Source organism: Diabrotica undecimpunctata, chromosome 2 (assembly GCF_040954645.1).
Source record: "Diabrotica undecimpunctata isolate CICGRU chromosome 2, icDiaUnde3, whole genome shotgun sequence".
NCBI lineage: Eukaryota > Metazoa > Arthropoda > Insecta > Coleoptera > Chrysomelidae > Diabrotica > Diabrotica undecimpunctata.
Window position 1 is genome coordinate 82,987,919 of NC_092804.1, and position 72,089 is coordinate 83,060,007.

Sequence of the window (72,089 nt, forward strand, 5' to 3'; positions counted from 1 at the left end):
CTGTTACGCGCATGATCCGTAACCATGACAACGACAATGGGTGTATGCGCGTTGCAGACATTGTTTTTGTCGCCTTCGTATAGCCTTAATATCAAATAATCCTTTTCTTCTAAAATCCGTTGCAATATCCCTTGAAAACTATCAGTATCGAAAGAATCGAGTATCTATTTTAAAGTTATCACATAGGTGCGCGTATGCGTCCGCCATCAGTTACGCTATCCTCGAACTCAAATTATCAAAGTACGATATATATCAATATTTTGTATAGATCGATTCATTAATTAAACGAAGAGATCCGCATTTACTATTGTGCATCATAGTAGATGTGGATTTTGAGATATCGTCAGAGGTTGATTTGTGAAAGTTAAATTGTGCTTGCCTACTAAAATTTCAGTAAGTACCTATAAGTCAAGATCAAGAATGTAAGTTTAAGGTTAGCTAATGAAATATATTAGCTCCTATATTTTGAATTAATCATAGTTATTCAAAAGCTAATATTAATATTGTATTTGATTGATTTTCAAAAGAGTGTAGGTACATTTGTAATTATTCTATAATCTCATCCGGGTCATGAATTTCAACCTGTAATGTAAAATCCTTTTTTTGGTCTCTTGATGTTAGAATAATAATTACAGGTAAATATGTTTTATTATTAATTATTTTTCATTCAATTAGCAGTATTTGAATGACCTTTACAGTAAGAGGCTTCCTGTCATAGATAATTAAATGACTTTTAAATTAAAATAGTAATTTTAACTTTTTTGCTAAAATTGATTAACAGCGTAAGATCTCTTGGACAATATTGAAAGTTTTAAGTGTTAGTGCTTTGAGTTTTATCTTTCTATATTAGTATTTCTTAGTTTAATATATTTCACAATATAACATTATCAAACACTTTTGTCTCCAGTGAACCATTTTGCTGAAGCGAAATCTGAGAATTTTCATGCATTTTGATAAAAAATTATTTTTTAAAAGGGTAAAGAGACTTTGCAACGTTACAAGAACTAAAGGAGCTTATAGGCAGTAATAAAAGGTACCTCCATGTAAATACAATATTGGTTGAAATTCATGACCCAGATGAGATTATAAAATGATTGTCCAACATTGTGAAGTTAATGAGTATATATTTAAATAAAACTATAACACTATTCCTTTTTAATAAAAAGAATAATAACCTACATCTTTGCTGCCGAAGTGTAAAAATTTTAATTTTCTTTTATATTATATATCTTGTACAAACTTACTCAACAGAAACAGTGCCTTCAGTTCTTAATTCTTGATGCTAAAAACATATATTGCAACAGTTGAGGAAGAGATTTGTGACATGGATAAAAAAAGATCTGAAGTCACGGTCTTATTGTTTATAAGTTTATCCAAGTTATATAAAATCTAACAAAATTGATCATTTGATTTTTTTTCAACATTGCTTTAATAAAAAAAGTAGTAAATGATTATTTGGTTAGTTTTCTAAAAATGATTAAACTATTAATTGAATTCTTTTGAAAATATTAAATCAATCATTAAATTCTTTTTTAATTTGCTATATATATCAAAATAGATTTTATTCATCGTTTAATTCTCTTAAAAATATTAAATCAATAATCTTAATGTTTTAAAAAGATTTAATCAACTATTTAATTCTTTTTAAAAAATGTTATCAACTGTTTAATTACTTTTTATTGACCAAAAAAGAATTAAATGACAATCTAAATTATTGTAAAAGAATTAAATGATCACATAAATCTTTTTTGCGCAAGAAATAGCTATTATTCGTTGACTGTGTTGATCAAGTTTTTAGAATTTTAATTATTATGTTTTTATAGCTTTTTTAATTCCTACTTATATTTCTGATGCCCTAATATATTGTAATTTTTCTTCAGTACTCTGTTAATAATGGATGACGAAACTGATCAATGTAGCGTTTGCATGAGACTTTCTTTAAGTAGAAAACCAGATCAGATTTAAGTCATCAATTCTAATAGTGAAGCTGAAGCTGTTCTTGAGCAGTTGAATGTACAAGATGTTCATATTGGGTCTAAATTGTGTGGTCAATGTAGACGACTCGTTTTTTTTGGCACAAAAAAAACTGTAGCAGAAGTAGAATCTACGCGTAGTAGTCAAAGTCGACCAATGAGTGCTCACTCAAGCACGGAAATGCCCAGCTCTCAGAGTTCAGGTGAAATTTTTGAACCAGTGTTAAATTCCCAGCAGTAGTAAAACCCAGCGAGCTGCCTCTACAAAGAACTTTCAGTTCCCATAGAACGTGCTGCGTTTGCAGATATTCAAATAACTTGATAGTTGTACCATTAAAAAATGTGTTTCAAAAGCGTGAGAATTTTCATTCCAAGTGGCAATCGGATTTGTAATGAGCATTTATTTAAAAAACGATTTTTTGATGATGACTTGAAAAGGATTGAGGTATACAGTAATACTAGTTTTTTGAATGCAAATGAAATATGTTTATTTTTAAAATAAAATATCAGACGCAGCTTCAGAAACTTTTTTAGATAAAATAAAATATTTTGAATTTAGCGAAAAACAGTTATTTACTTTCACTAGTCTTTCGGCTGATCAATTGCAGCAGTTGAAGGAATTGTTAGTGTCCATGAGAACATCACATTGTAGAGACGTGACACAAGCTCTGGTTATATTCTTATTCAAATTACGCACTGGTTCATCGAATAATTTTATTTCATCAGTATTTGAAATAGAAAATGAAGTAAAAATTTCAGATTTTTGTGAATCAGTGATCCATTCCTTTGAAAAAGATGTTTTACCGAAATATTTTGGTGCTAAAAGTATCAAAAGAGAAGAACTAATACGTGAACATACTTCTATATAATTATGCAAAAATACTTTTCAACTTGTCGGACGAACTTGCTTTGGTTTTTTATGGAACATACTTACATCACCAAAAGATTCAAAATAACGATTATCAGCGAAAGTCGTATTCAGCTCAGAAAAAAAAACCCTTGCTCAAACCTTTTACTATTTGTACTATAGATGGATACGTTGTAGATCCCCCTGGTCCATTTTATGCCACTGAAAATGATGCAACTATCATGAAAAAAGTAATGGATGCTCCAAATGGTATAAAATCTATCATGAGGAAAGGAGATGTGTGTATCATGGATAGAGGTTTTAGGGATGTTGTACCTTACTTAGAAAGCCTTGGCTTTAAGATTCTTATGCCTTTCTTAAAAGGAAAAAGATCCAATTTGACCACGGCTGAATCAAATGAATTACGCTATATAACTAAATTGAGGTGGGTTGTAGAAGCCGTTCATGGAATTCTTGGCAAAAAATATACTATAAAAAAATAAACTTATACCAAAAGCTGATGCATATTGTAAAATAGCATGTTATATTAATAATTTATTTGGTAAGCGATTGAATAGTGATCAAAATGATGATGGGTTACAGGATATAATAATCGAAAGACTGTTAAAATCTAATCAAGGTGAGAATACTTTAGCATTAGAAGCTGAGACAGCCAGGTGGTCAAGACGCCCTACTACAACGACCAAGCTGACATCGCAAGAAATAATTAACTTGGAACCGGACTAAAATGAAATTTTAGTCTTTGGAACAGGACTAAAATGAAATTGAATGTTTAAACTGTACATAACCTGTAGCGACAAGCTAATCCCACCGTTCTGGGCCAGCTATCCCGAAATATGGTTTTTGAAAGTAAAAAACCAATTTGCACTAGCAAACATTACAAGTGAAGCAACAAAATTCAATTGTATAGTTGCTAATCGAGAAACCGCATACGTACTCGAAGTGAGAGACAGCAGTGTATCACCACCAGCTACAGACAGGTATGTAAAGTTAAAATCAGAATTAATTAAGAGACTCAGTGCATCGCAAAAACAAAAAATTAAAAGACTACTTGAGTATGAACAATTAGGCGATCGAAGACCTCAATTCTTACGACATTTACAGTCATTGGCAGGCACAACTGTACCAGATAATATTATAAGATCTCTGTGGTTAGGTAGACTGCCATCCTCTACACAGGCTATTTTAGCTACCCAGTCAAACGCTAATTTAGACACAGTTGCCGAGCTAGCAGATACAGTTTTCGAATCCGTAACTCCTAGAACACAAATTTCGGAAACGGCCACTGCTCTTAAAAGCACCATCGAAAAATTAACAGCCGAATTAGCTGAAATGAAAATTCAGCTAGCTAACATCGCGACTGCTCAACCATAAACTAATACATACCGTCGTAACCGCAGCACTTCAAGAATAACACCATACCATAGAAACAAGCCACAGTAGGGAACATAATAGTGACATAATATGTTGGTATCACTACCTTTTTGGTGATAGGGCTCAAAAGTGCACACCTCCGTCTAAGCACTAGGAAAACTACACGGGCAATCGGTAAGTGCGGCATCCCATCCAAGCCCAAAGTCTCGCCGCCTTTTCGTAACAGACTTTGAAACTAAAAAACAATCTTTAATCGACACCGGGGCAGATTTTTACGTGTTTCCCAGAAAATATGTACGGGGCGCGCGCGAAAAGACTACATGAACTATACGCCGCCAATGACACTGTGATCGCAACATACGGTTATGTTTAATTGACATTAAATATTGCACTAAGGCGTGTTTTTACGTGGCGTTTCGTAGTGGCGGACTATTCCAAATCGATATCCAATTCCACACACCGAAGACTTTGGTCAGTCGCTAGCTGGTAAGATCATTTTCTCTACAGTAGAGTTAGTTAGGTTTTGATAGCAGAAAACAGAGAGACCTACAGAACAACCTTGAAATCCTAGAAGAACTGTCAAACATAAATATAAAAATAACTACAGAGAAAACAAAAACAATGACAATTTCAAATAAGAGAAAGACACACGCAATACAATTAAACGGAAAACAACTAGAACAACAACTGGAACATTTTAAATACCTAGGAGTAATAATTGAATCAAACGGTAAACAAGACATGGAAATAAATGAGAGAATGGGACGAACAGGAAGCTTATTTAAAACTATGAAAACAACATTTTTGGGGAAAAAAGAAATACCGGAGAACGTAAAAACGGCAGTCATTAAATCAGTAGTTAGACCTACAATCATGTATAATAGCGAGTCATGGACATTGACTGGGAGACAAAAATCTCGAGTCAATGCTATGGAAATGAGGTTCCTGAGGAAAATAGCAAACAGAAAGAGGACAGACAAAATACGAAACGAAACAATCGAACAAAACCTAAAACTAGAACCAATAAACGAAAAAATAGTAGAGGGGCAACTAAGATGGTTCGGGCACGTGTGTAGAATGTCGAATGAAAGATTAACAAAACGAGTGTTTGAAACGAGAGTGCAAGGGAAAAACAAACGAGAAAGACCACGAGTTAGGTGGGTAGACGAAATCAGAAAAGAAGTTGAGAAGAAAGGATTGACATGGGAAAATGCACGAAATCTAACACAATACCGGATAGCATGGAGACAACAGTGCAAAACTTAACCACCCTTATTTATATATGCCTTTTGGTTTAAGACGCAGGACAGACCTTCCAGTGTTTCGTAGATGAAATTTTACGTGGTTTTGATTTCGCCTACGCCTACATCGATGACATTCTCATTGCATCAGAACCTGAACAGCAGCATATATCGCATTTAGAAGAAATTGTCAAAAGGCTTAAGCAATTTGGCGTTGTGATTAATCCAGCAAAGTGTCAGTTCGGCAAAAGCGAGACTACATTTTTGGGATATACAGTATCAACAGCAGCAGCCAAATCTTCCCAAGAAAAAGTAGCAGCTGCAAGGTTCATACACAATGCAGCTGAGCTTCAAGCACTAAATGATAAAGGATGCCCTCAAAGGAAATGTAAATGGAAAAACACCAATTGAATGGTTCACAGCCACAGCGGATCCAAACCTTTGAGGACTGCAAAAGTAGTTTAGCTAACGCTACTTTACTGGGCCACCCTGTAAACGATGTTGATACCTCCATCACTTGTGATGCTTACGATTTTTGTGCTGGAGCTGTATTACAACAAAAAATGGATACAGGTATGAAACCTTTAGCTTTCCTTTCCAAAAAATTCTCACCTAGTGAAAAGAAATATAGGGCGTACGACAGAGAATTATTGGCTATATATTTACCTATAAAACATTTTAGACATATGATCGAAGGCAAAGGCATAGCCATATACACTGATCACAAACCAATCACCTTCGCCTTTACACAGAAGCTAGCCAAATGCAGTCCTAGACAATTTCGATATTTAGATTTTATAGGACAGTTTTGCACCAAAATTCAGCACATCTCTGTATTAACAAATATTGTAGCAAACTCACTATCTCGAGTCGATAGCATTAAGAAAGATATCGACATCATGGACTTAGCTCTCGCACAAGAAACAGATCCAGAACTAAAAACGTACTTAAGAGAGAAAACATCGTTGCAATTAAAGAAAATACGGTTTTCAGAACGAAACGTTAGTTTGTACTGTGACGTAGCAACATCTACAGCCAGACCATTTGTACCGAAACCACTCCTAATTGCAATTTTTAGCACCATGCATAATCTAGCATATTGTTACGATAAATATCATGGCCTAAAAATATCCGTAAATATATTATGACTAATTCTGTTATGTTGTAGATTTTACGAGATAATTCTAGCGGCTGGCAGAAAATTTACCTGAAAGAAAAGGTCGAAACGATGACCCAGATTGACCTTCTAGGGATTCTCCTGAATTCTAGGCCAGTTGTGTTTTCATATAATAATGGATTTTTTCATTGAAGGAGTCAGTTAAATCTGAAGACTCGCGCCCGCGATTTAATTGTTACGTTCGCCTTTAAATAAATTATGTATTTTTAGTGATTAATAAACTTATATAAATTATTGCGCTTTTTAATAAATTAAAATAAGAACCTTTTAATAAAGACATTATAAATTAAATAAAGACAGCAGTTAAATAAATATCATTTCAATGGTGTCGGAAGTGAAATAAAAGTAAATTAGACTTATAGTAATCATAACAAGTATTATTCCGAAGTGAATATAAAATAAATTGTGAAAATGGCTACGATTTATGAGCTGACAGTGACTAATTTAAGAAGACATCTTGAAGTCAGAGAATTAGCTTCTACCGGAAAAAAGGCTGAGTTAGTCCAACGACTAAAGAACGCTTTGCTAGAAGAAGGACTAGATCCAGAGACTTATATATTTGAAGATGCGGTCCTCTCGTCGATTTCGAAAGTTTCTGGTGACATCGCATCATTAGAGAACAAAGTTTCTGGCGATATTTCGAAAGTTTCCGGCGACCTCGCATCATTGGAGAACAAAGTATCTGGCGATATTTCGAAAGTTTCCGGCGACATCGCCTCATTAGAAAACAAAGTTTCTAACGAGATTTCTTCTCTGGAAAATAAAGTTTCTGCTAACATCTCTAAGGTAACTTCTGAGATGTCTGCCCTCGACGATAGAATATCTTCGTTAAAAAACCAAGTTGCTGCCTATAAGTTGGCCTTCGAAGAAAAGATGAAAGAGATGGAAAGGAAGATGGAAGAAACAGGGACAGCAGAAAGAGGAAACAATCCGATTACAGTGGAGACAAAAGAAGACGAGACGAAATGTAAGTTGGAGGCACGGCCAAAATTTGAAGGAAGTGGAGGTTCTATTCATGTTAAAGTCCCAACTTTCGACGGAAAATCATCATGGAACAACTACATGAAACAGTTCGAATCAGCCGCAAGAGCGAATGGATGGTCTGAAAAAGAAAAGGCTGTAAACCTGACTATCGCTCTTCGAGGAGATGCCTTAGATGTGCTTCAGACCATAGCCGTAGAAGAGACGGATGATTTTGAACAACTTAAGAAGAGGTTAAATATACGATATGGCCACGAACATTTGGAGCATGTATATCAGTCGCAGCTTAAAAATCGTAGACAGAAGAAAGATGAGGCTCTTCAAGAATATGAGGTAGATATTGCCAGATTAGTACGATATGCTTATCCAACAGCTCCCGAAGACATGATGGAAAAGTTGGCCGTTCAAACGTTTATTGATGGTCTTCGTGATCATGAAATGCAGAGAACACTGCGATTAGCTCGTCACAGGACGCTGGTTGATGTCTTATCCGCCGCCCTCGAATACGAGTCAGCTACACAGGCCTCTGGTGGATACAGTAAAGTTAGGACTGTAAAAGAGGAAGGAGATGAAGATAAATATGATTTCATCATATTAACAGCTCGTTAATATGATGAAAATTATTACATGCAAGAAAACGAAGACCATAAAATCAAGAAACTCACCATCAGGAAAACCAGAACGAGTCGGCTTTAGGGGAGCAGCTTCGACCCGGAACTTTTCCAAAGACCCTCTTATACTAATAGCCTCTTCGAAATGTCGTGAAGATAGTGTATATGTAGATGGAGAAATAAATGGTAAAAAGCATACGTTGTTGGTGGATACCGGAGCGACCAGAACCATTATACGCCCAACAGTTATAAACAGCCGTAAGAAACTGTTACCAACGAGGTTGCGACTTCGGACCGCTACAGGTGAAAACGCCAACATTCATGGAGAAATCCTGGTACAATTGGGAATTGGAGCAGAAAAGTTTGTCCATACTGTTATAGTTGCTGACATCGAAGAGGATGTTATATTAGGAATGGGCGTAATGAATATGCATGGATTCCAATTGGATTTTAAGAATAAGGTAATCAAAGTTGGCAACGAGGAGGTATTTCTTCATCCACATAATGACAACACTGTGCAAGCAGCCATTACAGAAGATACAGTCGTGCCTGCGAGAAGCGAAACGATCATAGTAGCGCGACTACAGGGAATTGTAGACGAAGGGACACCTGTTATGATGGAGCCTTGGAACCACGACGATGAGGCTGGCCGTGGAATCATAATTGGAAAGGAATTGGTGACTTCGGCTAAAGAAATTCCTGTGAGACTTATCAATGTCAACGACTACCCAGTGACCATCAAGAAAGAGACAAAAGTAGGAACTTGTGTACCTGTGACATCCATAATCCGTCAGGCGACAACATCTGATAATTCCAACGTCAAATTCGACCAAATGGTTGCAGTTGCAGGACAGTCTCTAAATCAGATGGAGAAAAGGAAATTAAGGGAATTTCTTCGGCAGTATCGTGATATTTTCGTACCGAAATTAGGAAAGACGGGAAGAACTACCGTTGTTAAGCATAAAATTGATACTGGTAATGCTAAGCCAATTCGTCAAACAGCTCGACGATTACCACAGGCGAAAAGAGAGGAAGCTGAAACGATTGTTCAGGAAATGAAGAAAGACGGGGTGATAGAACCTTCTACGAGCCCATGGGTATCTCCGGTGGTCCTGGTTAAGAAGAAAGACGGAACGACGAGGTTCTGTGTGGATTACCGTTTGCTGAACAACGTTACCAAGAAAGATAGTTATCCTCTGCCTCGGATCGATGACACATTGGACACATTGGCTGGAAGTAAATTGTTTTCTACTTTAGATTTGAAGTCTGGATACTGGCAGGTAGAAATGGACCCAGTCGATAAAGAAAAGACAGCCTTCACCACAGGATCTGGATTGTGGCAATTCAACGTTATGCCATTTGGACTCTGTAATGCTCCTGCGACATTTGAGAGGCTTATGGAAAATGTGTTGAGAGGGTTATCTTGGAAAACATGCCTGGTTTATTTAGATGACATAATCTCCTTGGGGGAGACATTCGAAGATCATTTGAGGAATTTAGAAAACGTTTTTAATCGACTTTAAGCTGCCCAATTGATGCTAAACCCCAAGAAGTGCCAGCTATTTCAAGGTAAAGTCAATTACCTGGGTCATATAGTCAGTAAAGAAGGAGTGGCCGTGGATAAGGGAAAAATCGATTCCATTAAGGAATGGCCAAAACCAACTGACAAACACCAAGTGAGAAGTTTTCTTGGACTATGTACTTACTGCCGAAGGTTTATTAAGAAGTTTGCAGATATCGCTAAGCCATTAACGCGACTTACGGAGGAAGCAAGAGATTACCGCTGGGATACAGACTGCCAAAATGCCTTTGAGACCTTGAAAAAGCATTTAATAACAGCACCAATTTTAGGGTATCCACTGCCAGAAGGAGAGTTCATCTTAGATACAGATGCAAGTAATGTGGGAATTGGAGGAGTGCTGTCTCAGATTCAAGGAGGACAGGAACGAGTCCTCGGATATTTTAGTAAAGTTCTTTCGAAACCTGAGCGGAATTATTGTGTCACGAGAAGAGAACTTCTAGCAGTAGTAAAATCAGTAGAGCACTTCTATCAATACCTTTATGGTAGGAAGTTTCTAATCCGAACCGACCATGCCGCCCTTAAATGGTTGATGCAGTTTAAGAATCCAGAGGGTCAGATAGCCAGATGGATCGAACGACTCCAAGAATACGATTTTAATATTGAGCACCGGGCCGGAGTTAGCCACAGAAACGCTGATTCTCTTCCAGAAGGCCATGCCCAGCGGAGTGTTCCCACTACAACAAAACGGAATCCAAGGAAGCAGCAGTGCTAAGAACAACGATGGTCAACGACGACTGGACGCCTACTAAGATCAGAGAAGAACAAGAAAGAGATCCAGTTATACAGAAAATTCGAAAATGGAAAGAGGAAAACCGTCGACCACCTTGGCAAGAAATATCAAACCTATGCTCAGTAGTTAAGACGTATTGGGCCCAGTTGGACTCATTTATCATGGAAGATGGCTTGCTCAAACGAGTCCTGGAAAATGATGACGGTTCAGAGAAGAGAAGACAGTTGGTGATCCCAAAAAGCAGAATAGCCGAAGTACTTCGTCAGTTACACGACAGTCCATCAGGAGGGCATTTTGGTGTAAAGAAAACCCTTCAGCGAATTCGGGAACGGTTTTATTGGATGAACAGTTCCGACGACGTAAAAGACTGGTGTAAGAAATGTACTATTTGTGCTACTAGTAACGGGCCTCACCGAAAAAGGAGAGCTCCTATGAGACAATATAATGTTGGAAGCCCGTTTGAAAGAATAGCTTTGGACATTGCAGGGCCATTTCCAGAAAGTGAAAATGGGGGCAAGTACATGTTGGTAATAATGGATTACTTCACTAAGTGGGTCGAGATTTACGCACTTCCAGACCAGAAGGCTGCCACCGTTGCAGATAAGTTGATCCAACAATTTATCAGCCGATTTGGAGTTCCTTTGGAGATACATAGTGACCAAGGCAGGAACTTCGAAAGCGATCTATTCCAAGGAATATGTGATAGACTAGGCATGAAGAAAACAAGAACTACAGCATATCATCCGCAATCTGATGGTATGGTAGAACGGATGAATAGGACAGTCGGCAAGTATTTGACAAAGATGGTGTCCGATCATCAGCGAGACTGGGACCAATATCTTCCGTTCTTCACAATGGCCTACAGATCTGCTGTTAACGAATCAACAGGCCAGAGAAGATGTAGCAGGTGAAGATTATGTGATCGAATTACGAAGAAGAATGGACGATGTACATGAGTTGGTCCGTTCCCACCTTCAGATCGCTAGCGACCGAATGAAGAAACGGTACGATACACAAGCCGAAAAGGCTTGCTTTAAGAAGAACGACAAAGTCTGGCTGTATAATTCCAAGAAGCGAAAAGGTTGTTCTCCCAAATTGCAGCAGTTTTGGGAAGGTCCATACCTCATTATGGAGAAGATCAACGATGTCATCTACCGAATAAGCAAGATTCCGAGGGGAAAGCCGATGATAGTACACCATAACCGGCTGGCGTCTTTCGAAGGTGACCACGACGTAGATGAAGAAGTGGAAGTAAACCAAGTCCAAGATGTGTCTGACCTCACGTTTGAGGAATTCATGGGTGCCTATGGAGGTACCGGTAAAGCAAGACATGGTGTTACCACTGAAGAAAAGCAAGATCTACTCGCGCTCCCCGATGACCACTCGCTGGCCCTTACCATCTCGGCCAGTATCAAAGACGCACCAGGGTTGGAAACCGTCTTTCGAGGGAAGTTTGGTCGAGTTGCAGAACTTCAATGCCAAGTGCCAGCTCCCGGTAAAACCTTGAAACTCCAAGATGCATCACGTTACCTTTTCTACCTGGTAACAAAAGACACTGCCCGTGACCAACCTACCTACCGAGATGTATGGGAAGCCTTACTTCAATTGAGAGAGCACGTACTAGAGTCCGACGTGCAAAAGTTAGCTATGCCAAAGTTGGAGTGCCGCCAATTAGATTGGAGGGTTATCCGAAATATGGTGGAGGAGATCTTCAAAGACACCGAAGTCCAGGTGTTAGTCTGTTGCAATCTGCATAGTTACTGGTGCAGAGAGAAAACCGTCCCTTGTCATTTTTATACAACTGGAAGTTGTAAAAGAGGATCCAGTTGCCGATACCAACATACAGTTCCGGTTCCAGTCCCGACAAGGTTCCAGGAGGAACCATCTTTTAAGAGGGGGGCAATGTTACGATAAATATCATGGCCTAAAAATATCCGTAAATATATTATGACTAATTCTGTTATGTTGTAGATTTTACGAGATAATTCTAGCGGCTGGCAGAAAATTTATCTGAAAGAAAAGGTCGAAACGATGACCCAGATTGGAATTCTCCTGAATTCTAGGCCAGTTGTGTTTTCATATATAATAATGGATTTTTCATTGAAGGAGTCAGTTAAATCTGAAGACTCGCGCCCGCGATTTAATTGTTACGTTCGCCTTTAAATAAATTATGTATTTTTAGTGATTAATAAACTTATATAAATTATCGTGCTTTTTAATAAATTAAAGTAGGAACAATATAATAAATTAGTAAAGACATTATAACTAATTATAAATTAATAAATCTCATAACAATATCCTGGAATCAACAGTTCTGTGAAGATGATGACACAGCGATATGTTTGAGCTTCAATCAAATCAGATGTGAGAAAATGGACTCGAGCGTGTCTACAGTGCCAAAAATCAAAAATATCACGCCACATTGTTTCACCGACTGAAAGTTTCCTACCACCTTCCAGCCGATTCGAACATGTTCACATAGACATTATAGTGATGCCGATTTCTGAAGGAAACAGATACTGTTTAACATTTTCAAAGTGAATACAAATGGGGAAATTTCGGCAACATTCGGGCAAAATAATGGAGTTCCACAACGTTCAGTACTCAGTACAACACTGTTCATTCTTGCAATAAATGATATTTGTTCCAGTATTTGTCCACCAGTCAAGCACTTAATATACGCAGATGACCTTATTTTATATTGTCAGGGAAAAAGTACAATCGCCACATGCAACGTACTCCAAACCGCTCCAAAAAAACCGGATTAGCTCTTTCAACGACTAAATCCAAATTAATACGGTTTAGCAGAAGACCCTGCAGCCAAAGTCCAATTATCACCCTTAATGGAACTCCATTGCAACTAGTTACTCATCACAAAATACTTGGTTTAACTTTTGACAGTAGGCTAACTTGGAAACAGCATATTAGTGTATTAAAGGACAATGCAATGAAGAGACTCAATATCATCAAGGCACTATCAAAGTACACATGGGGTGCGGACGAAACCATCTTACTTAATATATATATATATATATATATATATATATATATATATATATATATATATATATATACTCTATTAACTCTAAGAAATACCATCGACCTTACTAAAACATATCTCTTCCCAATCCCGGATACCCCGCCTTGGAATAGACCAATCCCACATTCAATCACTTGTCTATTAGAATACAGTAAACATGAAACCTCAAGCCTTCTCATAAGGCAACACTTCAAAGAAATTATAAGCAAGTACCAATTCCAAACAATTCTGTATACAGATGCCTCCAAAAGCGAAGCAGCCGTTGGATGTGCCGTTACCACACATGATGAAGTACTAAAATCATCTTTTTTACCGAATTTATGCAGCGTATACACTGGAGAACTTTATGCGATACTAGAGGCTTTTAAAAAACTAAAAACAGATCATAAAAACCAAGCAATATGCACAGACTCCCTGTCGTCACTACAATCGATAAAAAGCCTATACTCTCAGCATCCCTTAGTTCAAGAAATCCATAGGACACACAATGCACTCGCTTTTCAAGGTGTAGATGTCACGATCATCTGGCTACCATCCCATGTCGGCATCCCCGGTAATGAAAAAGCAGACCAAGCAGCCAAGCAAGCTTCTTGTGTAAACAGTCAATCCTCAAAAGCTCAACATATTCAAATCCGTAATGACCTAAAGCAAATTTTCAAGCAACAACAATATCATACCTGGCAAACCCATTGGAACACAATCAAGAGTGCATTGCATGAGATCCGGCAGACTGTTGAAAAATTTGAACTTCCACATATGTCTAGAAACGAAAAAGCTGTCATCCGAAGATTAAGAATAGGACATACCCGATTCACACATAAATATTTAATGAAATCCGAGCCGAAGCCCAATTGCCAAATCTGCTCAAGTGTAATAACCGTGAAACATATCCTGATCGAGTGTCCCCGGTACGCAAAACACAGAGTACAACATAAACTTAAGTCAAATATCAAAGACGTTTTAAACTCGCCCGATCAAGTCTTTAACCTAATTGGTTTCTTGAAAGACATTCAGTTGTTCAATAGATTATGATCCCTTGTTTCCATGTATTTTACCTTTAACTTATATCTTAGTGATGTTGTATTATTTAGTCATAGGCTCTAAGCTTATGGATTAACTTACTGTAGCAATTAGTAACATGTATTTATTGTAATAATTATTGTACACAATATTGTTTGTGTCAATGGCCATTGCAGCCGAGACACATTAATTAAAAAAAAAAAAAAAAATTAGTCAAATAGAATTAAATTATTCGAAGAATTTTTCACCAAGTAACAAAAAAAATAAAATTTGTTTAATTTATTAATGTTTGTATTTTGAGAACGATTTCCAAAGTGGAAATTGAAACGTCAATAATCTTATTTTAACCTTCAATTGTGGCTTATTCCCATTAAAATAGAAATTACTTTAAAATGCCACAAGAAAATAGCTTCAGAACAATGACACAGATTTTATTATGATTATTTACGCTTTGGCATTTAATAACAATAACTTAGGGTTAAACACTACTCATTGCCGGAAGCGATATTTCCAACGTTTTACATATTTTATCAGTAGTTAAGTATTTGGCATTTAGATAATATAGACATTATATTCATTTTATTGTATACAAAAAAACTATTATTTTATTATTTACAGTAAACAGCAATTACAAAAATAGTTGAAATAATACAAACATAATATTATATTCGTAAAAGTGGAGTATAGGTATTGTATTTTTGTATTCGTCATCAATAAATCGGTGTACCAACGCACTTCGCGTAATATTTGTAAGGAAATCTCTCGAGGATGTGGTTAAGCATAACGAAGCATTTGGTAGATTAATAATTGTTTGAATTTAGTTTATGTAAGTATTTACTTAAGCAGTTAATATAGTCAAATTAAAATGAAGGCCATTTCCAATATATTTACGTTTAATCATCAGGATTTAGTCTCTTTTTTGCAAAAGGCAAGTATAATAATTATTTGTTTTATTAAAAATTTGTTTGTAAAGTGCTGGTTTGAATTGTGTCAATATTACAAATAATTTGCGATATATGTCAGTCTGATCGAACTTCAAAAAAATATATAGAGGTTTTAGTTTGTTCAACCCAAATAAAATAAATATTTTGCTTAGAACCAGCGGTAATAATAGGCGGCTGTTACCTTCCTTAAACATAAGAAATAGCTGTTAGGATGTTATTTATAAAATAAATTGTAAAGTCTACAAATCAACTTATATTTAGTAAACACACCAATATCTACATTGATACTGGGTTGTTGAATGGGTTGTTGCACACATAGTGTAGAAACCAACAAATTAAACACTACAGCTTTAGCCACGCATTCTCTAAATTGCCATTTTTTGATTTGGAAAATGTACAGAATTTGGATAAGAACAAAAGTTGTATATTGGAGATGATTTACATAAAAAAGATCAAAATTTTATCAATAATAAATATCAAAGTTCTTTCCAATATGTGTATGTCATAATTTAATAAATTGAATTAATTTTTAAATGCACCATTGGCAGATATCTAAAATACGACCTCGAACCACACATATTTTGAAGTACATACCATATGTATTTAGGGTCAGATACCAATTTTACATTCCAAGGTAAACTATTAAAAAGTGCAAACACAATAATCATAATGTAATATAATGTTTATGTAATTAAAGTGCTTATTGAGAATGACAAATAGCCGAAACGTTTAAGCAATAATTAAGTGTTTTATTTACACCAGATCAAAAAACCCAGAAATTAAAACGTTTCGATTTAAAAATGCACCACCAGGAAATAACAAACAACAATATATACAGTGTGTCCAATTAAATCGGCATCACATGGAAAACTTTTATTATCAATTTTACGAAAAATAGTTATTTATTATAAAAAGTTGCACAGGGTCTAGAACCTTAGATGCAAGCGTCAGATATCAAATTTTATCAATCTTATATGAGGTATCTCAAAAATATGAATTTCGTTCAAGACTAAAATACATTTATATTTCACAATATCCAAAATTGTTATTATGAAAAGTTGTTTGTAATTAAAAATAATGTTTTAATATGCAATTACATTCTTCTATATATATATAAGCGGGGATCCTACAGCTTCTGCCGCTTCCCGCATTTCGATCGCCATCTTTTTCTATCTCTCCAGGTGTCTTCATCAATGGCTCTGTCTTTCATGGTTTCCATAACACCTTGTATCCAAGACTTGGCTGGTCTTCCTCGTTTCCTTCTATTACTTGGATTGTATTCCATAGCTCTTTTTGGCCATCTGTTGTCGTCCATCCTCTGTACGTGTCCATACCATATTAACTGTCTAGTTTCTATTCTTTCAGAAGTTGTATGTACTCTATCTGTTTTTCTTCTAATTTCAGAATTAGGTATACGTTCTACTCTTGATATACGGCAAGCTCTTCTTAGGTAGTCCATTTCAACCGTGTCAACTTTTTTCTTTCCTTTTGCTGTCATTTGCCAACATTCTGCTCCATATGTAAGAATTGGCTCTACAATTACTCTTGGCTCTACATTCTTCTAATCGCAAAAAAAATCCAAAATTTAAATGATACAAAAATTTTCAAAAAACAATATACATTAAAAATCTAGTGAATATTAAGAGTTAATCTATCGAAACGGAATAGTTATTCTACTTGTAATAAATAAAAATGGTGTTCGGTATCGGTAATTTGAGGAACATTTTCAAATTTTTTTGTCAATTAACAGAATATAATTGCGTATTAAAGCATAATTTTTAATGCAAACAACTTTTCAGTAGTAATATCCCTAGGACATTGATAACAGAGGAGATAATTTCATGACAATCGAAAGCTCGTTCCTTGGTAACAGCACGAAGCCGAAGACTGAGTTCTGTTACCAAGCAACGAGCTTGAGAAATTTGTCATGAAATTATGAGGCATTCATCAATGTCCGAGGGATATTCAGCGGATAATTTTTCGAAAAAAAAATCATAACGAAACATTTATTTATTAAAAGTACAGTTAGTGAAAGTACAATTATTAAAATTTAAGTTAACATTAGATTCGTTGCTGTTCTCTACAGCAGCAATATGGTAAAATTTACGCATAAGACCTTCAGGGGTATCTTCATCCCAAAGCAATATTATTTTGTTAATTTCAGACCAATTTAACGAAACTGAACTGGCCTTACGTTTACATGGATCTGCTTGTAGTTTCTTCCTGATTGCATCGCGGGCATCTCGGGCTGGTTTAAACACTATATTGTTAAACGGGTCAATCATAATATTATAGTCATTATAGTACTTTTCTTGCAATAGTTTGCACGAAACGTTCCACATTGTCTTCACCGTTGCCTCTTTGAATTCGTCCCCGTTTTTCTTTCTCATATTGACGGCCCAATCTTTTAGTATCAACGCCAATTCTTCTAAGCTTCTATGTTCATTCAACTCATATTCTCGTCCGCAGCAAAATTCCACCAATATTCCCCAAATATATTTTTGTGACTGTAGGTTGTATTTCTGGAAATTTTTTCTTTGATTAGCGCATTTATACTTTGAACATTCTCATTGCCGAGACGTGACATTTTGAAATTTATTTGGATGAAGTTGTCAAACTCGATCGTGTTGTCATAGGGATTGAAAATTGCACTGAATGCAATTATCAGTCTAATGTTGACATGATTGGGTGAAATTGTTCCACATGACACAAAATGACGAAATTTGAATGGTTGTTAGAACAGTCGAAAAATTATCATAACAACAATTTTCGATATTGTGAAATATAAAGGTACTTTAATCTTAAGCGAATTTCATATTTTTTGGCATACCTCGTATAAAATTTGATATCTGATAGATACGTACAACTGTATATATATATATATATATATATATATATATATATATATATGTTATATGAGAAAATATTAACCTTGAACTAGCTTAAGTTCGCCGACTTCAGATTTCATCATCCCATTCCCATAGAAACCGCTGAGCACGCATTAGAACTTTGTACGAACCGTTGGCCAACATTCATGGGAACAGCAATTCAGCACTTCATACCAAACCTATAAATTACCATTCTTAGATGCCGGAACCACTCTTAGCTGCAACTTCGACCAGTCCAGTTAATGTAGTCATTTTAAATTAATTTAATTTTGTACTATTATTTAATATTTAATTTGTAACAAATAAAGTTCTTTTTTTAAAAAGTCAAATAAGTGATTAGTGATCTAACAATTGGCGCAAAGTCAGTAGGATCCGGTTAACGTTGCTAGAACACGTGTATACTCACTGGCAGCGGCGGATTCTCATCCCTTAACGGAACAAAGAATCTACGGAAGTCCTCACTCCTGTGACCTACGGAAGGAACACCTAGTGAAGCCCCTGGTAGCCGAGCAGAGAGAACAAGACAACCCTTAAAGAAGAAAGCATCTCCGAACAACCTCACTCCTGTAATCTACGGAAGGAACACCTAGTGAAGCCCCTGGTAGCTGAGCAGAGAGAACAAGGCGTCCCGATGTTCTTCTTTATGTAAGTGGATTTTGAATCATCTCGTTAATAATTTTGTCATAATAATTTACGAAATTGACTATACTGCAAGTCAATTAATCAAGATACATAAAAGAAAATACAAGTTGATTATCTAATATTTGAAATTATTGATATTTCTTTACATACTATTTTATACTGATATTTTATTGACATATTTTTTACTTTCTATATTTTGGTATATTTTTCTCTTGATATATTTTTATTTGGTATATTTGATACATTTTTATTGATATATTATTTGATATTTTTATATTGATACATTTTTGTCCTTTATATACCACCACATTTTTTTTCTCCCTTATATACTGATACATTTTATATTTCTCCATACTTCTATTTTTTATTTTCGTTTAAAAATATCTCGAAAAATGCCTGAGACACGTTCCCAGACTCAACAAGAAATCGAACCATACAAGCTTTCGGAAATATTTTCTATTATCCCAGAATTTGAAGGCGATCCGATTTCTCTTTCCACATTTTTAGATGCGTGCGACTGTGCTTTTAAAATGGCCACAGGCGATCAGCGCGTTCTATTAACGATTCACGTAAAAATAAACTCAAAGGTAAAGCTGCACAGCTTATTAATTCTAGAAAACCAATTTCTTATACAGAAATAAAACAATTACTAAATCTACATTTCGGAGACAGTAGAGACCTGACCTCCTTAATACAAGACTTACAAAGACTAAAACAACTATCTAACGAATCTCCTCTAACTTTCTTTAACCGTTTACAAGTTCTGAATGCAAAAATGCACGCCTCGATCCAAGTAGCAAATTTATCCCCAGATCAAAAAACTGCCCAATGTGACTTAATCGATACCATGGCCCTAAACACACTTTTAACCGGTTTAGAACCCCGTCTAGGACAAATTATTAGGGCTAGTAATCCAAAAGATCTCATTGAAGCAAGCAATCGTATTAGACGCGAACTTCAATTGTCATATTTTGAAGAACAAAAATCTAATTCTAGATCGACTATTCCTAAATCCTCTCAACCAATGAGAAGACCCTCATCTCAGTTTACAAAATGTACAAATTGTGGCCGCATTGGTCATCTAAATAGTGAATGCCGCTCTTCACGTTTCGTACAGCCAAACCAAACTTTTTCTAGGCCACACGGTTACCAAAACCAATATAATAATGGACCTAACAACTATCAAAACAATCAGAACCCTAATAGGAATCAATATTCCTCCAACAATCCAAATTTCAACCAACAGAGACCTTCCTTTTCATCTCAAAATCAAAATCAAAATCGTCCATCTGTTATTCAAAGAAACCCAAACTTCCAAAGAGCACATGTTTTAAACGAATACCCTGATGAAATGACGACTAACTATTATACAGACGAATACTATACAGATAATTATTATAATACCGATAATTATGAAAACTATGAAACAGATTATTATATAGAAAATAATCCACAAACTGATAACATTTACGAAACCAATAACACACAAAATTATCAGGATTTTCTTGCACTTCAGAATCAAAATCATCCTCCCGATCATACGAACCCCTCAACGGATATTACGAATATCCAAGAACAAATTCAAGCACTCAACTTGGACAACTTTCATCCGAATCTCAATTTTCCCGAACAGACATTCATGTAACCCCATTTCATACAATGAGTTCCAAAAATTTATATTACATTAACGATGCTACCAACACTTTTAAACTTTTAATAGACACAGGTGCTGGAATCACTGTTTTCAAAGAAAACACAGCACGCAATTATCATAATAGATTTCCTGAAAACGTTACTATTCAAGGTATAACCGATCAAAAATTGTTAATAACAGAATCTGTCCTGATCCCCTTCACTGACAATAATCCTCACAAAGTCTTTATCTTCAATTTAGACATTGATTTCGATGGCATAATAGGCCTAGACTTTCTAGATCATTATGAATGCGTAATAGATCTTAAATCCCGACAGTTGCATACAAATTTCAAAACTGTCACCCTTCACAAAGTAGGACACGAGACAAACACACCTCCTAAAGACAAAACACCGACACACCCCACAGAAATAAGACAAAACGAACCTAAAATAAAAATTAAATCAGATTCTAAACAGGAATCAAATTTAAAATATCAAAACCCTATAAATAAAAAATATACTATCGTAGAAAACCGAGATCAAGACAAAAATCTTGAAAGACCAGAGAGAAAACGAATAAAAGGAAAAAACAGAATTACCATTGACAGCCGGACCGAACAAATATGCAGACTAAAATGCAACTTATCAAATACAGATGCCATATTATCAGCTCAAGAAATAGAAAAAGTGAGATTACCTCATGCATTAGTCCATGTAGATGAAAATGGAGAATTTTTAACTTCCGTACTAAATGCTAATGCTATGCCGAAGACAATCGAATTTTCAGACATTTCAATCGAACCTTTCAAAAATTCGGAGACAATCCTATCCTACAACGGAAATGATTTTGAAGAACCCATAGTAGATAGAACACGAATAATTACAGAACAACTAAGAATTGATCATCTAAATTGCGAAGAACAAGAACTCATTCTAGATATATGTACTGAATACGCAGATATATTTTATGTCGAAGGCGACAAACTGACCTTCACAAACGAAATCAAGCACAAAATCGAAACAAACAACGCTAAACCTGTCTTCACTAAATCCTATAGATATCCTCAAATACATAAGGAAGAGGTAAAGACGCAAATTAATAAAATGTTAAAAGAAGGAATAATCCAAAAAAGTGTCTCGCCCTGGTCGAGTCCAGTCTGGGTCGTACCGAAGAAATTAGATGCGTCAGGAAAACAAAAATGGCGAGTTGTTATTGATTATCGAAAACTCAACGAACTCACAGTACAAGACCGTTATCCTCTACCACAAATATCAGAACTATTGGACCAACTAGGAAGATGCCAATACTTCACAACACTAGATTTAGCGTCTGGATTTCACCAGATTGAAATCGAGCCACAAGACATCCAGAAAACGGCCTTTTCTGTCGAAAATGGACATTACGAATTTGTTCGCATGCCATTCGGACTAATGAATGCTCCATCTACTTTCCAAAGAGTAATGGACAACATCCTCTTAGGAATACAAAACGAAAGATGCTTAGTGTATATGGATGACATAATTATCTACTCACCCACTATTCATGATCACATGTCACGACTAACAGAAGTTTTTAAAAGGTTACGAAAAGCAAATTTAAAAATACAGCCAGACAAGTGCGAATTTTTAAGAAAAGAAGTAGCATATTTGGGCCACCTTGTAACAGAAAATGGTGTAAAAACAAATCCAGCTAAAATATCTTGTATCAAAAACTTCCCGGAACCAAAGAACACCAAAGAAATAAAATCATTCTTAGGCTTAGCCGGTTACTATAGAAGATTTATTCCAAATTTTGCCAAAATTTCTAAACCACTTACGAAACTACTTCAGAAAGACGTACCTTTTATTTTTAATTCTGATTGCAAAGAAGCCTTTAACGAACTCAAAAATATTTTAACTTCAGATCCAATACTTATATATCCCAATTTTGAGGAACCATTTTTACTAACAACTGACGCTAGTGCATTCGCGATTGGAGCCGTTCTATCGCAAGGCCCTATTGGAAAAGATTTACCCATAGCTTATGCCTCCAGAACATTATGCGGTGCCGAAACAAAATATTCGACTATAGAGAGAGAACTATTAGCTATCGTATGGGCAGTCAAACATTTTAGACCATATCTTTTTGGCCGAAAATTCACCCTGATTACCGATCATCGACCCCTTACATGGCTTTTCTCGATAAAAGATCCCGGAAGCCGATTAGCGCGTTGGCGCCTAAAACTCGAAGAATACAATTATAAAATAGAACATCGCGCAGGAAAAATAAACAGAAATGCAGATGCCCTCTCAAGGATAAAGATTAACCATTTCAAGGATTGTGCAAACTTTCAATCGAAAATCTCATTACATGCATCGAATGAAGATGATACGGAAACTCAAGAAAACGAAGACGACGATGAAGAAAATATAGAAAAAATGTCCGAAGAACTTGACAAGTTTATCGAACTGTATAGAACAAAGTCAATAATCGATTATTCTAAAATTGAAACATCGAATACGGACTTATTAGACAAATCCAACAAAAATATTGTTACATTTTTTTGGCAAAATAAACTTGAAGAACTCCACGAGAACATATTGAATGACATATTCGAAGAAAACATGGAATATAGTAACCGAAGAATTAATATTGTACACAGCAAAACTGTAAAAGATCGAAAATATTTTATTATACCATTACCGTTTGATCCCGAACGAGTAATATCACACTTGTTTCTTGTACTTTTTGCAAATAAAGATCAATTCGATGAATCAAAAATATATTGCGTCGAAAATAATCTCGAACTACCTATCCTAGAGATATTTTCTTATATTTTTGCTGACAAAGAATTAAAATTAAGAATCTGTCAAAATATAATTAAAACAGCCAGCGAAGACGAAATCCCTCAAATTTTAGATCATTACCATTGCGGTAAAAACAACTTACATCGAGGAATAAACGAAACTGTCAGAAGAATAAAGCAGAAATACAATTGGAAGAATTTAACAAAAGATGTAGAGAAATTTGTAAAAGCATGTGAAATTTGCCAAAAAGTTAAGATTTGCAGGAAAAACTTAAGTGGACCACTAGTCATAACAGAAACTCCAAAAACACCATTCGAAAGAATAAATATAGATATATTCGAATACCCTACTAGGAACTACGCTTTAACTATTCGTGACGAATTGACAAAATTCACGCAAGCCTATCCTTTGGAAGACAAAAAGGCAGTAACAGTAGTCAAGACACTCCTACTCTTTTTTCAACACTATGGAACACCACTAAGAATTCATTGTGACTGCGGTCGAGAATTCGAGAATGCTATAATCAAAGATCTATGCGAATTATACGACATTAAACTAACATTTTCTAGCGTTAACCATCCACAATCTAATGGATCTATAGAAAGGTTTCATGCCACACTCTCAGAAATGATTAGAGCAAATCAAGCCGAGAACCCAAACGATCATCCCTTCACTATACTTCCTTATGCAATAATATGCTATAACAACACAAAGAATAAGACCCACGGTTTCACACCATATGAACTTATATTTGGGCACACTGCAGGCCGACCACCAGAAACTCTATACAATCAAAAAACACTAATGAGTAAATATATTCGAGACCTGAATAACCGCATGGAATATTTTTACAAAGTAGCCAGAGCAAAAACAGAAAGACAGAAAGAAAAGGCGAAAGTAAGATTTGACGAGAATATTTCAGAACGAAGACCTGATTTTAAAATTGGTGACAAAGTTTACGTAAAAGAATCACAAATTAAATCAAAATCGGATAATCTTTTTAATGGACCTTTCGAAATTCAAGAAGTTTTTACAAATTCCGCAATTATCCTTAACCCCAAAACTAACCAAACCTCTAAAGTAAATTTTGACAGACTGAAACCTTATTTTGAATAATTTTCCTTTACAGATTCTATGGACTCCTTCCTATCGTCCAATCCCAAATTCTCCTCACTCCAATTAATAACACAATTGGAATATTTTTTCATGAAAAAGGAACTATACGAATATCTAATGACAAATGGACTTTACTTGTTTACAAAGAATTATTACCTATCAAAACTACAATATCCAATAATGACAGAATTTTGGAAAACCTGTTAGAAAAATTTATTAACGTGGATACACCGAGAAAACTTGCCTTTCAAGCCGAAGTACAGACACATGTTAGTCTGCTAAAACAAATCTCAAACTCTGTTAATTTAAAATATAAAGAAATAACCTCTGACACAGTACCTTATAATAAACGCCTAAAACGCGGTTTAGTAAATGGTATTGGAACAATCTGGAAATCTATTACTGGAAATTTAGACGCCTCTGATGGCGAATACTTTAATAAATGTATAAATAAGATAAATTCCGATGAAACTCAAATTGAAAATCTCCTAAAAAATCAAATATCTGTTACCACTTCAGTTATAAGAACTTTTAACACTACAATTCAAAAATTGCAAATAGACGAAGAAACTTTTAACAAAGACTTAAAAACTATCGAGACTACACTTCTGGACATTAATAATGACATCTCCTTTTACCAAGCACAATTACAAATACTAGATTTATGTGAGTCCTTAATGGAAAGCTACGTATTTTTAGAAAATTATTTAAATGATATACTAAATTCTATCACATTCTCTCGCCTGCAAATTCTACATAGTTCTATTATTTCGCCCATAGACTTAATGAACGCATTAAAAGAAATCTCACAGTCATTACAAAATAACGTATTGCCTCTACCCACTTATATGTCAAATATAGCTCAGTATATTGACATAATAAAACTGCAAGCTTATCAGCTTGATTCAAAAATTGTTTTCGTTCTCGAAATTCCGTTAGTTGATCCCGAAATATTCACCTTGTATCAATTATATTCAATACCAATATTAGATAATCAAACTGGTTTTCATCATTTACTTTCAACTGTTCATAAATACATAGCGCGAGATGATGATTCAATTTCATATGTTTTACCCATGGACACCGAAAAATGCAAACAAATCAGTCAAAACCAAAGAATGTGTACAGACATTCTTCCGTATCCCATAGACACAGATGCTATATGTGAAGCCCAGCTTTTGAAACCTCTCAGCAACTTACCAAAAACTTGCCAGATGTCCATGCTTTTGGCACAAGGTTACAATGTACAAGAAATTGACCGAAATTTATGGTTACTAACCATTTCCGATCCATTACCAGTAACAATCAAATGTGCAAGGAAAGACGTCACTACACAAATAATAAAAACAAATTCAATCTTAAGATTAATTCCCGAATGTATTGCATTCATTGGCAGTACCAGAATTCATGCTAGAGACCAAATTGAGAAATATACAAATATCACGTATAGAAGTCACCCAGTTAACGTACCCTACAGATGCTGTGACCATTTTGAGACAAAGAGTCACCTATCAAAATTGAAACCACTAAAACTCAGTAAAATCAACGTAGATGACTTAAATATTGCACAACACAAATTGGACCAATATTCAGAAGAACTGGACCATATTATGAGCCAATCATTCATTGAGGAACATCTACCCTTATTCACTATATCAACCTTATCCCTGATTATTATCCTAGTTATCTTATACCTTTTCTGCAAATACCGAACCAAAATATTCCCAAAAATTGCAATCTCCTTGTCCCAGGATCAGCCTCCAACTCCACTACCACGCAGAAATTCCATTAGACAGAAATTTCAAAGCTTAACCTCCTTCAGAAGAAGACCCAATGTCCAACAGGAAAGCGAAGCAGAAACACCAATTACTCTGTAAAAGTCAAAGCAATGGCATTGACTTTTCACTAATAAGGGGAGCTGTTATATGAGAAAATATTAACCTTGAACTAGCTTAAGTTCGCCGACTTCAGATTTCATCATCCCTTTCCCATAGAAACCGCTGAGCACGCATTAGAACTTTGTACGAACCGTTGGCCAACATTCATGGGAACAGCAATTCAGCACTTCATACCAAACCTATAAATTACCATTCTTAGATGCCGGAACCACTCTTAGCTGCAACTTCGACCAGTCCAGTTAATGTAGTCATTTTAAATTAATTTAATTTTGTACTATTATTTAATATTTAATTTGTAACAAATAAAGTTCTTTTTTTAAAAAGTCAAATAAGTGATTAGTGATCTAACATATATATATATATATATATATATATATATATATATATATATATATATATATGTTTATATATATATATTTATATATATATATATATATATATATATATATATATATATATATATATATATATATATAAATATATATATAAACATATATATATATATATATATATATATATATATATATATATATATATATATATATATATATATATATATATATATATTTAACGTGATTATTTCGACCAAAAAACAATTTATAAATATGTTGGAAATATCGGGTATGTGGTCTATATTAAATAAAAATCTTTGTTTTTTCTAAAGCTCAATATTTCGCCATTTATTTAATAGCTTCATCACCGAACAACCCGAAGGTGCACTCCGAGTGGCTTCATCGGGAGTAACTGTAAAAACAAACATTTCAAAACACTGACGTATACTTAGATTTACAATACTTACAGAAATTAATATATAGCTAAATATAGCTAAATACAATACCATAAATAGCAAACAACTTTTTTCTAAAATTAAAGACCCAGTACCAACCTTATATAGGAGTAATGTGGTATATAAAATACCGTGTCTAGGATGTGAAAAAAGCTACATTGGCCATACATCTCAGTGGCTAAAACAACGTATCACACAGCATAAAAGTGATTGCCGCTTAGGAAAAAATTCTTGCGCAGTTGTCGAGCACAAAAACACCGGTCATCTGTTAGACTACAACAATGCTCGTATTTTGACACAGACTGAAAATTACAAAAGTAGGTTATTTTTGGAGATGTACCACATTAACAAAAATAAACAAACTTTAAATTATAAAACAGACACGGGGCAATTAAGCAACATATATTGCAATATATTAAACAAAATTTAAAACTACACTCACCTTAATGATTAATCATACTAACTAGCCTTAATGATTAATTAAAGAAATACTATTCCTCTAATGTTTTCTTACATTGTTATTTTTTGCATTTTGAAATAATTTTTACTTGTTCCATCTTATTTATTGTTAACGAACGTGCTCAAAGATATTTTAAATTTTAACATGCATTTTATTAAATGTACAGTTTCATCAACAATAATGTTATTTTAATATTCAATTTTATTTATGTGTATAATCTTTTAATTTCTGTAAGTATTGTAAATCTAAGTATACGTCAGTGTTTTGAAATGTTTGTTTTTTACAGAGTTACTCCCGATGAAGCTATTAAATAAATGGCGAAATATTGAGCTTTAGAAAAAACAAAGATTTTTATTTAATATAGACCACATACCCGATATTTCCAACATATTTATATATATATATATATATATATATATATATATATATATATATATATATATATATATATAACATATAGTAATGTTTTTCCGTAAAATAAGTAATAAAAGGGTTATCATATTTGCAATAAATAAAAATTATGTTGGGTATCCGTAATTTGAGAAAAATTTGCAAAAAAAAAATTATTTAGAAGCATGTAATTGCGCATTAGAATATAATTTTTAATTCTAAACAAAAGAGTTTCAAATATATTTGTAATAAATAAAAATGAAGACTATTTAGACTAATTATTTTTCCAGATTGGACAATTTGAAGCTGCCAGAATTGTCAAGAAACATGACATTGACGGAAAATTTTTATTGGTAAGATTTTAATATACATTCATAAACATAATATGTTAGATATGCAGACAATACAATACTCCTTGCGGGCAGCAGAGAAGGGTTGCAAATTTTGGTTGCTCGCACAAAACACAAAAAAATAACAATTATGATTGTCAGTAAGGACAATCTACGTTAAAGGGAAAGCTGTAGAGAAAGTGCCCACATACAATTACTTGAGATGTGAGCTAAACGCATAATGGAGCCGCAGCCTAGAAATGAAATGACGCATTGAGATAGCCAAAAGCGCTTTCGATAAGATGGAAACAGTGGTATGTAAAGAAAAAATGGGAATACAAATTTGAACTAGAGTCAAATGTGGAAACTATCATGGACACAACACTTAACAAACACGGAAACATTAAGAAAGATAAAAAAAGAAATACTACTGTAAAGGAAAGAAAAATGAGCTACTTTGGTCGTATAGTAAGAAATGAAAAATATGAGTTGATGCGATTGGTTATAGAAGGGAATTTGAAAGGAAATAGAGGATCGAGGAGACGATGCACGTCCTGGTTGAAAAATTCTTGAAAAACTCTTCAGGACTGTTAATAATATTTATTTTCGTAAAACGTAATTAATTCTCAAAGGGAAGGTATTTTTGCATGTATCGCGGACAGATACAAATTATGTCTTAATGCTTACTAAACTAAACACAACACAGAACACGCGTTCTTTGTTTTTCTAAGCCAGACGATAAACTCAAGTATTATCGGCCTTTTATCTTGTGATATCATTGCTTACAATATCATATTTTGTTTCCCATTTATAAAAAATGCAACGTATCGAAATATTAAAGTGTCCAGCATATCTATAGTAAATAAACATATTGTAGATACACATTTCAATGTAAATAATGTGTTTCACATTATTTACTGGTAATCTAATGCACTGTAATTTTTTATTTATTTATTGATTGTAACCCAACTTAAATTAAATTATTTAAAGCTCAATTTATTTTGAAAATGAGTATTATAATTACCAGTTAAATGAGCTACACGTTATTGTATCTTTTTTAAATCAACTAAGACTTTATCTGCATTAGCTTCTTCGGTTGTAAACTTAAAAACATTGAAAATTATTTTTCGTGCTTGAGATACCAAAGGTTTGCCTTTTAATACACTTGCCATTTTAATAAATATAAATAAGTTTATAATATAGCCACTCCAAATAAAAATGTAAATACTTGACAATACTGTTAGAAATCTAGCACTAATTTCACGATGTGAACTCGTAGCCGACAGCAATAGAAATGAGCAATCAGCAATCCCTTCCACTTTTCAATTTGTTCTACGCGCAACCCGCCAGCTCTCGCTTGTCGGATAGTAGTTATTGTAGTATGTTTTTGTTGTTTGTTTTTTGAAACTGTCTATTTCTGTATAAAGAAGATGTTTAGACCATGGGAAACATCACCTACAGTTTTTCGTGCATGGGAGAAAGAGAACCGAAGTAGTAGTAGAGAAAGTGTACGAGTCAACAATCTTTTAAGTGTAAGTGATACAAAAAACAATGACACTGAGACTGTAACTGTAGAAAAGAGTTTAAGACTTCAAAAGAAAAGGATTGTTTTGAATGAACAATCTAAGAGAATTTGTATGAACGTTTACAAAAATCTTCAAAATGATCCTGAAAATAGTTGTAAAGCCAGTATTATAAGAAAAGCAGCCTTTATAACAGGAATTCCGTATTCCACCATGCGCGACATCGTGAAAAGTGGTATTAAAAAAAGAAAAAACAAGATCGGATGCTAAAAACCTAAACAAATAAATATCGTGACTGCTAAATGTTTAAGGAATTTGGTTTACGAGGAATACAAAAAAAATGTAATACCAACAATTGATATATACACCAAGCTTGTTGCGATGGGAAGAAGCTGCCTAAATCCACTTTACGTAGACAGCCGAAAAAACTTGGGTTCAAATACAAAATCGTTGATAAACGGGTGGCTATTATGGAAAGTAACAGGATAGTACACTGGCGTTTAGATTATTTAAAAAAAATTCAAGAATATCGAGACCAGCGGACTATATATTATTTAGATGAGACATGGTATGACACGCATGATACCGCTAGCTAGGGTTGAACTGATGGTTCACTTAAGTGCCAGTTGAAAGGAGTACCTCTGAATTCACTGTGTATCTGCAAATGGTTGGGTGCCAAATGGGTTAATGCTTTGCGAAAAAAAAAATAGAAAAATGTAGTGTAGATTATCATCAAAATATAATTTCTACTATATTCGAAGAGTAGTTTAAAAATACACTACTTCCCAATATAACACGCTAGCTACCACTCAAGGTTTCTCAAAAAAATTCCTTACAGTTCGTCTTGAAAACAGGAACTAAAAGATTTCCTCTCAGATAATGATTTGTGTTTTAAAGACAACTATAATAAGAAACACTTACTTAAAGTGCTTCGTACTAAAACTTATAAGAAACAATATATACTGAATACTATTGCAATACAACATGGCCATACTGTTTTGAAGTTACCACCTTATTTTTGCATATTCAATCCTATCGAATTTATTTGGGGACAAGTAAAAAAACGGATTCGAGGAAAAATAGTATTCCAAAATTTGACGCTAAAGTGGTCGATTTAATTCGACAAGAACTATTAGAGATTACAAGAGCTGACTGGAAAAAAGCAGCAAACCATGTAGTAAAAGTAGAAAATGAATACAGAAGACTAGTACAATTATTTTTAAACAGTGGACAACTTATTATTAATCTGGTGGATAGTGACGATGATGAGAGCTCGTCTGCAGGAGAAATATTTTAGACAAGGCACTCTAATATGATGATTATTTCAGTTAAAACAACTCAGATTTTCATTATAAATTGTTAATTTTGTTTAAAACAATATTTTCTTAAATGTAAAATACTTTTCCAGTTTCGTCTATGTACGTCATCGTTAAACGCTAATAGGGCTTTTCAACGCGTCTCATATGTTTCAGGCACTTATCATATGTCGTATAATTTTAATATATCTACGTCATACGTTATTGGTATATAGTATATACCACTAACTATACAGTGATGAGTGTCTTACTTTTTAACGTAAGAGATAGAAAACACAGTTACTTTGTGAAATAAAAAGAGATGAAACTCGTAGAGGTGAGAAATATTCGGAAAAACCTATAATTTATATTACATTACATTACCACTATCGATAGTCTCACACCTTTAGACGTTAGATTCGAGCTAAATCACCTCGGTCATAATTATTATGAGTAACGTCGAATGTGTGACGTATTTCCATTTTTTAATTTCGCATAAAGTAAAAACTGATTGACCACAATAAAGCAAAAATGTGAATAAAATAATTTAATTAATAGTGATTATTTAATCTAAAGTTTTAAATTATTAACCAAGAATAATTTCTACTATGATTTGAGGAGTTTCATAGAGTCTTGTCACGGAATAATTATAAATCCTTCGTGGATTAGTGGTAAGAATTCGACATTGCGATACAGACATCGCAGACGATTAGAGTCATAACCCACATGTGGTTTTCTTTTCTTTTTTTTTTTTGACGTGACAACGTCTTAAATTAGGTTGTGGCTCGGAGTCACTCATGAAAAAGTGTAACGCCCGCTCACGTCTGTTACGATGAGTCACCGAACGAGAGAGAGGCCCGCCGGACCGGCGAATGCCTTGCGTCTCTCTCCCACTCAAACATGATCGGTCCGCTGCGCGCGCAGCACTAGAGAATTAGGCGCGTTGAATCGGTGCGTGCTTGTGTCTCTGTCTTTCTCGAGCGTTCTTGGCGTTGGAAAACCGAGAAAGCGTCATAATACAAGTTCACACGTGTGGTTAAAGTATCGTCAGCTGTGTCTGTAGTGAAAATGTGGAGTGCTTAGATTCGTCATTTACAACAACTACAACAATAAAGGTAAATAATTGTACACTAATATTTCATTATCGTAAACTATGATTGATTGATTAATTGTTAGATTGACACAAAAGTTGAGAAACTGAGTTTATAGGTTATGTCATACTATTGACAAATGTTGATAGTGTTAAGTAAATTATTAGTTTAAATCACTCTGCAATCAATCGTAATTCAGTCGATTGAGAAGAAACAGCGCGTTTCAACTGCAAACAACTATTGTGCAATTTAATAATATTCATATCAATAAATATTCTACCGAGAAAAAGACGTTGTCACGTAAAATCTTCGCCCGTAAAACCGACTTTACAGGCAACCGATTTTTTTTATTTTAATAATTTGAAATTATGCAAAGATCGTTTTGCTTTGAATCACTAAACAAAACCAAACAAAAACTAAATTTAAAACAAAAAATCTTATTGACTAAACAGTATCGTCGTACTTTCAAAAATAAAGTAAAAACTTTTAAAGAATGTTTAAATAAGTAAAAATTCTACAAAAATAAAAAAATATCCGTGGCCACTAATCAATCGATTGGGAAAAGTCGCACTGAGATATTCACTGACGATGCGAGAATTATGTGCAGGACAACCATCGTGTTGAAACCATATGGAATCGAAAGGTATTGGTAAATTACAAAGGGCTGGGACAATTTCATTTTGCAGAAGTTCCAAGTATTTCCGCCCAGTCAACATACCGTCTATAAAAAATGGACCAATGACATGATTCCCTATTATGCCTCCCCAAACATTTACTTTTCGAAGACGCTGGGTACGAGCGACATAAATCTGACGAGGATTTCCTCGAGATCAATACCTAGCATTGATAGAATTGTGACGGCCATGCAATGAAAACGTACATTCATCGGCGAACAAAACGTTCTCTAAAAAATGTTCATCTTGATGTGACATTTCCATTGCAGTTTGACAAAATTCTAAACGTCTATATTGATCCCCAGGGAACTGTTCGTTGGATTTATGAAGTTTATAGAGACGGTATTGATGTCTTTACAAAATTTCGCCTACTCTAAATCTTGGAATTTCACATTGTTCTCCGAGACGAGGTGTTGATTGGGTAGGATTTTGCTCAATACTTGCACAAATCAAAGTGTCCCTTAGTTCCAAATCTGGATTTACCTCCCTTCGTCTGCGAACTCCTCTTGGATCGAACACGGATCCATAAGTAAAAAAATTACGTATAATAGACTGAATTGTTGATCGTGCTGGAGCCGGCCTATTTGGAAACATTTACAAATTGTTGTCTAATCATGTTGTCTGATAATCCATTCACATGCCAGACAACAATTTGCACTTTTTCCTCGACCGTTAAAATCCTTTTCACGAATTGTTTTTTCAATAAAAAGTTTCTGTTTACCGTAAAAAACACTTCTCGATGTGTTATTATTTGATAACTTGAAGGCTTGATGATTTGGTTAGCTATAAAGCAGGTAGCTGTTCGCGCGCATCCATTCCATTGTCGTCAATTGTTTTGAAAATCATTACCTGTACAGAGGAATTGATATTAACACTGAGAATTTAGTGATGGATTTGACATTAAACAGTCTTCAATGAATTATTTTCCATTCACAACTGAAGACTGTAAAACTGGAATTGAATTTGAAATATTTTGTATTTCTATTTTATAACATTGGAATAAGAATAAATTGTAAATAATGAGTTTTTCGAAAACTTGTTACCTAATATGTATCATATTTTCTATTATTTTTGATTGAGTAAAACAAAAATTTTACCCTTGGTGTGAATTGAACCCCAGTCTTCTTATCAATAGACAACGTCTCTAACTATTACGCCAACTCCACGTACAACAATTGTTTTCGGACTGATCATACCTATTTAGTTTAGTCAAATATTTCAGTTGGGTTATTTTTATTATTAAATAAACTCAAAGATTTATAATTTAAAATCGCTACTAATTAATGTTTTTTACTATAATATATCTTAATATATTTAATCATTTATTCTAACATCAGAAATTATTAAAATAAAATATTTTCGAGGTCATCCGTATAATTATGACTGAAGTCAAATAGACACGTCTAATAACTAGCCTTATCTCGTACTATCTGACAACTTAATCTGTCTTCTATCCTTTCCGCTATTTTGCCGGGTGGTAAGACACTCATCACTGTATATACCAAAGACGTATGACGTAGATATATTAAAATTGTATGACATATAACAAGTACATGAAACAAATGAGAAGCATTGAAAAGCCCTATAGAAGATGCCGTTGTATCACCTAGTATTTTTCCCGACAGGGTGGTAGTGTGATAATTTTTTTTTACATTTCACTTTTAACCATTTAAAAAACAAAGAAAAATATAACGTTTTGTTTGTTTCTCCAAAATCAGATTTTCTGCTCTTTGACTATAATATACACATTACATATTGTTATTTTATGATTTAATACTTGTATCAAAAAATTTGTAACAGTGAAACAACCAATATCGCGATACATCCCTGGTTATCGGTTACTCGAATTTCGTAACATACAAATATTATCTGGTTGAATTTGCCGACGGACGAAATATCGATGGACCCGACTTTACACGAGGACGAAGATATATATATATATATATATATATATATATATATATATATATATATATATATATATATATAGAAAAGAAATTTAATCTTTGCAGATTAGTTAAATAGTAAACTCTTAAATATTGGGGAAATCTGCAAGAGGAAATCTTGCAGATTTCCCCAATATTTAAGAGTTTACTATATATATATATATATATATATATATATATATATATATATATATATATATATATATATATATATATATATATATATATATATATATATATATATATATAATGTATATATATATATATAATGTATATATATATAATGTATATATATATATATAATGTATATATATATATATATATATATATATATATATATATATATAATTTTTTTGAATTTACTAATATAAAAATTATTAAATATAATGTATTACAAAACGGACAACTGTTCTCATAAGTAAAAGACAAGACTCCAACTCTTTATAAAACTAATGTTATCTACAAGTTGCCTTGTTTGGATTGTCGGAGTTGTTACGTTGGTCAAATTTCACACTAGCTTAAACAGAGAATAACATAACACAAAAGTGACTGTACAAAAAAGAAAAATACGTGTGCGACAGTTAACCACAGTTTAAAAACTGGGCACCATTTTGACTACCCAAATGTCAGGGTTTTAAGGCAAGAAAACAGTAACAAAAAAGATTGTTTTTGGAAATGTGCCACATCAATAAAGAAAAAGAGTCAATAAATTACAAGGCAGACACGGGACAGTTGGGCAGTATATACTGCAACATTTTAACCATTCTGTATATTTTTAACATGTATAAAACTGAATATTTCTGTTGATTGTTAAGTATGTACCTACTTGTGTTTTTTTGTTTGCATTTTGTGTTTTTTAATTACTAATTATAATTATACATTTAAGTGATACTGTCTGTCAGTACTATTTTAAAATTTTTTTTTAATTTTGTAAGTTTAATAATTTACATCGTTCTTTTTATTAATTTTATTTAAAATTATATCTTAGTTACTCCCGATACAGCTAACAAAAAAATAGCGAAATATAGGGACGCAAAGAAAAAAGGAGTTTTATTTACAAATATACACCGCATACCTGCTAATTTACTACAAAATTATTTGTTTATGTTTTGGTCGATAATCCAACCAATTAATTTTTTCAAGTAATAGTATGAAATTGTACGTTAAGGTAATTAAAAAAAAGTTGTTAATTTTAATCAAGTTCAATATATTTATAAGCCAAAACATTAATTGATTCAATTAGTATTCTATTCTAATATATCTCAAAATTTTTGATCACAGACGACAAATTTTAATTCGCTTGTTTAAATCTTATCTCAGGATTTTCTCTGGTTTCTAAAATACCTTTATCTTGTAATAGTGTTAAAATATGTAACAAGAATAAAAGGAAAATAAAAAAAGAAATGTCAAATAAAAATAAAAATTCAAATATATTACTTAAATGCTTTGCAAACAAAATTTTTAGAAAAATAAGACATAATTCTAAATGTGGATATCGGTATACCCACGATACACTTACTTACAACATCTCTGTCGCTTGGCGTGACGTCACGTGCGAGGTAAAACTCTACCGGTTCTAATGGTGCTAGAGTAGTTGAAAGCAGAATTTTCAGTTATTTAAAATTATAATAGCTAATTTTTGGGTAGGATATACTTAAAACGAATTTTATAAATATTATTAGCTATTTTTACGGAATTGTTCAATATCGATAAGTTCATAAATTATATATTCAAATGACAAATGCTGATATAAATATAAAGATTATCGTTTTTCCGCTAATGTATATTCTTACATTTTTTGTAAATACTAGGTATATTTTTTCTTACATACTATAATAAATATTCTTACATTTTTTATATCAAAAATGAGGTTTTAAAACGCGTTTTATTGTCAGTTTAATCTTATATAGCTATTATTGAATGTTTTGAATTCATTGACCGGATTAATTAAGAAAAACTGAACTATTAAATTACTAAGATATTCAACGAATTTCCAACCTTCGTTGTATTTGCTCTTATATAAAATATAAGAGTAAATACAACATCTCCTTCCAATAATACACTATACTATAATACTAAAAAACTTGTTACAAAATATAATACATACTTGTTTTTATTCCTATGCGGCGTCGGCTTCCCGAATTAAGTTTCTCATGGATAAAAGTTGTAGGTCTACTTTCTAAAATTAGTAAATTTTGTCATCTTTTTCTCCAAGTTTCTTTGAGCATTTTTGAAACTTATTTTCCTATTCAGGTCCCTCAGTCTTATATAAGTTCTAGTTCTGGCAAGACACAGGATAACCTCATAAGGAACCGTGGTATTTTGTATTTCGGCCATCGTGTTTTCAGCTAATTTGTGAAAAATTTTTACTTCTTTAGATAAAGAATTGCCATGCATTTTATGACACTGAGACTCGAGTTTCAATGCTACTTCCCATAACTCATGATTGGGTTACACGAGAGAACCTCGAGAAAGAGCATCTATCCAATCAGGTGCATTTTTTGTGTCTATACATGTGGATGTTCCTAGAGAGTGCTTGTTTTTATATTTAAATGCCACGAAGCCTGCTATATATTTTAGTGATTCCTGGCTTACTGTTTCTTTCATTTCAAAATTTTGCAACAACTGTTCTGCTTCATCATCTATAACTTCTTGGAAATAACATGGTTGAACGAAAGAAGGTGTTATAATTTCTTGTTCAAGAATTTCTTCATCATTCACAGGTTCTTCAAATATGGTTAGGTTTGCTAACATTTTATGAGTTAAACTTATTTCTGCAGTCTCAACATTTGACTTACCACTCAAACTTTGAGAATCCTCGAATATGTCCAACAAACAAGCCTCGTTAGATTCTATGGTAGCTCGGTTCTCTGTAAATATGGCTGCCGAATGTTTTCCCAAAATATACCATCGAAGTCGGTATTTGAAGTCCAGAGGCGAAGGGTGATCATTACTGCCTCCCATCCCTCGATTATACGAGAAAAAATTTTCGAGGACATCTTGATTGAGCCTGGCAGTTAGTAAATAATCCAATTCATATTTTGTTTTTAGATAATCAAACATTTCTAATAATGATTGACTTGACAGCAAAATTCCTTTTTGAAAAGGAATCAATTCCTTGTGACTGCCTACTCTCATTGTTTGAATGAATATCATCATTTCATTCAATAGATGTTTTTGAGTTTGAATACCTTGAATACAAATTTAGAACGAGAATTAAATAAATCAAACCAATCGTTGAAGAGTTGGACCCAATTTCAAGGCTTCTTTCCAAAAGCTATCTTTTGGCATAGGACCTTTTTCCCCACAGTGCTTCATGGCTTTTGCTACAGAGTTAGATAAAACTTGCACTGCTGGGCGTACTCGTTGACGCATGGATCCTTTCATATTTAAATGTTGCTGGGTTAATTTATGGGCATATGTTAACTCAGATGTCGATATATTAAGAAGAGTTTCAAAATAATCAATATTTATCTTTTTGTTGTCAATGACGAATCCTTGGTCTATTAAATGATTCCTTGCAAGTTTAATTAGATGGGGTACATCAGCAAAAACAAAAACTTTTAACTTGTCATTAGATGGATGAACAAAGTAGCAATTTTTGTTATGTCCAACTTCAAGTTGATTCCACAATGAAATATTTTTTGATCCCATATCACTTATAATGGAAACAACAATAAAATTTGCCCCATAAAGCTCAGAAATAATTTCTTCAATAATTTTTTTTGACATGGGTTGATCAAATTTGTAGTACAAAGGTTGTTTCCAATTTGAAACTAATCCACACACCATAACTGTCTGACAAGCTTTATGCGGTCCAACGACTTGCTCGTACTTTTTATCGATGTCCATTTTGTTTGATATAAATATTTCATCGAATGCCAAAACGCACAACCGATCAAACGCTTTTTAGAATTCCGTCATTGACTTCAAAATTGCTAGCCCAATTTCTTAATGTTGACATAGCTGGTAATGGATAATTATTGGCCCTTAAATATCTATAAGCTTTTGGGCTGACACTTCGCAGGGATATTGCTGAAGCAATGTCTTCTGTGGACCACCGAATCCGTGTACTTTGGTTTGGTTTTAACAAAATTCTAATTTGACCCGATGTGAACAGTTTCTTTAAGAGATTTGTATATTTTTGGGAAGTGGTAGATTTTGTTTGTTCAATTTCTTTTGAAAGCTATTTGTTTTGAGTTTCAAGTAGCGTTAATTTCTCTTTGAGTTTAAACAATTCTGTACAACATATGCATGTGTGTTTAATTTCATCTGTTCTGGAAGTAAAATAAGTCTTTTATTTAAAACTCATGTAAATTTATTTAAAAATTATGTCAATATTAAAATTTTCGATTTACTTTACACTTACTGGGTGTTTGATATGGTTGACAGCTCGGACTCTTCAGTAATGGTCTGGATCTCTAATGGGTCCGAAGTGCTGGCCACTGTATTTATGATACCTTCCAATTGTTCTCTACGGCTTCTTTTTACAATTCGTAATGTTCTTTCCTCAAATTTTCTCTTTTGAGAAGTATTAAATGAACTGCCAGGTAAATTTAATGTTGGTATAGCATCAGCTTTTAAGAGACGGGCATTCTTTGGACAATAATTGAGAAGCCTTTGCCTCATGGTTATTTCAAAACACGTATTTTCAAAGTGTATTGAGCCAATCGTTGCTGCAAAAAATTTAAAGTACTGAATAAAGGTAGTTATAAAATCGACTTTTAAAAATAATAGGCAATTTAAAAAAATTTAAATGTGGCAGTCGAGGAACTGCCGACAGAAGCTATGCTGGAACTGAATATAAAAATGAGGATAAATTGAGGATTATTCTCAACCTCAAAATGAGGTTGAGAATAAAAATAACATGTCTAAAAATAAATAAAATGGAATGAAATTATCATTTGACAATAAATAATACTAAAAGATGAAGAGGAAGGAAAATAATAAAAAAAAACAAAAGAATAAGATAAAATGAAGAAGAAGAAACAGTTTATCGTTTGCCCAGTACAGCTCAATGCACCTCTAAAGTAGCAGAAGAAGAAGAAGTTAAAAATATCAAGGTAAACAGAAGATGAAGAAAATAAGTTGATAAAGTAAATTAAACATTTGAATAAAGTTCCGGAAGAATCATAGCTTCAAAAATATATGTTTCATTTTGCATAAAAAGATATAGGTACTTATTTGTTTTTGAGGAGTCTTTCAAAAATCATTTTTTAAAGGAAAACTTATATATATATATATATATATATATATATATATATATATATATATATATATATATATATATATATATATATATATATATATATATATATATATATACCCGGTATTTAGGCGTTCCACGCCCTTCCGGTAGGGATCTATGGAGGAGTATCACCTAGCCGCAAGCCCTTATCTCTTGCCGTACTGCTCCACCATAGGCCGATCAGATACCAGCATATTCTAGACTAAGCCGCAGATTCATTTTAGAATTTTAAACTACTGCGTTAGCCTTTTTGTTTGCTATTCACCGAGCCGGGGATTTGAACTGACATCTCTCGCATTGAAGCGAAGGAGAAGCCAGCCGCCCAGCCCGCTTGGCTATCCGATCGACTTAAAGGAAAACTTACCATTTCTTAAATTTATTTTATCTTCTCTCCAGCATGCGATTATCCACTGCTTTCTCAGCTCATCTGTCTTGGGGAAACGAAAGTATTTTATATCTGTGCCTTTTGTACACTGATTATAATTTGTACATTTAGCTACGGCACAACTAGGCATTTTAAATTATTTCTACCACAACACTATCACAATAACACAATTAAATATATTACAAATGTAATATTTACTTTACAATAATACTAGAAAGTCGTAATCGAAGATCTAAACAACACATTTATAATATACTAATGCATTTATTAGTATAATGCATTATTATTATTATTAGTATATAGTATTACATTAGTATTACATTAGTAATAAAATTAGTATATAGTATTACATTATTAGTATAATGCATTATACTAATGCATTTAAATGGCAAATCTCGCAGAGTTCCTCGCACGTGACGTCATGCTCTCGTCGAACCGAATTACGGTTCTATATTTAGCATACCGTTGTGTGTGTATCGTGGGTATACCTTATTCTGACAAATTCGAAACTGTGCAGTCAAGATTTAATCCCTCTTAATTAAATGCCCTAAACGACTTTTCTAGCTTATAAACAATTAAATTAAACAAACTTTATAACATTTTATTAACGATTCCGTTTTAAAATTTCATAGTGTGAGATTGTTCAAAATCACACTCTGAATTCTCGTGTAGAATTCGTTCGCCAACCGCCTGCCTTAGACCTTCCCCCAAAACCTAATATAGATCTCTCGTACCGAAACAAACTCCTTTAAACTCTGGATACTGAGTTCTCCCAATGCAAGTATGAATTGATTGTAGTTACAGATGCTGTTGCTATCAAACCTGCTACCCTCGTCTCCGTCGGCGTACAAAAAACCAAAATGGCTTCCACTTTTTTTTTAAATAAGATTATTTTCTTTCTCATGAACTGAGTTTATTAGTCTAATTTATTAACTTTATTTATTATAAAATTGTTCTAACACTTAGTTTATTATAGTCTTTATTTGTACAACATTACACTAATTTATCTTACACTATAATTACAATATAATTTATTTACAACATTTATTACAATTTATATTCCCGACAATACGCGCGTTACATTTCAAAACTCTACTCGATATTATTATTTACACTAACCCACACAATGAGAATTCCTCTATATATATTTATTAACCGTTGTTCTGGAATCCCTTCCAGACTGATGTTGACCTGAGCTGACCCTTCGCGAATGGTATGGAAGAAGACCGGTTTTATCGTAGGGGAAACTACTAGAAAATTCGTATTAGAATAATAACATGTTTACAGGTTAAATATGAGTCATATTTATCGTAAAATTGCCCCACTCTTAAAAGATGGTTCCTCCTGGAATCTTGTCGGGACTGGAACTGGAACTTTATGCTGGTATCGGCAACTGGACCTCTTCCAGTTGTATAAAAATGACAAGGGACGGTTTTCTCTCTGCACCAGTAACTATGCGGATTGCAACAGACTAACACCTGGACTTCGGTGTCTTTCAAGATCTCCTCCACCATACTTCAGATAACCCTCCAATCTAATTGGCGGCACTCCAACTTTGGTATGGCTAACTTTTGCACGTCGGACTTTAGTATCTGCTCTCTCAATTGAAGTAAGGCTTCCCATACATCTCGGTAGGTAGGTTGGTCACGGACAGTGTCTTTTGTTACCAGGTAGAAAAGGTAACATGATGCATCTTGGAGTTTCAAGGCTTTCCCGGGAGCTGGCACTTGGCATTGAAGTTCTGCAACTCGACCGAACTTCCTTCGAAAGACGGATGCCAACCCTGCTGCGTCTTTGATACTGGCCGAGATGGTAAGAGCCAGCGAGTAGTCATCGGGAAGCGCGAGTAGATCTTGCTTTTCGTCAATGGTAACACCATGTCTTGCTTTACCGGTACCTCCATAGGCCCCCATGAATTCCTCAACGTGAGGTCAGACACATCTTGGACTTGCTTTATTTCTCCTTCTTCATCTACGTTGTGGTCACCTTCAAAAGACGCCAGCCGGTTATGGTGTATTGTCATCGACTTTCCCCTCGGAATCTTGCTTATTCGGTAGATTACATCGTTGATCTTCTCCATAATGAGGTACGGACCTTCCCAAAACTGCTGCAACTTGGGAGAACAACCTTTTCGCTTCTTGGGATTATGGAACGACAAAGTCTGGCTCTTTTTTTCAGCTTGCCTATCGTACGATTTCTTCATTCGGTCGCTAGCGATCTAAAGATGGGAACGGACCAACTAGTGTACATCGTCGATTCTTCTTCGTAATTCGATCACACAATCTTCGCCTGCTACATCTTCTCCAGGTCGACACCCAAACTCTAGATCACATGGTAGTCGCATCTCGCGTCCGAATAGGACTCTGGCTGGTGTCTGGTCTGTTTATTCGTTAACAGCAGATCTGTAGGCCATTGTGAAGATTGGAAGATATTGGTCCCAGTCTCGCTGATGATCGGACACCATTTGTGTCAAATACTTGCCAACTGTCCTATTCATCCGTTCTACCATACCATCCGATTGCGGATGATATGCTGTAGTTCTTGTTTTCTTCATGCCTAGTTTATCACATATTCCTTGGAATAGATCGCTTTCGAAGTTCCTTTCTTGGTCGCTCTGGATCTCCAAATGTACTCCAAATGAGCTGATATATTCTTGGATCAACTTATCTGCAATGGTAGCGGCCCTCTGATCTGGAAGTGTGTAAATCTCGACCCACTTAGTGAAGTAATCCATTACTACCAACATGTACTTGCCCCCATTTTCACTTTCTGGAAATGACACAGCAATGTCCAAAGCTATTCTTTCAAACGGGCTTCCACATTATATTGTCTCATAGGAGATCTCCTTTTTCGGCAAGGCCCGTTACTCGTAGCACAAATAGTACATTTCTTACACCAGTCTTTTACATCGTCGAAAATGTTCATCCAATAAAACTGTTCCCGGATTCGCTGAAGGGTTTTCTTTGCACCGAAATCCCTCCTGATGGACTGTCGTGTAACTGACGAAGTACTTCGGCTATTCTGCTCTTTTGGTTCACCAACTGTCTTCTCTTCTCTGAATCGTAATCATTTTTAAGGACTCGTTTGAGCAAGCTATCTTCCATGATAAATGAGTCCCACTGGACCCAATACGTCTTAACTTCTGAGCATAGGTTTGATATTTCTTGCCAAGGTGGTCGCCGTTTTTCCTCTTTCCATTTTCTAATTTTCTATACAACTGGATCTCTCTCTTATTCTTCCCTTATCTTAGTAGGCGTCCAGTCGTCGTTGACCATCGTTGTTCTTAGCACTGCTGCTTCCTTGGATTCCATTTTGTTGCAGTGGGAACACTCTGCTGGGCATGGCCTTCTGGAAAGAGAATCAGCGTTTCTGTGGCTAACTCCGGCCCGGTGCTCAATCTTTCAATAATAAACAATAATTCCGCTCAGGTTTTGAAAGAACTTTACCAAAATATCCAAGGACTCGTTCCTATCCTCCTTGAACCTGAGATAGCCCTCCTCCAATTCCCTCATTACTTGCATCTGTATCTAAGATAAACTTTCCTTCTGGCAGTGGATATCCTAAAATTGGTGCTATGATTAAATGCTTTTTTAAGGTCTCAAAGGCATTTTGGCAGTCTGTATGCGGTAATCTCTTGCTTCCTCTGCAAGTCGCGTTAATGGCTTCGCGATATCTGCAAACTTCTTAATAAACCTCCGGTAGTAAGTACATAGTCCAAGAAAACTTCTCACTTTATGTTTGTTCATTGGTTCTGGCCATGCCTTAATGGACTCAATTTTTCCCTTATCCACGGCCACTCCTTCTTTACTGACTATATGACCCAGATAACTGACTTTACCTTGAAATAGCTGGCACTTCTTGGGGTTCAATATCAATTGGGCAGCTTCAAGTCGATTAAAAACGTTTCCTAAATTCTTCAGATGATCTCCAAATGTCTCCCCCAAGACGATTATGTCATCTAGATAAAGCAGGCATGTTTTCCAAGATATCCCTTTCAACACATTTTCTATAAGCCTCTCAAATGTCGCAGGAGCATTACAGAGACCAAATGGCATAACGTTGAATTGCCACAATCCAGATCCTGTGGTGAAGGCTGTCTTCTCTTTATCTACTGGGTCCATTTCTACCTGCCAGTATCCAGACTTCAAATCCAAAGTAGGAAACAATTTACTTTCAGCCAATGTGTCCAATGTATCGTCGATCCGAGGCAGAGGATAAATATCTTTCTTAGTAACGTTGTTCAGTAAACGGTAATCCACACAGAACCTCGTCGTTCCGTCTTTCTTCTTAACCAGGACCACCCTAGAGACCCATGGGCTCGTAGAAGGTTCTATGACCCCGTCTTTCTTCATTTCCTGAACGATTGTTTCAGCTTCCTCTCTTTTCGCCTGTGGTAATCGTCGAGCTGTTTGACGAATTGGCTTAGCATTACCAGTATCAATTTTATGCTTAACAACGGTTGTTCTTCCCGTATTTCCTCCTTTCGGTACTAAAATATCACGATACTGCCGAAGAAATTCCCTTAATTTCCTTTTCTCCATCTGATTTAGAGAATGTCCCGCAACTGCAACCATTTGGTCGAATTTGTCGTTTGAATTATCAGATATTGTTGTCTGACGGATTATGGATGTCACAGGTACACAAGTTCCTACTTTTGTCTCTTTCTTGATGGTCACTGGGTAGTCATTGACATTGATAAATCTCACAGGTATTTCTTTAGCCGAAGTCACCAATTCCTTTTCAATTATGATTCCTCGGCCAACCTCGTCGTCATGGTTCCAAGGCTCCATCATAACAGGTGTCCCTTCGTCCACAATTTCCTGTAACGGCGCTACTATGATCGTTTCACTTCTCGCAGGCACGAGTGTATCTTTTTTAACGGTTGTGTTGGGGTAAATCGCTTGGTTTGATAACTCGCTTGCGTAAAACTGATACACTAGTAGACTTTATTTTTATTAAAAGAAACTTACAAAAATCTCGTTACAAAAACTATTTTCACGTTCAACATTAAATCTGTTTCTAACTTCATTGTCTTCTTCTTTTTTTATCTGCTGTCACTTCTCAACTAAAGGTGTGGACAACTGCACTCACTCTCACCGAAACTGCACTTATGTTTTAATTCTCCGTAACATACCGGCCGCCTTGAAACGTGTTAACACTTTCAACTATGTCCTGTGCTTCAGTCGGTAATATACAAAGTTTTGATACGGGTCGTTTAAACATTTTATTGTTTATGCGGACTGTTACCACTTGCACTACTCCATCAGTTCCTGGATGAACTTGTTCGATCTTAGCCATTGGCCAACTTAGGCTTGGAGTCTGTTCATCTATCACTAGGACAATATCTCCTGGTTGGATGGTTCTCTCGGAATGTTGTTTCCACTTGCTTCTGATTTGTAATTCAGCAAGATATTCTCTCTTCCATCTTCTCCAAAAATGCTGGAGAATTTTTTGTAATCGCTCGAAACGCTTGAGACGATTTTCTGGTATCTGACTGACATCTCTGTCTGGCAGCGAAACTAAACTTCTTCCCAGAAGAAGGTGAGCGGGAGTCAAAGGATTTAACTGATAAGGAGAGAATGTTATAGGGCATAAAGGACCTGAATTAAGAATTGATTCGACCTGAACCAGTACTGTGTGAAATTCTTCTAGATTTAAATGTGCTTCTCCCACAACCCTCTTAAAATGAAATTTAAAACTCTTAACCCCGGCTTCCCAGATCCCTCCGAAATTTGGCGCTCTGGAAGGTATGAAATGCCAATCTATTCCTTGCTCGGTGAAGTAACTATTGAATTCTTCCGATATCGCTTGATTTCGTCTAAAAGCAGCTAGAAAACAAGCAGTGGTTAGATCCGAAATCTGTTCCTATATTAATGAAAGGTAAATATTGTGTTATTCGTGTAGCTGGTAATTCTCCCATAATGTAATTACCAGCTACAGGTTTTGCTCTAATGCATGACATACAGTTCCTGACAATTCCCTTGCAAATATTACGTCCAGATATCGGCCAAAACCTTTCTCGAATCGAAGCCAACAACGTAGTTGGCCCACAATGCATCAATCCTTGATGCTCAGATTTTAAAATTAAACGTGTTAGTACATGTTTAAGTGACAAAATTATTGGATATTTTTTATCGTATTCGTAGGTTGACTTCTGCAACCGGCCACCCACTCGGATAATACCATTCTCTAAAAATGGGTTCAAAGATAATAAGGTACTATTGCGTTTCAATCTTAAACCCTTACTTAATCTTTCGAAGTCTTCAGGAAAAGACTCCTTTTGTGCCAAGGTTTCTAATATGTCGAGTGCCTCTCTTAATTCATTACTAGTAAATAAGCCCACTCTTTTTTCCTTATCGCATAAATCTTTCACCTTTAGCCTTAATTGACAATTGAATATAAATCTCGCAATAGACGCTGTTACTCGAATAAGTTTATTCAAATTTGAAAAACGTGTGAACAAATTAAAATTATCAATTAATATTGAGTGATGAGCAGTAGCCTTTTGCTCTGGTAAGCCTTCAAAATTTAGGATTTTACTAGATATAAATTCTTTTAGATCATTTGTAGTTAGCTAACTAGGACCATTCCACCACAAATTTGACATAAGTATCTCATCAACGCTCATACCCCTAGAGACGAGATCCGCGGGATTTTGATCAGTCGCTACAGAATACCAATCACTCACATCTGTTAGTTGTTGAATTTCATTTACACGATTTGCTACAAATAATTTCCACTTACTAGCTGGACCTTTTATCCATGATAATGCTATCTGTGAATCCGAATAAAAATAGCACTTATCAAACTTAATATTTGTAAATCCTTTATTGTTCTCTGTGCCAGCTATGCTAATAGCAACGAAGCACATAGTTCTAATCGCGGTATAGTTAATAACGTTTTAACTGGTGCTACTCTGGATTTTGAACATAAAATTTTGGATATATATTGGCCTGATTGAACTTTACACCTAATATATATACAACAACCATAAGCCTTTTGGCTAGCATCGCCAAATCCATGCAATTCCACAGATACATACGTAGACACTGTGACCATTCTGGGTATGGTAAGATAAGCAATCTTCATTAAGTCGTCCTTGAAATTTAACCATACATTAGAGAGTTTTTGTGCAAGCAAATACGTATACCTAACGTATCTTTTTGACATATAAGCATGCGCATTAATGGTTGAACTAACGTATCTAGATACGTATTACCTAACGTAACGGGCTGGTACGTTACGTTCATACGCATCCCTATCGAGCCGAAGGTAACCGAATGCACAAGGGAATCTTACCCGATTACCAAAATTTCAACATCCACATTTCATAAGCACACGTGGTATGTGTATTTTTACATTTGTGGTTACGTATATTTGTTTGGATTTTTATAAATAAAGGAAAGCAGTAGAAAACGACTTCACTTAATTCAAAAGCGAAATATTTTTAATGGTATCAAAATTAAAGCGGCCGTATAGTGGTGCAAGATGTGGAGAAGAAGGGCATCTTCTATGTCTTCGTCTTCTTCATCATCAATAAAGGCACCTACATTTAATATCGCGTCCATATCAAAAATTAAAAATTGTTCAAAACAATATTTGTTATTTATTTTGAATATCAAAAATAGGGTTAAATGACAAGGACAAGACTGGCACTGACAATTTATTAGTTAATCACTAATTCGGTGAGGGCAATACCATCGTTACGTTACGTGCAGAACAAAAACTCTCAATTTAACGTTCATCTTCTTCGATACGTTACGTTAGGTAGTTACAAAAACTCCCTATTAACTATCTCTTCGGGAAGATTCTCACCCCAATCGGACTGCCCTTGCCATAGTGATTGCATTAATAATTTCAAAACTATTACAATATGACCGAGTAGACCTAGAGGGTCAAAAATCTGCGAAATAGACGACAATATAATGCGTTTCGTGATAGCTTGGTAAGTTTTAAATACTGGCAAGGAATATTTTATGGAATCGGATTCAGAGTCCCATAATATCCCTTATGTCTTGTTCGCCTCTCCATTGTTTATATTTAAGACACTTGATTCCAAGCTCGTATCTACTTGGAATTTTGTCAATAATCGTCTTTTGTTACATAGCCATTTTCTGAGTTGAAATCCTGCACTCGCTAAAATGGATGTAACTTGTGCTTGTAAAGTCAGTAATTCATGCTCACTATCTGCTGATTCTAAGTAATCATCCATATAGAAAGACCATTTTATCGATTCACTCGCTTTAGGATTACTTTTTTCATGTTCACTTGCTAATTGTGTTAGACAGCGTACAGCTAAATAAGGAGCTGAAGCCGTACCGTACGTCACTGTGTTCAGCTGATAACATTTTAAGTCGTCGGCTTCGTTTTGTCTCCAAAATATTCTCTGTAGTTTACGTTGTTCGGGAGATACGTGAATCATTCGATATATCTTTGATATGTCTGCAGTCATAACAAATTGATACTTTCGAAACCGGAGAACTATTGAAAAAAGATCATCTTGCAAGGTCGGTCCCACACATTGTATCTCATTAAGAGACAGACCGGATTCCGATTTCATTGAAGCATCAAATACTATACATATAGTAAGCTAATCGTTGCTCTCCTTCTTCATCAATCGCACTCATATGTCCCGATTGTAAGTACTCTTGCATAAACATATCATAATCGCGTTTTAGCTCGGGATTTTTTAAGAGCCTACTTTCTTGTGAAAAATATTTTTGTAAAGCACTCTTACGTGAATCACCTAGATCTGTTAAATTTTCCTTAAATAGAATCGATACAATGAATTTATTGTCCGCTGATCGCTTAAATGTATTTTTGAAATAAGTTTCGCAATATTGCTCTTCTTCTGAAAGAATCGTTTTTACACTAGAATGAACATCTTCTATCTCCCAGAATTTCAACAATATTTTATCAATAGCCTGCTCCTCTTCTTCTGAAAGAATCGTTTTTACACTAGAATTAACATCTTCTATCTCCCAGAATTTCAACAATATTTTATCAATAGCCTGCTCCTGGCTCAACTCACTGGAAAAATTGCTAGCATGCTTTTCTACCTGGCTAGACGTTGAGCTTATCACGCCGCCCAAGATCCATCCAATTTTGTATCTTGTAGAACAATTTTGCTATCTTCTAATTGAATCCTGTCCAATTGTAATATTTCCCAGAATACAGATGATCCTATTAACAGATCAATTTCTCTCGCTCGATTGTAAGTATGGTCATCCAATTTAATATCCTTTGGTATTTTTAAAATGTTTTTATTAAATGAGGTAGTAGGTAGCTTGTCGGTAATATTTTCTAACACTAAACAATCAATAATTGAATTGAAATCGCTTCTACAAGAAGATATACTTAGCTTCACTCGATTATTTAACTTGGATATCGCTTGCCCTACTCCTATTATTTTAAAATTAACCGACTCCATACTTATATTTAATTTTTCACAAAATCTCCTTGTTACAAAGTTGCTTTGTGATCCATTGTCTAACAGAGCCCTACACTCATGTACATTGCCTTGGCTGTCCTTAATATTGACCAAGGCTGTTGACAGAAGCACTTGTGATGTCATAATTTTCTCGCTAAAACAAGTATGACTACTTTCTACTTGTGTATTGTTATGATTTTCACATGTACTTTGTAATGTTCGATTGTCATTGTTAATAGTTCTACAATTATCGCTAGATTGTTTATGATTATTATTTTCCCTTGTATTATCGCTAGATGCCGTAGTATCCCTAGAACTATCGACATGTAGAAGACTGTTATGTCGACCTCCGCAAGCTTTACAACCTGAATGCTTACAACTCATTATGTCATGTCCTGGTCTCAAACAATTCTTACATAGATTTAATTTAGCTGGGGATAAGTTTAAAAACTTTTCACATCGAAAAATAGTATGTTTTCCTTTACAAAAATAACAAGTTACCGCACCTGATCCCGCTTGATAAGTACTTACAAATGCATTCCTTTTATTGTTATTGAATTTGTTATTAAAACCTTTAAATTGAACTTTTTCTTTTGTATTATCATGAACTACATTTGAAACTTCAAGCTTCCCTAATAATTCACATCTTTGTTTTAAGAATTTATTAAAATCAATCATTGTCGGCAAATCGCCCTCAATTCTAAATAGTTCCCATTCTCTACGAGTATATTTATCTAACTTGTTAGTAAACAAATAAATCAATAACCTATCCCACATGTTTACATTCTCTCCTAAAACTTGCAATGCTCGCAAATTCTTAGTGAAGCTATCATAAAATGATCTCAAACTTACATGACTTTCTTTTTGTATAACAGGATATTTAAATAATTCTTTTATATGACTATGGATTAATGAACTCGTTTGATCATACCTATCTTTTAACAAATCCCAGGCTATTATATAATTATTTTCGGAAACTGAAATTGATTCTATAAGCCCTAATGCTTCACCACTCAAACATGATCGTAGATAATAAAATTTTTTAATATTAGACAATGTACTGTTATCGTCAACTAAGGCTTTAAATGAATCTCTGAACTCTATCTATTGTTGAAAACTGTCACTGAATTTTGGCAATTTTATCGCGGGCAAATCGACAGCTCTTGAGCGATTTTGTTGAATCGGAGCATCGCATAAATTATAACCTAAAGAGACTGCACTATTGCTATTAGTATAAAATTTATTCAGTTTTGACTTCATATTACTTATTAGTGCAAAGTATAATTTTTCAAAGCATTCCCTCTCGTCCTCGTGCTCTTGTAATCCAGTTTCTGCCGTCTCAGTTAATTCTATTGCTTCTTGCTTAATATTAACTTCTGCGTATAAACCTTCGACTTTGTCCAACCTTACTTCTAATTCTTTGGCGGTTCTATCGTCTAAATTCGCCGAAAGATTCTCGAAAAATTTACTCTGCCTAGACAGTTGACCTTTTAATATGTCTCTTTCCCTTATTAATCTGTTAATTTCAGAATTCATCTTAGTACTAGTTCAACTCAAATAAAACTCATTTCGAAATATAGGAAATGTATGGTAACGGTAAATTAAATGGAAATTATAAGGAAAAACTCACCTTTGTTGAGGTTAATTTACACGTGTTTCTAATCGCTTGCACTGGTTTTTCTCACTATTCGTCTCGTTTTACCAAAAAATGGTAAATCGCTTGGTTTGATAACTCGCCTGCGTAAAACTGATACAATAGTAGACTTTATTTTTATTAAAAGAAACTTACAAAAATCTCGTTACAAAAACTATTTTCACGCTCAACATTAAATATGTTTCTAACTTCATTGTCTTCTTCTTTTTTCATCTGCTGTCACTTCTCAACTAAAGGTGTGGACAACTGCACCCACTTTCACCGAAACTGCACTTATGTTTTAATTCTCCGCAACAGGTTGCTTGCACAGTGTTGTCATCATGTGGATGAAGAAATACCTCCTCGTTACCAAGTGGATTACCTTATTCTTAAAATCCAATTGGTGCTTACATGAACTTCGTACGTGTCCTATTTCGTCACAATTCCAGCATCTTATGCTTACGACTTATACTTAAACAAGCTAATTTTGGCAACATTGCCATTCATTCATCCTCTAATGGTAAACAGCGTTAAGAGACAGATTCAACGGTATGCTATGTATTTTAGAGGTGAGTCATGTACGTTTTGATCGTTATCGAAAGTGACCCGTTCTTCATAAACAAGTAACTTTGATTGTTTAACAATAGTTTCAAATAAGTGAGTACATAAACAAACATATTGGCTATTATCGTTTATGTGTATATGTATTGAAGTGAAAGCAACTAACGAAGGATATATTTATTATAACTTGAAAAATAATTTAAACAATACAAATAGTAAATAGTACTTACATTTACATTACACATTATTATTAAATCGCAAATCGCCTAAATTGACATTTACAAACAAAAGTTTTTCCACTTTACTTGTTGTTATCTGTGTTCTTCTTTTATTTAAAATTAAACCAGATTTTGAACATGTCTTCACAAGGAACAGATGTTGCTACAATATTACAATATTTTATGAATATAGTGGTTAAATTAGGATATACTAGGCGATGGTTTTTCTACCACTGTAATAGACAGTTCCAATCTTCGTTCGAATTTTTTCTGTGTAATATATCATCAGACAAATACATGTCAACTTCTTTTATAGCTCTCGATACAGATGTACGTTTAGATGAGTCCGATTAATTCATCAAAAATACACCATGGACTTAGATCACCTTTATCGGTTTCTTTTTCTTGTACTGGTTGATTTTCAATAGTACAATCTTCTTTTTCTTTAATTATAAAAGTAACCCGCTTCTTAACTCTTTCTTTTGTTTTTTAGCCTTATTTTTATCAGAAAATCCCTGCATTTTAAATCCTTATTTGTCGTCAACGAATCTGCGGTTTCTCACTGGAAAGCCAACTAGTTGATGGTTGATTCAAAAAAACTACGTTTTGTGTAGACGTAAACACAGGAGCAACGAACACTTTACGTCGACGAGGACGATTAGATGATCTGAGAGACTACTACAAAACTAAAAATAACATGCGACTCTTTCGGGCCGGTGGACAGTCGGGCGATCGGTTGACGTTGAAAATAAAATAACTAGGTATTCTGATTAATGAATGAGTTTCGATTTTCGATTAATCTGCATTTGCGATTTCAAATCTTTATTGATAGTTTGTCAAAGGATTTATTTAAAAATTGTTTACCTAGTATAAGAATAATAATTTTATTTTCAAAAAATGCACATTTGTAGAAGATGCAGCTTTTATGCTCCACTTTCTGAATATTGCAATGATTAAAACTTCTGATGCATTTCTGTCCGTTCCGACTACTTCTACTACAAGTACTGACATACTGCCACCGCCAACCAAGTGTCAAAAGGTGATGGATACTTCCATTAATAAAAAGATTAGTTTAGAACAAATGATACAAATATATATGGATTTACTAAACCTATGCAAAGACTCGTTTCATCCGTTTTCCATAGTTGAAGAAAGAGCTTTTAAAAAGTTTGCAAGGTGGATTACTGGATATAAACTGAAAACAAGAAAAACTTTGTCAGGTTCATTACTTTAGGAATGTTATATCAAAACTGAGCAAACTGATAATGCCTCAAATATGGTCAAAGCTATTAAAGATGTTTTGGGATGAAAACATTTAAATTGTTTTGCTCATACGTTAAATTTATTGGTGAAGGACACATGTTATCGTGTATAAATAGATAAAATAAAAAAAGTCGTTTTTTATACATTTCGACAAAAAAACACATTTCAAAAAAAGTACCTTATTTCCAGAAAAGCTTTTAAAGTATAAATTACAACATAATAAAGTTCCCAAACGGCCAATCCAAGACGTGGAAACTTCACCTATTACATGTTAAAAAGAATGACCGAGTTAGAAGAGGCAATCCGTTTCACATTGGTATTAGTTAATATAGACTTGCCAAATCTAAATAATGAAGACTGGATTATTTGTTCTCAACTTTTCCAAATTTTACGGCCTTTTGAAGAAATAACAAGTACAATGAGTGGCCAAAAATACTTGAAGGGCAGTTCAGTGAGGTCGACGTTGTTCCATTAATTTCAAGAAGTCGTCTGTCATCTATTTATTTTTGGTCATTAGGTTTTTTTCTATAATCCTTGGTTTTTAAATTCACTCCATCGTTCTTCTGGATCTTCTGGTTGTTCTCCGATGTTTTTTATTCTATTGTTAAATTCTTTTTTAATGTTATGTTTTATGTTTATATCGTCAAAGTTGAGTACATTGGTTTTTGTCGCTGAATTCGTTTTAACCTTAGTTTAATATCTACTACAAGTGGTTGATGATCAGATCCAATATCTGCCCCAGGAAATGTAGTGACTTTTTTGACGGCATTTCGGAAACGCTCATTTACAAGTATATAGTCTATTTGATTTCTTGAAGACTCGGGGTTATTGCCATCATCAAATGGGGCTTTCCAAGTGTATAGTCGTCGCTTGGGTAGTTTATACCAGGTGTTTGCAATGATCATATCAATTTATATTTAAATGGGAATAAGCCACAATTAAAGGTTAAAATACGTTTATTGACGTTTCAATTTCCACTTCGGAAATCGTTCTCAAAATACAAACATTAGTAAATTAAACAAATTTTGTTTTTTGTTACTTAGTGAAAAATTCTTCTAATAATTTAATTTTATCTGACTCATCTATATTGATATTATTATATATATTATATATATACTCATCTATATTATTTCTAAACAAAATTTAAAACCCTCAGTATGGTGGAGGTATGTAGATGATGTATTCTCAATATGGCCTCATGGATCAGAGTTGTTGGACACATTCCTAAATGATATAAACGATAAAGAAGAGACAATAACATTTACCATGGAAAAGGAATATAATAACACATTACCTTTTCTGGATGTTTTAATCTCTAAGAACGATACTGGATATGAAACTCAGGTGTATAGAAAACCAACACACACCAACAGATATTTAAATTTCAAATCAAATCACAATATTAATATTAAAAAGGGAATTATTAAATCCTTATACGATAGAGCCAAAATTACTTGTTCTAACGAAAATTCGTTCTTGGAGGAAAAACATTTGTTAACATCTGTTTTATTAAAAAATTATTATCCTTTATTGTTTATAAATAAGGAATTTTCAACAATCGATCGAATAGAACAAAAGAACTTAGAACGAGATCCTACAGCATATGCAAGGAATAATACGGGGAAAATAACAATACCATATATAAAAGGATTATCGGAAAAGCTTAAAAGGATAGGAAATAAATTCAACATTTCAACAACATTTAAAACAACAAACACGTTGAGATCTATCTTTTTCAAAACCAAACCTAACAATGAACAAGAAAGGACAAAGAATTGCATTTATAAAATACTTTGTGAATGCGATCAGTTTTATTTAGGTGAAACATCAAGACCATTAAATGTTAGAATAAGTGAACATCAATCCTATATTAAAAATAGAGAATTTGATAGATCTCAAATCTGTAAACACGCATGGGATAATGAACATAGGGTTCAATGGAATGATTCAAATATAGTCCTAAAAGAAACGGATGGTAGAAAGAGAAAAATCAAAGAAGCGGCTCTAATTATGATAAATGAGACCAATTGTGTCGCGAATTCCTCGGCAGAATGTAGTAGGATCTGGTTACCCATATTGAAAGAGGAAGTTATTAAAAGGAAAATACCAGTATTGGTAAGTCAGTAACATATAGAGAATACATCATTTATGTTTTTTAAATAACAAACATATAAAATCGGAACTTGGTGTTTATTGAAGGTAAACTAAATGCACGATCAAATACTTACCATGCCGGGATAGTATTATGAGGTTTTTTCCTGGTTTTTCCCTCATAATTTACTATGGAATCACTAACAGGAGAATTTTACTGTCATCATGGCATGTATTTGTCTTTTTAAAGACGAATTACATGTTATGATTTTTTCTGACGGATATTCTCAAGTTAAAGTTGATTTCATGTAATGGAATGAACTATCTTATAAGTAAAGTCGTCCCAGGAACGCAACTCAACAATATTGGCAATATCATTTTAAAGTCGTCTACTTTAAAATGTATAAGGTATGTCTGAATTGTCAATATAGATGAGTCAGATAAAATTAAATTATTAGGAGAATTTTTCACTAAGTAACAAAAAACAAAATTTGTTTGATTTACTAACGTTTGTATTTTGAGAACGATTTCCGAAGTGGAAATTGAAACGTCAATAAACGTATTTTAACCTTTAATTGTGGCTTATTCCCATTTAAATATAAATTAATTTAAAATGCCACAAGAAAATAGCTTCAGAACAATATTATGATCATATCGTTTTCTTTACAAAATTCATACAATCTCTGTCCTCTATCGTTAGTTGCCCTAACCTAAACCATAAGGACCTACAGTCTGACCTGGTCGACCTTCCCCAATTTTTGCGTTGAAGTCGCCTATAATATATAAAATTTCGTGTTTATTAAGTTTCTGTAGATGTCTTGGATCTGATCATACAACTTCTCGACTTCATCGTCATATTCACTATCTGCAGTCAGGGCATAGATTTAAAGTAGGTTAGTTTTAAATGGTTGAGTATTTATTTGGAGTAATATTATTCTATCCGAGACTGGTACGAAATTGGTCACATACTTACTCAGTTCTGATGTTACTAATATACCTACACAATTTTTGTGTTAAGAAGCGTTAAGAAAGAGTTAGGAAGCTGGTTACTTCTATAATTAAAGAAAAAGAAGATTGTACTATTAAAAATCAACCAGTACAAGAAAAAGAAACCGATAAAAATGACTTAAGTGGTATATTTTTGATGAATTAATTGGACATGACCCATCTAAACGTACACCTGTATCGAGAGCTATATAAGAAGTCGACATGTATTTGTCTGATGATATATTACCCAGAAAAAATTCGAACGGAGATTGGAACTGTCCATTACAGTGTTGGAAAAACCATCGCCATGTATATCCTAACTTAACCACTATATTCATAAAATATTGTAATATTGTAGCCATCTGTTCCTTGTGAACACCTGTTCAAAATCTGGTTTAATTTTAAATAAAAGAAGAACACGGTTAACAACAAGTAAAGTGGAAAAACCTATGTTTTTATATGTCAATTAAGACCATTCGCGATGTAATAATAACGTGTAATGTAAATGTAAGTACGATTTACTATTTGTATTGTTTAATTTATTTTTCAAGTTATAATAAATATATCCTTCATTAGTTTCTTTCACTTCAATACATATACACATTAACGATAATAGCCAATATGTTTGTTTATGTACTCTCTTACTGAAAACTACTGTTAAACAATCAACTAGTTTGAGAATAATTTAACTATAGTTACTTGTTTACGAAAAACGGTTCAGTTGCGTTAACGATAAAAACGTCAACGACCCACCTCTACTCGTTACCACAGTTTTAAAATCAACCGCGATGTTGCCAAAAAATTTTGTATGAAGCTTTTTTATTGTAGCGTCATAATGCAGTTTATTATTTTTATTGGGAATAAGGCACAATGTGACTTTAAAATAAGCTTATTTTGATGTTTAAATTTCCAAATCGGAAATCGTACTTAAAATACGAAACATGAATAAATTTTATTTATATAAAACGATTTCCGAAACAACAGGTCAAATAAAACCAATAGGTTTGGCAACGTTGAACTTCCTCTTTTATATTATTTCCACTAATGCATTTTCGACAATATAAAGGGCGGACCTAATATACCTCTCTCTTTTTAAACAGGTGTTTCTCACTCCATCTTACGTAAGGTCCATACCGACCATAAACTTTTACCTATACTGTATATATGGATGCAGATATAAATACTGATTTGGATTTTAGAAATAGTTTTATTTTATTCTTTTTTCAAGCCATATCGTTTCAATCTTATTTGGGGCCATAAATATTAGGCCGTGCTGCATAATCGTAAAGCCACATCTTCTATATTTATTTTTTTTTATTTTGGGTCGTTTAATCTTTCCGTTTCTGTATTTAATTTAATTTTTTTTGTATTTTTCAGGCATTCTCTGATCAAGAGGTTAGTGCTGAACTTACTGATTATGAGAAGAAAACATTATTAAGTGTTATTAACTGTACTAAAGTTACCCTTGGATCTCTATCAAAAAGCAAGCTAGCTCTAACAGAAGAAGATTGTGAAACTAACACTCATACTGAAAGTCAAGATTATAATTTAGCTGGGGATTTATTATTAGATAATGTAAAAGAAACGGACGAGGGACATTTATTCGAAAATTCTTTTATAAATACTATCAATGTAGCTGATGATTCTTTAAACACAAACGAAAATCGCACTTCATCAAAATATTATACATTCCACCTTAATCCTATAGCAAGAAGGAAGGAGACGAAGGTTCATGTTTATCCTGCTAATCATGAATATTTGGAACCCATCGAGGTGTCTTCGAGTAACTACCGGCGAAGTTCCTCTAGTTATATCTCACCAGTAACTCATCTTCCATCTCGCTATAACCAAATAACCACGGATCGTATAAAGATGTATCTACCAAAAGATTATGACTTAAAGGTTGGGCACAGAACAAACCAAAACAATTCATACATAGAAGTTCTCGATCCTGCCGAAAGTAGATCTCGTTCAGAAAAAGATAACACTAAAAAGGGACCTAATAGTGTTTGTGATTTTGTGTTGTATTTATGCGGGTTTTCCTGCTTTTTAGGTTGTAAAAAAAAATAAAGTTTTCCTATGTACAACTAAAGCCTTTATATAATTATATTTAAAGTATATTTAAACCCTTTAAATAATTTTGAAGTACTTTTGAATACTTTCTATCGCTCGGAATGCCTGTAAATTTTTGCACGTATTCGAATCAATCTCACGCATGACCGAGACGATTGCATTGTAATACGCATGCCTATTACTCAGATCTTCTATTTATATAATACATACTATTTTTTTAGAATAGGGGAAAGTGCTCAACGGTGGGATAATTTATTTGTATTCACAAAATTTCATCAATGAATTATCTGAAATGGACTAAGCCTTATATAATACATATTTAACACTAGTTTAAACTCCTAATAGTTCAGCAAATTAACGACATTGAGCAAATTAACAAGACTGAAACATGGTGTGTTCAAGAGTAAGGCAATAGTACATTGTATCACCCAGGTAGAAAATTAACACTGTTACAACAGATATTACTATATTTTTGAATGTACTAAGAAATACAAAGAGGAAAAAACAAAAGTAACATAATTATATTTCATTAAAAATAATTAAGGGGTAACTGAACATATATATTTGATAAGGGCAAATTTAATTACTTTAACTAAAAAAATTAAACGGAAAACACATCACTGCTCAAATAATTGCAATACATTAAACTCATCGTAAATTTATAAGCCAAAATTTAGTTTGAAAATCAAATGTGAATTTTGCCTTTTCGTTTGACCAAAAACGTTTGGTTGACGTAATATGGCCTTAATATTTGCGTTTGGGACCAAGGAAACTTCTCTTGATTAATTAGTTTGCATAGGAAACTTATTTCTGTTTCCTGCAGACCTTCCTTTACAACTTTACCTACGTAGTAAATATCGGATTCTTTTGTTTCAAATTGAACTAAGATGAAGTCATTGCTCTCTGGTGGTCTATCTAATGTACGTAAAAGCAATTCTATACAGTCATTTTCCTCCAATTCATCTGAGATATCTGCGTAGTTATCATCTGTGGAGAGGTCTAAACTAGACTCATCCTCTGAAGTTTCGTGTTGGTATTGTGATTTGCTTCGTTTTTTATTCTTTTCTCTCTTCACTGGTTTTACAAATTTTCTAATGATTCTTTGCTTCTATTTTTCCAATTTCTCTTGCCTTTTTAAAAATTGTTCTTCAATCTCCATTTCTTCGGGCGTATCAGTTGCTATCATGCACTTTCCTTTTTTTCTTCGTCTTTTTGTTGTCTGGTCACTTCATCAATGAAAACCATTGCTGGAGGAAGCCAATTTCCCGCTGCACTGACAATCATACAGGTAGTGACCAGTACGCCCTTCTCTCCAGAAGTAATTTTGTTTACTTGCTTTGAACCTCTTTCTGCTAAAAATTTAATTTGATGTTTTTGTTGTGTTATGGTTGCCGTTTGGTATGGTGAAAATGAAGACAATGCTTACCAACAGGGACCTTCAGTTGCATCTCAGATTGAGGGCTCTAAGATGTTACATATTTTCTATCTTACTATACGGAATGGAAGCTTGGACATTGAAGAAACAACACATAAGGAAAATAGAAGCGTTCGAAATGTGGTGTTACAGAAGAATATTAAAAATTCAGTGGGTTCAAAGGATTACCAATGCTGAGGTACTACGACGTCTAAATAAGGAGTTAGAAATTATGAACAGCATAAAAAGAAGAAAACTAGAATATTTAGGTCACATAACCAGAGGAGAAAAATATGAGCTGCTGAGAATTATTATGCAAGGAAGGATCCAAGGAAGAAGAAGCATAGGAAGAAGACGCATCTCCTGGCTGAAGAACCTTAGAGAATGGTTTAACTGTAGTTCACTACAACTTTTCAGAGCAGCAGCCAACAAAGTGACCATAGCCGTTATGATATCCAACCTCCGATAGGAGATGGAACTTTAAGAAGAAGAAGGTTGCCGTTTCATTGAGATTAAAAACTCTTGTCCCATTAGCGAATCGTTCATTTCTTTGGTAACAAGCATGTAGCATATTAAAAAATATTCGTACATTTGCCTCAATGAACCCAATCGCTCGAGCCAAACTGCATCCCTCAGGCATCCTTAATGATAGGCGAGGGTTTCGCCTTTTAAAACCTCTCATTCATTTTTTTCCAGCAAGTTTCCTAATCTTCCAACTTTCAGGCATCTCAACGTTATTGACTTCAGCTATTTCGTAGGCTAGTTGCCTGCATTCTAAAACGGAAAGTCGATAAAACATTTTAGCACAAACAATTATATAATACGCTAACATATCTTCCTGCTCTTTGTCGAAAATTCGTCGTATATCATATCTTGGCTGCATACAGATTGGTTCTTGAGTATTTTTTGTTTTTGTACGTATCGGTGTAATATTTGATATTGCCTACTTCTCTCAGTGGTTGTCCAGCAATTACCATAGCAACCGCGTCTCGCCAACCGCCTCTTGCATAACCGATGGTTCATGCTTTTCAGCTTTCGTTTTTGGACGACTACTCATTTTTTAAATCTGAAATTAAATAATTTACTCTATTATTTTTCTATGCCAAGTGCAAAATGTATATATTTGTATATTTACAATACGCCCTACAGTGAGACATGTCCCACTGTAGGACGTGGCACTTTGTCCCAGTGTTGGAAACTGTGTATACCATCAGTTAAAAAAATTGTACGTTCTTAATTTTTAACATTATATAAAGAATTTTTCCAAAAGTCTACCCTTTAATAACCATTTTTACTCACATAGTTGCGATACAGCTCCTTACTATTTAAATATACAATGCACAGCAACCAAAAATTGGAAAAAAAATACTCACGTTTTCCACTTTAGCTCACTCGAAGCACCTTGCGGCACACCCCTCAAACGTTAGAACAGAACTGAGTCAGAGCATAATATAAAAAGAAATAGTATGGACACTCAACAAGCGGGAAAAGTACGCGCATCATTTAGCGCAGGCCATATCGCCACATTGAAAACAGTCCGAACGCTAGTGACATCCGACTGGTATTAATGTGACGTGTAGTCATCTGTCGTGATTTGTTTGTTTATTTCTTTGTCGTCGAGTTTTATTTTTCGTTTAATTAAGTCTAAAAATAGTTCTTTTTAGAACTAAATTGTATTATCAAATTTCAACTTAGTATATTATATACATATATATTAGTTTTGTGGTTTCCAAGAGATATTTGTATATTTGTAACTTCATTATGCCTGGAGACCATTGAGCTGTGAACACTTGCAAAAATTCGCGTTCCAAGACGGGAGGTACATTTTTACGTTTCCCAAGGATCCTCAAAGGTATGTATTTCTGTTTGTCAATATCCGTAACTAATAAACGTAAATTACAAGTTTAAATGATTAAAGACTGGTTCATTTTTGTAGATTCCTATTGGTTGCTCTACCTCTACAACTATTAAAATAATATTTGTGTACTTACCTGTTATATATATATATATATATATATATATATATATATATATATATATATATATATAGAAAAGAAATTTAATCTTTGCAGATAAGTTAAATAGTAAACTCTTAAATATTGGGGAAATCTGCAAGAAAGACTCTAATGAGTATCAATTGTTTCGCCGAACGTTTTCGCCAAAGAGAATTAATTTGGCTTCTTCAGGACTGAAACGAGAATAAATTATAATTAGCTACCATATATTATTTATTAAAACATTATTGATCTTACCGTAACTTAGAATTGTAGAGTTAGAATATTAAAAAACTTTGCTAGTAACATAGTGGTGTTTTTTGTTACTATGTGCAAAAACCCTAGATCAGCCCTAACAATTAATAATCTTTATTTTAAGATAAAAGATAAGACTCCCATAGATAGGCTTAGTAACATTGTCTACAACATTCCATGTCTCTCTTGCAACAATTCCTACATTGGTCAAACATCTCAATTATTGAAATCACGTATTACACTACACAAAAGTGATTCTCGACTTCACCCTGACCGTTGTGCATTAGCCAAACATGTCCATTCCACTGGTCATCTCATGGACTATACGAACACTACAATTCTCCACCGTGAGAACAATAAATCTAAAAGAGAGTTCATTGAAATGTCTTATATTTTCCTTAACGATTTCTCCATTAATGTTAAGAGTGACATTAAGAATCTAAGCGATATATATCACTTCTTACTTAAATCAGATACCAAGAACAATACAACATCACCGATAACTATCTTGACTGACATATCCATTAACAACTAACCTACCTTTATAATTAATTTTTATTAACTAAAAAAGATAACATTCCCTTGCTTTTCTTAGATACATCTCAATAAGATATAATAATACATGAACAATAGAATATAATTAAATAAAAAAAATCAAAATAATATTTCCCTATACTGGGATTTAATTTCATTCGTTTTTACCAATGAACCTTAATGACATAAAGATTCATAAGAACTACTTGAATTTGTCAGCGCATGCGTTCTGGCTAAAACAGAACCTCACTTTTAAACTTTCTAAAAATCAAAAATTTAGTTATTGCCGACAATTCAAAGAATTACCTCCTTTTAAATGTAGTTACATTGGGTTTTTCGATTAACCTTGGGTAAACCTTTGCGTGTTAAGTTCAAAGCTACCATACATTTCAAACCTTAAAAAAACTTTTTTTGCACATAGTAACAAACAACACCACTATGTTACTAGCAAAGTTTTTTAATATTCAAACTCTACAATTCTAAGTTACGGTAAGATCAATAATGTTTTAATAGATAATATAGCTAATTATAATTTATTCTCTTTCAGCCCTGAAGAAGCCAAATTAATTCTCTTTGGCGAAAACGTTCGGCGAAACAATTGATACTCATTAGAGTCTTTATTGCAGATTTCCCCAATATTTAAGAGTTTACTATATATATATATATATATATATATATATATATATATATATATATATATATATATAATATATATATATATATATAATATATATATATATATATATATAATATATATATATATATATAATATATATATATATATATATATATATATATATATAAGTATATATATATATATATATATATATATATATATATATATAAGTATATATATATATATATATATATATATATATATATATATATATATATATATATATATGCGAATGTTACATTTTTATTGTACCAGTCTGATGTTATGAATATTTCTATTACGAAAGTTCATAAAACTCAATAGGTAGGTACTGAGGTACTTGTACATTAATCTGAGAGGACTACTAATGTTTGATTCATTATTTATTTTCAAATTTGCTAAATTTTGTAATCTATAATGATCAAGTTTTTGCGTAGTAATTTTTTTTATCAATTTTATGTAGTCAATTTTCAATAAGTTTCAAATTCTAAAAATATATTTGTTTCAGGGCAGAAACCTCGGCACGAGCTGCTGGAAGGGAGGATTTATTGTAAAAGCATCCAGCGTTTCATAAAAGTTATCAACTTTGTCATCTACATTTTAATGACAATTGTTTCTTAAATTATCTCCGTAACAGGCTTAAGCCTATTGCAGTTCCTACCATTTTTCCATGTATGCAGGAATCCTCAGCCAATCACCGTGATCATTTTTATTCACTTTTAGGTAAGTCATTTTCTATTAGTGTTTTTTGGTAAATACTTATCTATTATTTTAAAAACTTCACTGTCCAAATGGTAATAGCTATGAAGAGTCTCCAAGTCCAATGTTATTTTAATATTAAATATCATGACCTACTCTTGAATCACATTTGATTCATGGACGAATTAGGCATATAACCATGCTATTTGAATCATATGTGATTCATTGGACAGTGAAGTTTTTAATATGTTAGTTATCTCAAAAAGATATTTATTTTTATTATCAGATATTAATGTTTCATTATAAGACATCGAGTCCAAAACGTTATTAAAACTAAATTAAAATTAAAACTAACAAAATGAGGGAAAAAGTAACAGCTAACTTTATTTCTTGTAGATATCTGTACTGACTTATGTATAATACATTTTTTTCTGTTGACAGATAATGTAAACAACCAGACAACTTCACCACTGCCAGAATTTTCTCCAACATTGAGCACTCAAACACCTTTACTTCTATCTTCCCATACTCCAAGGAAGGAAGTTCTCAGATTAAAAGTAAAGGAATTGAGAAATGAAAATTATCGTTTGTCTCAAAAAATAAATGAACTTGAGAGTCAAGTTCTGATGCAGAAAGCAGATGTTCTTAATTCATTGTCTGCAGAGGATTGCCAGCAGTTGATTTTTAAGTTGTGTCCAAAGGAACTTGCTAATTTTATAACAATACAGATCGCCCAGACAAACAAGAAACCACGAGGTCGCCGCTATTCAGATGCTTTTGGGAGAAACTTGGGAGTTTTCATTTCATTTTTATAAGAACTTGGGGGTATTAATTTCATTTTATGATTTTCAGGAAAATTTAATTTATGTAATTTAATAATTGTTTAACAATATTTAATAATTATTTAATATTTAGTTTTAGTATTTGTGTTATGGTTAGGATATTTTATGTTGTTAATTGTTTTGTAAAAAATGGGGACATCCCGTTAATAAATAAATAAATAATAATTCTGGTTTTATTCGCAAAAAAAATATAAAGGAATTGATATTTCCAGTTAGGAAAATGGCAACCTTTACAACTGAACATAAAATTCAAATTATTAAATGATATTATTCTGGAAGTAGTGCCAACGATATAATCGGTACGTTTTCGTTTTCATTCGAAGACCCAGTACCATCAAAATCTGCAATTCACAACATTATTTTTAAATTTGAAAAAACTGATTGTGTCAAGAATTGTAGAAAATGCACGGATAGTGATAGAGATAAATTAACCAGCTTGTGCAATTAATGAAGAACAGGAACAGCGTGAAACTGCCGTAAGTAGTCTAACTGAAATCAATTTTCCTTGTAACAGCACCCTAATTTCAAAAGAAACCGGTTTCGTTAATCTAAGGTTTAAACTAAAGAAATATTGTTTCGTAATCGAGGAATAAATTGTTAGCTATCTAAATAGAAAATTAAAACATTTTAAACTACAAATAGGTAGGCATTTTAAGTTTTTTTTTTGCATAAAGGGATGCTTTCTAGAGGATAAAAACTTTCAAAAATTACAATTAGAAACAGTAGTTAAATTAACATATTACTGTAGTAACAGGTATGATAAGGGGAGTATCTTAGAAATTAATTCTTTGAGATCTTGTTTCTTATTTAAACTTAACTCAAATGAGGCACTATAAACTGTTTTAATGGATACTTCTTCGTTATCCAACATTCTCTTTCTTTTGTTTAATGATTTATTTGTTTAAACTCTTCTTTATATAATGTCTTATGTTGAAAATGGGTTGGTTCCCTTTCGTAAATTTCATAGCTTTGATGTGATTCCATACGATGGTATTCTTCTCTTCGTCAATGTTAAAATTATATCCCCACTTGTCTTGTAATCTTCGAAGTCGTAAAAGAAATCATAATTCAAAGTATGAACTATTTAAGGTTTTCCCGTTTTCCTAGCTCTCTGAATTGCGGTGGTGTAAGGATTGTACAAATGATGTATAATAAATATTATAGCTTTGATTATGATAAATATTATACGTCATTGGATGATACCAGTTTTCTCTCTTGATATTTGTTTCTGTATCAGCATATGTACATTGTCGGCTTCATTTTGCGTATGATCTTTTACAACATACCAACAGACGCTGCAACTGCAAATCCTCTAATGTCCAAAAACGTTGAAGTCTTTTAGCCTCATCAACATTTTCGCTGAATTTGTCTGCATTTCTGATTGTACGGACTCTTCTTTTGAAGCACAGTAACGTTTTAGTAGAAATGTATTGTTCTCCTACATTTCGTTTTATCGTTTACTTATTTTGCTTCTATTTAGTAGGATCAGCTTTACGTTTCCCCGATCTCTGCAATATTGCAATTACTTCAGAATTTTTCCTTCATGATAGTTCTTTTTGTTTTTCTTCGGAATTAACATCTTCCAATAAAATAATACATTTTACCAGGTCGTATGCGTTGTTTTTAAACGTTTTTCTGATAATTTCACAAATTTCTGCAAAGATTTCTTCTTCCTCTTCATATAAAATTGCATACTTCCTTTTCGGGTTGAGGTGTTCCTTAAAAAATTTATAGTATCGGCTTGTAACTGGTCTTTCGATAGCTGAATATGATAACGCTTTTTATTAGGGAAAGTTTGGGAAATTGCTGGAGGTTGTGGGCTGTAGTGGACGGTTTTGATAATAATTTGGTTATTGTAAAAGTTAAGTGGCTTTTCTGAAATAGATATGCCAAGAACTGAATTTTCTGCTGCTGTATGTCTTGTTTCATTTCTGTATTCGTCTATATCTTGATCTTCGTTTTCAACCATATCGTCTGAAGTATTTGCTGTGATTCATTCTTTTGCTTTTTCCATTACAATCCCGTTGACTATCCGATCTTCATGTGGATTATTATATGTTGACCATCCATCATGGTTGTTGCATAAATCATCAAAAACTTCCTTAATTTGTGAATCAATGTTCATAATTTCTTTTGTGTGTATTTCAATTCAAGACAATGCATCTACGTTAAGTGATTTTGCCTTTTTTGTAAATTACCTCGTAGTCAAATTCTTCTAATTTTAGTCTCCAACGTACTAATTTGGAGTTCGGTTCCTTTAAGGAAAATAGGTATTGCAAGGGGCGATGATCTGAAAGTATTTTAAATTTCCTTCCAAATAAGTAGAGTCGGAAACATTTAGTTGCCCACACTATTGCTAACATTTCCTTTTCTATTGTTGAGTAGTTGGTTTCTGTTTCATTCAATGTTTTGGAAGCGAAAGCAATCGGTTTATCACTGCACTGCCAACTGGTTCTTAGGAAAATACTGCTCCAATACTGTAATCTGTTATGAGATTAAACGGTTTAGAAAAATCCGAGTATTGCAGTAAGTGTTAAAGCATTCTACGAATTCGGGTGTATGTTGATTTTGGCATCTTTTTCAAGCATTTTGTTAGAGGTTTTATGATTTTTGCTAAATCTCGAATAAACTTCCTATAATATTCCAGCAGTCCAAGAAATCTTCTTATTTCCTTTGCAGTTTTCGGAATTGGGTACTTTTCAATCTCTCCTATTTTGACTGGATTTGGTTTTAATGCTACTTGTGTGACTACATATCCTAGAAAATTGACTTCCATTTTTAAGAACTCGCATTTATCGACTTTGATTTTTAATCGAGCTTCTCTTAGTCGTTGAAATAAATTTGTGAGATTTACAATGTGTTCTTGCAGTGATGTTGAATACACGATTACGTCGTCTATGTAGACGAGAAAGATCTCTTCTTGGAGTCCTTTTAATACGTTGTCCATCATGCGTTGGAACGTAGACGGAGCATTCTTAAGTCCAAATGGCATTCTTACATATTTGTAGTGTCCATTTTCCACAATAAATGCTGTTTTGGGAATGTCTTCTTCAGCCATCTCAATTTGATGAAACCGCTCGCAAAGTCAAGGGTGGTAAAATACTGACACCGTCCCAATTTGTCGAGGATATCGGTAATATGAAGAATGTTATATCGGTCTTCTATTGGTTGCTCGTTGACCTTCCTATAATCTACCACTATTCTTCACTTTATTTTACCGGACGAATCTGTTTTTTTTTGGCACGATCCATATGGGTGACGACCATGGTGATTGGCTTGGTCTAATGATGTTTTGATCTAGCATTAAAGATATTTGTTTCTTTACTCCTTCCTTATGTACATATGGGTAGCAATATGATTTCGAATATACTGGCTCTTTATCTTTGGTTTTGATACGGTGTTTAACTTCGTTGGTAAAGCTTAGAGGAGTGTCTGGTTAGTAAAATATATCAGAGAATTTTCAGCATAGACGGCGAACTTGTTCCTCTTCTTCTTGGTTAAGACGTTCGGTTTTAATCAAGTCGTCGATGTCTTGCCTGTATTCTAGTCCGGAGGTTGTTTCCATGGAATATATATGAAAATCTTCGATGTATATTCCTTAGTAGTGGTTCTGTAAGGTTTCATCTTTTGTCAGAATTAAATTCTGAAAATGAAGAAATTTCAGCACAATATTTTTGTGAATAATTTTGAAAAATCGATATAACTACGAAAGGGTCAACTTTTATGTAATTTGGAAAATATGAAGGAGCTATTTCTGGATTAAAAAGAGATTTTGTGGATCCTGTATCGATAAGAAGTCGTAAAGAAGGCTTAGAAATTTCGATATAGGGTAGCTCCTTTTTATCTGAAAATGGATGGGGTCTTATTACGTTTCGGCTGCTTCGCGTGAGTCCTTTGAAAAATTTACTTCGTATTCTGGCTGTTGATTGTCGTTAGCATCTTGGAAATTTTCATAATCGGCTTCATTACCAGAATATACCGGGAAAGTTTGGCATAAGTCACAGAAACGAAAGAGAAGGCCGCTTAATCGAGTTTGCTATCACAAATACCGAAATAACTATTCTATTATGAATACTCGATGTAAACACCATGTATGCCGATATTATACATGGAAAAGTCCTGGAAATAGATTTAGAAATCCAATTGACTACATCCTCACTAATATTCGCTGGAGATCATCAATCCAAAAAGTCAGATCATTATCCAGGGGCGATATGCGGATCAGATCATCATCTCCTCGTAGCTTAGGTAAAGCTCAAACTTAAAGCGCCCAACTAACGGAGAGAGACAAAGAGGATAGAACTAAGAAAGAAAGACGACCTTCTAAAAAAAGTGCAAAAAAGTATGCTCTCTATTGGTGAGGGTACATCACAAGAAATATGGGATACTATTAAATATTGTGTAACAACATAAATTAATCGCTTAAAGGTAAAAAATCCAGTGGAACAAAAACACCGGATAAGAGATGAAACCCTTAAAATAATTGAGAATAGAAGAAATCTTTGTCAAAGTAGTGTACATAATGAAACGGAAAAAGCTAGTTTAAGAGACTTTAACAAAGATATAAAACGAAGATGCATGATAACAATACTACCACAATATATGCAAAGAAATTAAGAGCCACGATTAAAACAATCAGCCAAGAGACCTATTTAGAAAAATACGACACATAACAAGAGACTTAAGTCAGAACTTGGGCCGTTGAAGACCACATAGGAACCCTGAGAACCAACAGAGAAGATAAAGCAGAGACATGGAGACTATATTGCCGGGATCTATATAGAGATGATCAACGCCAGGAATTTGTTTACTAAACTCCTAAAGAAATCGAAGAAAAACCTAACATACTCGAGAATGAAATAAGACTGGCGATCAGTAAAACTCAAGCGAACAGAGCACTAGGTGCAGATATAATAACAGCAGAAATGCTCAAAGCTACAGAAGAAACTGGAATAAAATTACTTTACTTGCTCTGTAACAAAGTATGGCATTCCAAACAATGGCCTTACGACTGGACAAAATCAACAATAATGACAATACATAAAAGACAGTTTCCATAAATGCGACAACTATAGAACCATCTCTCTTATCTCACATGCCAGCAAAATAATGCTAAACATAATGGATGAGACTGAAAACTTTCCTACAAAGAGAAATACCCCAAGAGCAAACTGTATTGACCAAAGGTCGAGGTACTTGAGAACATCTTCTGAACATAAGACAAATATTAGAAAAATCTAGGAATTCAATATTCCAGTATATATTAGTTTTATAGATTACCGCAAAAGCGTTCGACAGGGTCAAATGGCAAGACTTATGGCAGATACTAAAACAAGTCGGCGTACCAGAACACTTATTTTCGCTTATAACTTAAGTGTACTAACACACTACTGGAATAGTTAATGTGCTTTTCAAACTCTCAAATATTCATCCAGATCAAGGTGTCAGATAAGGGTGTATACTGTCTCCACAATTATTTAATATATATGGGAGCATATTATGAGAAGAGCGCTTGAAGGATGGGAAAAGGGTATCTCAATAAATGTCCGAAAAATAAATAACCTAAGTTTTGCAGACGACACAGCCCTTTTTGCAAGTAGTCAAGAAGGGTTAATTGATCTCATACGACTGGTTGAAAGCGAAATTCAAATATTTGGTCTGCAGTTAAACATATCAAAGACAAAGATCATGATATTGGATAGACTACATAACAATCATCCACACACAACCACGAATGACCGATTTGGAGTTGTAAGCTCATATTTATATTTGGGATCATTGATTACAAACATAGGGTCGCTAAAACGAAAATAAATAAAACGTAGATCTGATCTAGCAAAAGTCGTCTTAGGAATTATGGCCAAAATATGGAAGGCCTCTCAAATTTTACGAACTCTAAAAATGAGGTTGATCAACTGCTTAATATTCCCAATACTGACATACGAATGTGAGTCTTGGACCCTACGACAAGCGGAAAGAAGAAATATGTACGCTACTGGGCGGAATGGGGCTGTTAACTTGCTTGTATTAGTTCGCAGTTCGTTCACTTGTTCGTTTTTGTGAGGTAGTAATTTATTTTGAGCTACAGTGCATTTTTTTATTGTTTTGTTACCATATCCGAGAAAATAAAAAAGTTATTTTGATGATTAATCAAAAGTTGAACCTCATAAGTAAAATTGAAAATGTGTTTCCCGTAAACTTATGTACCTTCAGTACGGTATCGGTGAGTCTGCAGTGAGAGACATTTTAAAACAAAGGGACACACTTCTTTCATTTGCATCAATGTCAGAAAGCTCTTCTGCCATGAAGAAAAGAAAAACATTAGAGAATTAGAGACGGCGTTGGTATAGTGGATAGCCCAAGTTCGTAACATGGGTACACCCATACCAGGTACAATAATTGCTGTAAAAGCAAAACAATTTTTTGACGTGTTGGGTTTAGAAGGGGAATTTTGATGCATCATCTGGTTGGTTGACTCGCTTTGAGCAACGCCATGAGATAAAGGAGATAGGATTTCATAAAGAGAAGTTCAGCGGTGACCAACAGGCGAATCGGACTTCTTTTGGAAATACCTTCCAACTCGGACGCTAGCTTTTGCAAGTAAAGGTAAAGCAGGGGGTCATAATATATCCAGCAAAGAGCGGATCATGATTATGTCCTGCAGTAACGCTACAGGAAGTCACAAACTGAAGTTGGCAATGATTGGTAAGGCAAAAAACCTAGATATTTTAAGGGAACTAGAACAGAAAAAATACTTGTTGATTACTTGAACCAAAGGAAAGGTTGGATGGATAAAAAAATATTT

General features: G+C 33.8%; 2 protein-coding genes across 3 annotated transcripts; both read left to right on the forward strand.

The window, feature by feature from the left end:
• Window positions 1-3,609: 3,609 nt before the first annotated feature.
• Window positions 3,610-4,215, forward strand: LOC140433750 (uncharacterized). Its single transcript, XM_072521727.1, has one exon. The coding sequence runs from the start codon at window positions 3,610-3,612 to the stop codon at window positions 4,213-4,215; it is 606 nt and encodes a 201-aa protein (XP_072377828.1).
• Window positions 4,216-15,182: 10,967 nt separating this feature from the next.
• On the forward strand, window positions 15,183-58,910 carry LOC140433364 (uncharacterized). 2 transcript variants are annotated; one of them, XM_072521387.1, is made up of 3 exons: window positions 15,183-15,525; window positions 28,435-28,497; window positions 58,196-58,910. In XM_072521387.1, exons 1-3 carry the CDS (start codon window positions 15,463-15,465, stop codon window positions 58,886-58,888), a joined length of 819 nt encoding a protein of 272 aa, XP_072377488.1. In that variant the 5' UTR covers window positions 15,183-15,462; the 3' UTR covers window positions 58,889-58,910. The 2 variants fall into 2 exon arrangements, with proteins under 2 accessions (XP_072377488.1, XP_072377487.1); XM_072521386.1 differs by lacking the exon at window positions 15,183-15,525 and adding an exon at window positions 27,669-27,984.
• Window positions 58,911-72,089: the final 13,179 nt, after the last annotated feature.

What these genes read in the sequence shown, in the direction of transcription:
- LOC140433750 (XM_072521727.1), top strand. Translation starts at nt 3,610, where the DNA reads ATGTTTAAACTGTACATAACCTGTAGCGACAAGCTAATCCCACCGTTC.
- LOC140433364 (XM_072521386.1), top strand. Translation starts at nt 27,913, where the DNA reads ATGTACAGTTTCATCAACAATAATGTTATTTTAATATTCAATTTTATT. An exon ending in TGTATAATCTTTTAATTTCT is followed by an intron (nt 27,985 to 28,434) that starts GTAAGTATTGTA and finishes TTATTTTTCCAG; the next exon opens with ATTGGACAATTTGAAGCTGC. An exon ending in TTGACGGAAAATTTTTATTG is followed by an intron (nt 28,498 to 58,195) that starts GTAAGATTTTAA and finishes TGTATTTTTCAG; the next exon opens with GCATTCTCTGATCAAGAGGT.